The 72,089-nt window shown below is 47.5% G+C and overlaps 1 protein-coding gene and 2 long non-coding RNA genes across 3 annotated transcripts; 2 read left to right on the forward strand and 1 right to left on the reverse strand.

The window, feature by feature from the left end:
* Positions 1-6,029: 6,029 nt before the first annotated feature.
* On the reverse strand, positions 6,030-30,204 carry LOC144157772 (uncharacterized). The gene is made up of 3 exons (XM_077688539.1): positions 29,032-30,204; positions 26,218-26,403; positions 6,030-6,131 (listed from the first exon to the last, which is right to left on the reverse strand). Exons 1-3 carry the CDS (start codon positions 29,974-29,976, stop codon positions 6,030-6,032), a joined length of 1,233 nt encoding a protein of 410 aa, XP_077544665.1. The 5' UTR covers positions 29,977-30,204.
* Positions 30,205-36,608: 6,404 nt separating this feature from the next.
* Positions 36,609-41,627, forward strand: LOC144142177 (uncharacterized). The gene is made up of 4 exons (XR_013316874.1): positions 36,609-36,661; positions 37,370-37,448; positions 40,184-40,243; positions 41,507-41,627. It is a non-coding gene; the product is annotated as an uncharacterized LOC144142177 (long non-coding RNA).
* A 558-nt stretch (positions 41,628-42,185) lies between these two features.
* LOC144142168 (uncharacterized) lies at positions 42,186-48,444 on the forward strand. Its single transcript, XR_013316870.1, has 3 exons — positions 42,186-42,372; positions 42,978-43,064; positions 47,275-48,444. It is a non-coding gene; the product is annotated as an uncharacterized LOC144142168 (long non-coding RNA).
* The last annotated feature ends 23,645 nt before the right edge of the window (positions 48,445-72,089 follow it).

A 72,089-nucleotide genomic window follows, 5' to 3' on the forward strand; every position in this document is an offset into this window, starting at 1 on the left:
ACGCCTGCAGGTTTGCATGTTCCCACTCGTTCTGTACATCTTGAGGTAGCTGCTTGTCCCAGCCTATTCCTGGATGCCAACGCTTTTGGAATAGCAGCTTTGGTGACATGGAGTACGGTCCATAAGACCTATTGGATCAAATATCCTTGAGGTCGTTTCGAGAATGAATCTCTTAGTGTCAGTCTTCGCTATTAGGAAGGCTAGAAGATTGGACATCCGGAACAGAAACATGCCTCATTGAGGGTCCCAAGCAGTGCCTAGCACTTTCACCATAGATTCGTGATGTACGACCATTTCTTTGCAGACTCCGTGAATGCTGCTGCATTAACTTGTCTGATTTTGAGGTCCATTTTCTGAAGGTCATAACTGTGGCCTTCCTGATCCCACGTTGTTCAGAGAACAACCTTGTCGCTTTATCTACGGAGTCGGCATGTGTGACAAGGTTGTCGACATACAACGGCTGGCTCGAAAGTTTAGACATGTGAGCTTTCCATGGTAGCACCACTTCGTGTCGTTCATGTCGCAAGGAGACGCTTTGGAGGTGCTCTAACGCTGCGCTGGTACCGCTGCTTGTCGGATCCAAGATGCCTACGCCTTCAACTTCCGAAAGCGGTCGAAGGATATGGTCGCATTGGGTTACGTCGGCCCCCAAAACGAAGACCATCGTGTGTGAAGCAGCTCATCAGCAATGTCCTCTACCGATGTTTTGCAAGCCAGAAGGAAGGACGAATCCATCGTCGAGCCCTCAATGTACCTGCAGATGTGCGGTATTTCTATGACACTCAGGAAAACTTCGGTGTCTGAAAATTGGCTTTTCAATCGAATCTCGACGATCCGACGCCTCGCGCCCGGTTGTCTTTTGGCGCTGGCAAACGTGTTCAGAGCAATATCGATGAATCCAATGCTTTTCAAATTGAGGTGCTTGCAAAGTTCTTCGGTCACGAATGGCCGCTGGATGCCACAGTCGAATATGCCTCTGACGTAGCGGCAGGCGTTGTCACTAACTGCCCGGGGTCGAAACGTTTGGAGGAGAACGCATCCACTTGTATTTATTCCTGACTTCTTTTCGACTGATGCGCAGACTGTCGTGCGTGGGTTCGGACTTCCTTCAGAACGAAAATCCCGTGCGTTGTTTTTTCTCGGGCTACACACGCTTGATGTATGTTTACCGGCGCATGCATTGCAGGTAATTTTCCGGTGACAGTCACGTGCTCGATGTCCTTTCAGTGTGCAGCGAAAGCATCGCATCTCCTTCGACATAATTTGCTTTTTCTTTTCCAAGGGTATATCCGCTGGACAAGACTCTGTAGTATGCCCTCCGCACTTGCAGAATGCGCATACGTCACCGGACTTAGCCGAATTGCTGTGGAGAACACACGACGTGGGCTTGGTGTCTCCAATGCGGAAGTTTTTGTCTGTGTCATGTTCAGGCCTGGTGTCTCGTCCTCTCTGACTCTTGAAGAAGAAGAAGAAGAAGTTTATTCAAATACATTGTACAAAATACACGGGAAAAACAGTACAGACAAGGGTCCCAAAGTACAAGACTGTAATGGGACCCTCGATAAATAATAACAAGGGTAATAATAATAGTAGGCAGTAACAATTCGGTGGAATGTTCAAGAAAACAATTAAAACAGTAAATAGTTCAACAGTGCAAAAAAGAAATAAATAAGGGAGATGGTCACATTAATTATACATAAATAAGCAAAGAAAAGGTGAAAGAATACAGTTTAACAGAACAAAAGATGGTTTTTCAAAGATGATTTAAATGACGACATACCATTCATTAGTTTCACAGCAGTAGGTAAGCAATTCCAAATATGTATTGCAGAAAAAGTTGAAGTCATTTTACCATAATTAGTATGAACACGTGGTAGTAAAAAGTTTCTATTTAATGAAAACCTTGTGGTGTTGCTGTTAACTAGGGAGGTGGGATTAATTACAGTAAAAGGCAATTGTAAACACAAGGACTTAAAAAATATTAGGCTTAAATTATACTGAAACAATTTATTAACAGATAACACCTTATAATAACACAATGAGTCATGGGTGTTCGATTGAGAATGGCTCCTGGTGATAATGCGAATGGCTTGATTTTGAATATGTTGGGCTGATGAAATATGACAAGGATAAGTATTACCCCAAGCCGCGATCCCATAGTTTAAATGACTATGAATGAAAGAAAAATATAGTGATAAGAGAGCCTCAGGCGGAAAATGCGGACGAGCTTTAATTAGGGCCCGAATACCATATGCAGTTTTTTTCTTGATGTGATTAATATGCGAAGAAAACTTTAGGTTAGAATCCAGTAAAACACCAAGAAAGGAAACAGAGTTGCAAACAGCAATGAGGTTAGGACCGAGAGTTAAAGGGGGAAGTGAGTTTATTTGTCTTTGACTAGATTTAAAGATCATGTACTGTAGGGTGTATATCTAAGTAGTTATTACGGCACCAGTTTAAAATATTCTGTAGTTCATTGTTTAGCTTGTCTGTAAGACCTGCGATGGATTTGTCAGAAGATATTATAGTGGTATCGTCAGCGTATAAAATACAATGGCAGGAATTTAAGCAATTTGGAAGGTCGTTAATATATAATAGGAACAACAAGGGACCAAGTATCGATCCCTGCGGGACACCTTGATTAATAATTTTAGCGTCAGAGAATGCACCGTTAGTGTACACAACGTACTCTCTATCTAAAAGATAGTTTTGTAAAAAGGTTAGGGTCGGGCCAGTAACTCCATAGCTTTGAAGCTTTGAAAAGAGGATGTTATGATTAATAGTATCAAAAGCTTTAGTGAAGTCCAGAAATACGGAGCCAACTAGGTAGCCATTATCGATAGAAAGTTTAATATGATCAGTTAAAGAAAGTAACGCTAGACTAGTTGAGCTTCCAGAACGGAATCCAAATTGACATTGTTTTAATAGGTTAAATTTATCTAGGTACTCAGTTAAACGCTTAACAAATAATTTCTCAATAATCTTACTGAAGGAAGAAAGAATTGAAATTGGCCGATAATTAGAAACTAGACTTTTGTCGCCTTTTTTATACACAGGTATGATTTTGGCACGTTTTAAAGCAGGGGGAAAGATGCCGGTATTGAAAATGAGATTAACTATATTGCTAACGGGTTCGCAGATATAATCCACTGCAATTTTTAGGTGACGCGCACAAATATCGTCTAATCCGGGACTAGTATTTTTCAAGTTGCCGATGGTACGGGACACTTCTTCATACGTTACAGGGAAAAGAAAAAATGAACATGATGAACGAGGCAAGTTTGTTTGATATATTCCCTGGCGATTATCACGGGGTAATGAAAAGTAGGTGCTGAAAGCACTGGCTATTTGGCTAGGCTGATTGTAAGTTTCATTATTAGAACAAATTTTAGATATCGTCTTAGGTGCAGAGGAAGGCGACAAGAATTCGTTCAAAAGCTTCCATTGTTTTTTAGGATTGTTTTTGTTCTTAAGGAAGGCATTACTATAAAAACGCTGTTTCGCCACTTTCAATAGCTTGTTTAATACGCTACTGTACTTTTTATACCGCTCCGCTAGATTTGCGTTGAAAGGCTGTCTCTTAGTTTTCTTGTACAAGTTTTCTTTTTTTCTTAAACTGGTTAATAGGGCTCTTGTCATCCATGGATTATTAGGAAGGGTATACTTCTTTTTGCACTTTACTCTGGTGGAACTTACGCTGACTGCTTCAAGGAACAGGCTACGGAATTTAGTGAATGCTTGTATGGGATCCAATGATAAATTAACGCCGGACCAATCGGTGGAGGATATAGCGGAAATAAATTTATTTGCATTAAAGATCGTTGTGTAAAAAGAAGACTGGGTAGTGGAAGCCTCACTAGGGAATGCCACGAAAATTGGAAAATGATCGGAGATATCAGTTTCAATAACGCCAGCGACGGGAACCGGTGCAACATTAGATAAAGCATGGTCTAATAAGCTGTCTGTTCCATGAGAGTTGCATCTTGTATGAGAGGTGATCAAAGACTCAAGGCCGTAACCAGTAAAGCAATCGGTATATGCTGCATTTATATTAGAATTATCAGCCAGTAAATTTATATTAATATCCCCAACAATTAAGATATCCTTGTTTTCGAATGATAATTTGTTGAGGATTTGATCCAGGGAAAATAAGAATTCAGTGACGGAAGAGGATGGCGAGCGATAAATGCAACCGAGAATGAATGTTTTGCGACTATCAGGAAAGAATGGCAGGTCGGTCTCGATCCAAACTGATTCGCAGTGAGTGACGTCAATTGCAAGGTCGAGCCTGCGACTGTAAGAGATACCAGAGGAAACGAAGATGGCCGCACCACCATGACTATCAAGTGAGCGGTTACAGTACTCAGAGGCGTATGATGGAAAGCCGTATAAGTGAGAGTCATCGTCACAGATCCATGTTTCCGAGGTACAGATGAAAGAAAAACTGTGTTTTACTGAGGCAACAAAGTTAGTGATATTATCGATGTTTTTCCTGAGGCTTCTAGCGTTGAAATGTATGACGGATCGGTGAAAGTCAGCAAGCAAGGATTTACACTCATCTGTGGAAAACAAAGACATCTTAACAGGATGAGCGCATGCTCTTGAAGTGAACTGATCAAATTAATGAAAAAGTTACGTGAAACAGCGCAGGTCTGCCTCGGATGATATGCGAAAGACTTTGCTGTCGCACATTTTCCTCGCTTTGATTTGGCAATTGTCCGTCCAGAGGAACTGCCACGAGTGCGTCTTCTTGAGAGCGAGGGCCTGTGCGAATAATTTCTTGTTCTCATACGTCAAGTGATCATTCACATACACCGGGTCGTGTGACTGATCAGAAAAGCCAATCTGATTGGTCATCACACGGGCCTTGCGCGCTTTTCGAGCAAAGTCATTCTTCTTCTCGCGACTACAAAAACGAGCAATAATGTTCATTCCTTCCCCCTTAGTAGGCACTCGGTGAACGACATCTAAATCAGCTGAAGAGACTGGACAGTCGATTGCGTCCCCTATGGCCGTCAGGATGGCCAAGCAGTTTTCGCCCTTGGTGACCGGTACGCCCTTGATCTCAGCATTGTTCAGTCTAGAGTACTGTTCCATGTTGGCGAGGCGTTTTTCCAAGGCTTCATTTTTAGCTACGAGATCCTTGTTGGAAGCCAGTAGTGCCTTGTTGGACGTCTCCAACTCCTCCCGCCTCTTCAGCAGATCGTCAAACTGCGTGCTCATGAAGTCTACACTCGCACGCAATTCATCAACCTCCCCCTTCCTTTCAGCTTTTCCCTCGAGTTTCGACGCGAGGCCAGCCACCAAAGACTCGAGCTCCTCGATTCTTTTCGTGAGTTCGGCGTTAGTGGGCATCGTGTAGTACAACAGGATTTACAAACACAAATGTTGGCGCAGCAGTCACGGCGTGGAAAAGGGCTTTAAAAACAGTGCAGAACAGAATAACTAACCTGTAATAATACAGCACGAAGATTAGCTGAGTCCAACCGCCGTGAACTGCAGCTGCCAACTGTCGATCCTGTGCCTTGGTGCGTTGTTTTGTACTTCTCCGATGGGTCACGTGTCGTCCGCGCAGCCGCAAGGGGTGCTCAGGAGACGGACACGAGGCGAGCCAAGCACGGGTGCTGACGGCAAAAACGCACGAGGTCAGGAACAAGGCACGCCGATGACAGCCTGTAATAATACAGCACGAAGATTAGCTGAGTCCAACCGCCGTGAACTGCAGCTGCCAACTGTCGATCCTGTGCCTTGGTGCGTTGTTTTGTACTTCTCCGATGGGTCACGTGTCGTCCGCGCAGCCGCAAGGGGTGCTCAGGAGACGGACACGAGGCGAGCCAAGCACGGGTGCTGACGGCAAAAACGCACGAGGTCAGGAACAAGGCACGCCGATGACAGCCTGTAATAATACAGCACGAAGATTAGCTGAGTCCAACCGCCGTGAACTGCAGCTGCCAACTGTTAACTGTCACTGTTTTCAAGGTTCTCCAGCTCGCTGCTAAGAGACTTCAGAAGCCGGTCTAGGGCTGTTGTCACTTCTTCAGGTGCGCCTGCTTGCGGTGTAGACGTTTCAGCAGCGTGCGTGTGGTGATGCTGGAGAACGATGTCGTGCGGTAGCGCTCGCAACAGGATGTCTGAGAGCATTGACGAAACGGAGGACCGTTTCTCTCCGAGGGTTTCGAGTCCACGGATGTTGACTAAAACGTGGTGTTGAGCTTACGAAGGCCACTTTTGTCACTTGGGGACCTGATCGGGTCACCATTCGGAGCCTGGTGAAATACTCGTGCTCGAGTCGTGTGGGATCACTGAAACGCTTCTTCAGCATTGCAAGAGCATCCTGGTAGCAAGCCTCCGTCGTAGGTAGCCCACTGATTGCCGCAGCGGCCCCTCCTTTCAGAAAGAGTCGTAGGTAGTTGAATTTCTCGCAAGCTGAAAGGCCGATATTCTTGTTTATCATTTGGTCGAATTGCTCCAAAAAATTCATTCCATCGGCACAGGTCCCCATAGAAAGGAGTGATGGTCAGTTTCAGTAAGCTTGGCCCAGTTCTCCCCAAAGTCGTAGCAGCGACTCGGGGCGTGACGTTCGTTACGGGTCCCGTCATAGCTGCAGCTGCCTGGGAAAGGCGGTGGCTCTTGCTGTTTAGCTCAGAGAGGACGCGTGTCGCGTTATCTAGATACTCGATCACGCTCGCATGTTCGGCCTCAAATGCCTCCTGATTCTGAATGTAAGCTTCGAGCTCTGCGTTGATCTCATGTAGCTCGTCGTTATTCACCTTGAGCCTCTCGTAAAGCGGCGTTAGCAGGTCGGTCGTTGCCCAAGGATCGGCCATGGTGGCACTTAACTCGTTGATGAACAATACCCAAAAACAGCTCTGGACTTCATACATTTCCCTGCTACACAAAACCCTGTCACAATTGATGCACATTCTGCAACGCATGTGCCACCGCCGTCGAGGCCTTAAAGGGCAAGATACACTAAAAATACTGTAAGCTTTTCTTATTTGCCGTATTACGTACGGAAACCCGTACTTCGCTCTCAAAACAACAGAAAAGGCTCGGCTCAACACGATGATTCGCCAAGCGTACAAAACTGCGCTTGGCCTCCCCACTGCTACTGCGACCCAGACACGACTTGCTTTGGGAGTTCACAACACGTACGAAGAGCTGCAAGAAGTCCATAATTCAGCTCAATAAATGGCGCCTGCATTTGACTCCCACAGGTCGACAGGTCCTTACAGCATTACTACTCCGTTCGATGCCCCCGGGGTAACAAAAACAACGCATTCCTGTAGCCCTGCGATTTGGAATCCGGGTGGCCCCAATCCTTCGCAATATGCACCCCAACTACCACCTTGGCCGCCGGGCTGCCCATGCTCGAGCCCTGACTGCGCGATACGGGAAAGACCCCACCGCCCTATTTACAGATGCTACCGCCTACCCTGGGTGCACCGGCCGCGTAGCCTGTGTAGTTACTCATACTGGCCAATGCGTCAATGCCGCCACTACTACCACGAGCTCAATCGATGTCGCCGAAGAAATAGCCATTGCCCTGGCCTACATTTCCCGCCCTGAACCAGTCACCATCTTCACCGATTGACGACAGCCAGCCGAGACTACCACATTGGACGAATTTATTCATCAGCCCTTCACACCCTCAAAAATTGCTCAACGACCCCTGACATCCGTATGGTCTGGGCGCCTGGCCACGCCACCATCCCTGGGAATGAAGCGGCTGACGCCGCGGCTCGCTATCAGATACACCGAGCCATTGCCAACAGTGGCCAACGTTTACCCCTCAAGAGCAACCCCTCCCAGTGAGTGGCTACACGGACATTCTCGCTCATTACAGGCAAACTCGCCCACGCCTACTACCACCACACTGTCGCCTATCCAGAGAAGCTACAACTCGGCAACGGCTCCAAACGAATACCTACCCGCATCCCACCCACCTCCACCTCATCTTCCTCACCCAACAACCTTCCCTCTGTGCTCGCTGTCTCCGGCCTGGCACCCTCTACCACATACTATGGGAGTGCCAACGTACTCAGGACTTGCCCCCACTTCCCAACCCTACCTACGAGAAGTGGAGGGCTTCCCTGGCCAGCCCAGACCCGGATACCCAGCTCAGCCTGTTGACCCGAGCAAGGATAGCCAGCCGAAGTCAAGGCATCCCGGACTAGGGATGTCTTCCACGGGGGGAGGCCCATTATCAGCCTCTGCAGCCTCTGCTTGACAAATAAAATATTTATTCATTCTCTCTCTCTCTCTCTCTCGCTGCTGATCCTTGTGTTCTGCGCCCGCATCGATGTCTTCTTGAACGTGAGCTTCTCCATGGTGGCTCCGCGACCGCGATGCTCTCGGCAGGTCGCGGCTGTGGGTCCCGTGTCGTCGGCACCAAAAAATGTTGAGCCAAGGCATGGCGGGAACCCCTATATGAAGCTCTTTCTGGTACAAACAGAAGAAGATTTGTTTGCGTGGCACCCAGGACGGGCGCTCGATGTTGGACTGCTCGAGAGGCGAGCCTCGTGCCCCGAGAAGTGAGCTCTGAGCGCGAGGTATGCGCTCAGCATCTTCGTCGCATCTAGCTATCTTCGTAGTCTTCGTGCATGCTCCGGAGAACCATGGCAATGATATTTTCCGCACCTTCGTAATTTGTCCAGCACTACAAGTGCGGCGGGAAGTACCTGCTCGGAGGTACCGGGAATCTGTGGAATCCCGCCAGCTCTGAGGAACCGCGCCAGCCACGGGTAGGAAAGTACTCAACTTGAACTTTCAAACACGGACGGACAACCTATAGACAGCGACAAATGCGCACCTTTCTCAGCGATTACTTTACCTTTGTTTCAATCCCGTAGATAATGCAACCATCGCCACCCAACCATACACTCCACCCCCCACCGAGCCTGGTATTCAATTTACTATCAAGGGGATAGCCGAAATAGTTTTGTAAACTCACGTTAACATTTTCTGCCAGCTGCGACGAGATTACCAGTAAGCTACTAAAAATACTGTGCTTTTTCACGTGAAATTCTGCTTATAATATTTGATCGATTTTTGCGCCAGGTTACGTTACAGAGGACTGAAAAAAAGTAAAAATAACTTGTATTCAAATCAGGAAATTACTCTTCCCCAGCTAATTACAGCGCTATTTCCCTCACCAGCATTTGGTCCGAGCTTCTCGCCCACATAATAGCGTCTTGTGGGATGAATCATTTGGACATCATGAATTTCTTCTTCACTTACCAACATGGATTTAAAGAATTCTATTAATGCGACCCACAGCTCGCTGAGTTTACGCACGACATACTACTTTCCATGGATAACAATCTTCAAACAAGCGCCATCTTCTTAGAATTCGCAAAGGCACTTTGATCGCATGTTACATAACCTCCTTCTATGAAAATTAACTTGCCTTGGATTACCTTCTAACATAACTGGGTTCAGGACTTTTTTACAGGTCCCATGCAATTCAGGTTCGCGAATACCAACCCATCACGGCTGCTGCCTGTGACATCGCGAGCCTGCCCAGGGTGCCAGTCTATCACTGCTTTTATTCCTAATCTACGTAAACGGTCTGCATGCTAATACAAAACGTAAACTAAGACCTTTCGCTGAAGATTGTGTCCTCTACTCTGCCAATAAAGCTCCGACGATAACGTTGCACTGTGAAATGAGCTTGACACAATCGTTTATGGTGAAACAAATGGCTCGTGCTCCTTATCAAAATGCAAACATCTCATTTTCCCGTAAACTGACCATCACCCACAAAATATACAATATTGAGGCTGTCCCATAAGCCCTGTCCCATCGTTTAAATACTTAGCCGTTCACATGACGCCATCATAATGATGAATGCTACGGGGCGGCATCAAAATAGCCCACGACAAAGAGCACGAAGAGCACGCGACAGAAGAGCCCAGCGTCAAAAGTGAACGCGACAGAAGAGCCCCTCGACAAAAGAGCACAGCGTCAAAATAGCACAGAGACAGAGGGGCACGATTTTATGGAATGCATAACTGGGTAACTGCATAGGTTTTAATACGTGTACTAACATTATACAGAACGCAAAATTCTCTGTATGATTTGCACTTCACGTTCAATCGCTCTTTCTCGGAAAACATGTACCGGCTTTAATTATTACACTATGTAGGATGCCTGAAATGAAAGCGGCGAAAATCAGGGCTGTCATTTGGTAAAACTATTCAACCTCAGAACACACTTGTATAGAACCAAGAAATTCGAAAAGAAAAGGCTAAAGTTTGGCTGGTATGAAACGCAAAATGGCTTTTGTTCAAGGTTTATAGAAACGATCCCACACACATATCGTTTTTGATGTAGCCCCTCATTTTTCGGGCATAATACCAGAGTGTAATTTTAACACTACTACTACTACTATTACTACTACTACTACTACTACTAATAATAATAATAATAATATTAATAGTAATAATAATAACGTAACCTATTGCCTTGAGACCCCCTGACAAAATTTTTTGAAGTTTCTGCTCATCACAGTTCTTTCCATTCAATTGAAATATTTTCAACCTTGCAGTTCCGATTGAGTGCAAAGCTGCCACCAATTGTGGAAGCTCTCTTCCACCTCATGCGACTCGGCGTTGCATACACAATTTTTTTGTTAAAATAAGGGCGAAGTTTGCAGTAGTGGTTCGAGGCATGAGAAAAACCATACCTGGTGGCCCCCTCCCTTCGTCGGAGACCCAGCTGTTACACCTCACATTTATTTCCGAACTTTCTGCTGAAAGCTCTCCAAGACTGCCAGGCCTGAATCTTTCCACTTGCAGGCTTTCACATCTTCCCCAAAGTGGGCCGTGTTAGCCTGTGCTGTAACTGGCTTTCCAGTCTAAAGTCAACGCCCGCGCTACGAAGCCAAAGGAAATGGTGTGCGACCGGAATGCGATGAGAGCTCAATTGGTATTCATGGCGCGAGGAACCCAGGTTCGATACCGACCGCGGGCAGAGAATTCTAGGGGCGAAGCCCCTTGGGGGCTGGGGCATTTGGCGTCTCCTTTCATCGTCGTCATCGTAATCGTCGTCGTAATCATCGTCTCATGTAGTCACGGTACTGAAGTAGCGGCAAAGTCGTTTACGCCTCACACGAGAACGTCACGCGTAATATAAAACACCGGGACACTTGTTTACTGCTCGCGCTCTAGCGCTTCGTAACACGTACTAAAAAACACCGGTGCGCTCGTTTACGCCTCGCGCTAGATAGGAGACTTTTACAGCAAAGCTGTATACCTCTACCTCCCAATAGTTTCATCTCCGTTGGCGAAAACGCCAAGGCGCCAAGAATACACTTATACCGTAGTTACAAGGGCACCCTTAACCATGGTTAACCTAACCGCAGTTCGACTTCACCATAGTCGGCCGGAGTTACACGGCAGACCTAACTGCAGTTATCCCGCTAACCATGGTCCGCGCTAACTTCGGTCGGCAACCTAAGTTTGGGCTTTCAAACTGCAAACATGGCGTCGGACGCGATTACAGGGATGGACGAGTGCAGCGCGGCGACCGATGCGAAGCGCGTGTTGTGGACGACGGAGACAACGAAGGCGCTGATAAACATTTCCCAGAACAACCTCGAATCCCTCCGCTCCCCATCCCGCAACCCAAAAATTTACCTGAGAATGTTGAAAGAACTCAACAACAGGCTACCGGTGAATGAGGGGCCGTACACAGTTAAACAATTGCGGCAGAAGTTGAACAACCTGGCAAACCGTTTTAAGTAAGTTCCCCTTGATTAAGCTCTGAATTTATTTTTTAGCGATGCATGCATAATTTGGAAGCTTCGCAAACTGCACATAGTAGTACGCGCGCCCGCATGCGGAGTGGCACTGGTGGCACTGCCGCGCGCGCGCCATACGATCCAAACAGCGAGCTACAGTTCATAAGCCGCATGACATCTGCTAGCATGAGTTCAGTGAGGTCATCTCTGTATTGTATGCAGGCTGACCGCACCTTGTGTCTCTTTTTGAAACAGTGTATGCCATGGTTTCTATAATTACATATTTTAAAGGAAGGAGCACCGAGACGGGAAGAGAACTGGCGGGGAGCCAACAGATTGGCCCTTCTACGATCTCCTCCGCAAATTCCTTGCGAGCTTACCTCTCAATGATGACGACCTCGTGGAGGAGAACATGGAGGTACTTTTCATTTTCTTACAATATTGTAGCAGGTCATTCGTACTAGAAATTATTTCTGCATGCACATATGAGCTGAAAGTAGCTGAACATGTTGATTTCCGGGGGCAAAATCTTAAAACTTACACCTTAATTACATGTATTGCATGTGGATACACATTTTCTTGAAAACACCGGTCTTGGACATTGTTCATTTTTATTTGATGGATGCAAAATTTGACGATTTGTGCTGCAGAGCCGCTTTGATACATTTTACAATGTATATGCACTGAATGCAGGCCTGACACGCACAAAAAAAGAAACAGGAAACATTGCAGTAGTTGTGACGGAAATTCAACTCCCATCGCTAAACGTCAGTCCTAAGCTTTCACTGCATGCGAACGAACACACTGGGTAAGCCATTGGGTCACTAAAGCTGAGCACCAATCAAAAGATGTGGCTCATCTCAAGGGGTGCCAACAGCCATTAAAGATTGAGAGAGGCAAACTTCATAATAGTAGTGCAGGCATTCGTCGTCCACTCCGTACGTCAACTTACAAGTCACCAAAATATGCAAATAGAACACATCAAAAAGAGATATGAGCAAGTTCTCAGGGGACTTTTGGCTGCCGCAGAGAGAGAAGGATGAGTCCTATTTACAAATAGATGGGAAAAAATAAAGTTCTCTCTCTGGCTGTACTTTGTGGCGCAATGAGTTTGACATGAGGTAATGATGATGTCCTGTAGTGGAATGGCAAGTGCGGGTTAATGGCGCCATGTTGTTGTTCACACGTGCCAGTCGTGGACGCAGCTCCAGAAGAATCTGAAGTAGTCGCGTCGTGGGACGACGCAGACGCTGCAAATGAGGGGAGACATTGGCCAACTGAGCCTGCGCAAGCCAGCCCCAGTAATGGCGACACCAGCAATAGGATCGTCGGAACTGCCGGGCCAAGCCGCAACTGCACCGCAACTGCAGCAAGTACTGCTGGGCCAAGCCAATCGCAAGCCAACCCAGCCCGTGGCACCAACTCTAATGGAATGGCTAGGATGTGGCCAAACGCCTCCATTTTACAGCAGCTGCTTGCCCTCCACAAGGAGGACTCGTCGCGGGCCGCCAAAGCGGAAAAGAGGCGCCACCGGCTACAAGCCCAAATGCTGAGGCTCCAGAGGCGAGCCACTACAGCAGAGATAGGCATGATGGAAATGATGAAAGAGTTCTTCTCATCGAGGGCAAACAGCAACTTGTAGGCACGAGAAAGAAGTCATCTGTCACGCCCCATCCATGAAACTGCTCTTTTTATTAAATCACTTTTAACAGCATATTTTTATTAACTGGCCAACCCCACGTGTATTTTTCTTCACTGTGATAAAAGCTAACCCCTAAAGGAATAGCACTAGCGCGAGCTGTGTAGATATGTTTTACCTTGAACATGCACAGTGATTTCTTTATTAAAACAATGTTGATATGTATGATTTACGCCCCTAGCTTATGTAGTTTGAAATGGTCTTGGCAAATATTTTATCCACGCATGCTTTTATTTTTAGCTGAGTGGCTGAATCAAGTGACAAACAGAAAGACACTAAACTTTTCACGTTTAATTACCCGAGAAAGACTATTGTCTTTTAAAAGAGCAGCAAGAACAAATAACCCTGTGAAAGACAAAACGATTGCTCGAAACGAAACCAGAAACCGCAGCAATTCTTTCTCAACAAGACACCACATTTTGGTCAACAAAAAGAATTAGAACAAAGAACTCCCTCTAAGACAAAACCAATGCTCTAAAAAAAAAGTGACAGACCAGCCATTCTCCAAAAAGATGGTACGTTCTGGTGGCAAGTTAAAAAATTAAAGCAGTTCCACTCAACGTGAAAGCTGTCGGAAGTGCAGAGCAGTGATTCACCAGAGGGGCTCTGCTGCCATTTTCCACAATTTCATTCTCTTTCTCCCTCTTCTCTTGATGAATTGAACAGAAGCTTCTTCAATGCAATTAAATTTTCCCCCTGTCGCAGTGCTTGCGCCCCTTCCCCTGAGACAGGCCACATGCCTTTTTTATTTGGTTTCTTGTCTGAAACAGCACGAGCGGGAGCTCTGTTCTTGGTAGCCTGTGTCCGTTTAGATAGCCTGACCGCACACAAGCCAAGAAGACAGGCTGGGCCCCTAAAGTGACGTGCACTTCAAAAAAGGGGAAACAAAACTTGGCACAAAACAAAGCGAATCCTCTAAGCAAACCCAGAGCGAACAGTAATTCTCCAACAAGACGCAACGTCTTGGTGAAAAGGTAAAAAAGGGGAGGGGGAACAGACAACTGTGCGCAAGACAATACGAATGCTTGAAACAAAACCAGACCAACCAGCAATTTTTCTAGAGCAAAAAAACATTCTGGTGACAAAAAATGGTGAACAAAGAAATCTACAAAACACGAATACCCTAAATGAAATTAGAGCAGCAAACATAACGATGGCATTGCCATAATACGAATGCTGTAAGCAAACCAAGATCGAGCACCCATTCTCCGACAAGACATGACGTCTTGGCGGTAAGTTAAAAAAACAAGGAACAGACAACTCTGCGCAAGACAGCACGAATGCTCGAAACAAAACCAGACAGACTAGCAATTCTTCTAGACAAAGAACCAACATTCTGGTGACAAAAAAGGGTGAACCAACAACTCTGTACAAAACACAAATGCTCCAAATGAAATTGGAGCAGCAAACAACAATGGCAGTGCCACAGATGGAATTTCCAGAACACGAATGCTCTAAGCAAACCAACACCGACCAGCCATTCTCCAACAAGACATGATACCTTGGTGGTAAGTTAGAAAAAAAACAAGGAACAGACATCTCTGCGTAAGACAACACGAATGCAGGAAACAAAACCAGACAGGCTAGCAATTCTTCTAGACCAAGAACCAACATTCTGGTGACAAAAAAGGGTGAACCAACAACTCTGTAACAAACGCGAATGCTCTAAATGGAACTAGAGCAGCAAACATAGTGATGGCACTGCCACAGAGAAAACGGAAATAACACGAACATACGTTTGCTGTGCCCTACTGACGTTTAGCTAGATGCTGAGCAAGGGCCACCCTGACTGCCACCCCTAACGGCTCTCTCCGGTTACTTGTGCGGACTGGCTGAGGACGTCTTTCATTGTCACAGCGGACAGCGTCGACCCAGCTTGTGTCGCAGTGGTGCCTGAGCTGCTCACAAATGTTGTGAAGGACACAGGCGGCCCGAACAACACTATTGACATTATCTATGTCACATTCAAGGCCCTTATGCACCGTTTGGAAGCGCGCCTTGAGCCGTCCATAGGCATTCTCGACAACGCGCCTAGCGCTTGATAGTCTATAATTGAACGTCTGTGAGGAAGATTCATGAGGACCAGGGCACGGAAACGGTTTCATCAGGTGTGCCTGCAAGGGGAACGCTTGATCTCCGACGAGAAGCGGGCAAACATTCATACCTTTCACAACCTTTGTCTCCATTGAGAACAACTGGCTAGCCAGGACACCTGGCACCTTCGACCTGCGGAAGACGTTGGAATTATGGTTATTCCCGGGTGACCCAACATTTGTCGACAAGAACTTGTAATTGTGGTCAGCAAACGCCACCAGAATGATGCTGTACCAACCCTTGTAGGTGTAGTAGTCAGACGCATTAACTGTGGGGGGCACACTTCCAAGTGGCAACCGTCAAGGGCACCAACTCCCTGGGGAAAACCAAGTACTGTCTCAAACTGACGCAGATGCTCGGCCAAACCAAGTCAGGGAGATTTGGCAGTGTAGTATCATACCACGAACTGCTTCGGTGGTACGACCACACATGCCGCTCACGGGAGCAAAGTCGCATGATTGCCGTCATGCGCAGTTTACGCCTCTTGGCCGTCTGCCGGAGCTCTTCATCTATTTCGTCAATTTAGACCTGCAGATGCTGCTGTTGCATCTGTAGCTGGTAGATAGCTGCCTGTTTACGGCAAAGGCTCTCCGAAATTAAATCTCACCGTCGTCGCACGTATCGTCGAATACCAGTCGGCTAAGAGCCATCATTCGCTCATGGGACGAAGTCGTGTGGACGTTACCCAAAACGACACACACTACGCACAGCAAACAAGGCGCACTGGACGCTTAGAGATAGGCGAAACAGTACCACGCCGCATGAGCTTTCCGACAGTTAGCCAAAGTTCGCTTATGTGACTCAAGTCGTGTGGACGTCACTTAAACTCCCCCCCCCCCCACACACACACTACGCGCAGCAAACAAAGCACCACGTAGCAGAAGCATTCCGACGCTTACAGCCACCGTCCTCAATGTGACGAAGTCACGCGGGCATTACTTAAAAAACACACACACACACACACTACGCACAGCAAACAAACCATACCGAACACCACGACAGGTGAAACAACAGCACGTAGAAGCGTTACGACGCTTGGAGCCATTGTTCGCTCATGGAACGCAAGTCGTGCGGACGCCACTTAAAACACACACACTACACACGACGAACAAGTCACACTCAATACCTGACGCAACGCGAAACAGTGCAAGCGGTAAAAGGTTGCAGAAGCCAACCGGAATGGCAAAATTACACTCAAACAACACGACGATGACCGACGACAACGTTTTTACAGCGCTAGCTTTGGCTGACCTCGGCTTGTTGAGTGGCTTCATAGACAGTTTGAGTGGTTGTTTTTACATTTCTGCTGTTTAATAAATAAAAAAAACGCAAACATGTGCGCTCAAATCGATGGTTTTGCGACTATTGTTTTTAATAGTTTGTTATAAACTTGCAACATCTCTTTTTTGTCATTACAGTAGCTTGAACCTAATTTGTCATTCCGCGATTGCATAGACCACGTAACCGCTTGCACACAAGCTCGGATTGCGTGTAACAGCAGCTGGCCATGGTTAGCGCTAACTGCGGTTAAGCTGGGTAACTATAGTTAGGCGCAACCGTGGTTCAGTGTACCCGTGTAACTAGAGTATTATACAGTGCATGCTTCGCGCCTCTACAGGTTTCACGTTCTCTTTCCAATTAGTGTTATTATGTTGTTCGCTGCCGCCGCTACCCCTGTGCCTATCGGGCCAAAGCTCGGCCTAACCAGCTCTGCTGTTAAAAGAGCCATGAAGAGAAAACACAAGTTTCGTTCATTTAATAAAAGACTGCCTCGTTAGAATCATACTGACACCACTTTTAACGTAAACTTCGCTCAATAAAGCTACATAATTAGGAAAAAAGGCAATGGCCATGCGACCCACTAGCTTATTTCCCGCAACAGAACCTATGATGTCATACCAGACAGCTCTGCGATTGGCGGAGGGCGGCAAGAGCAAACGCAACTTAGAGCTTATAAGCTTTCCGAACGAACTATTTGCGCTTAAATTTAGGGAATGTTCTTTTAAAGCCCTAAGAATGGTGGGAAAAAGAGTGGAAGTTACGAAAGCACACGTAAACGTAAAAGTACCGATGCGTACGGCTGTTGGTACTGCGCGCACTATGCTTGGTTTAGCTGCACATGAATGCGGGGCTTTGGGGTTGTTTCAGACGACACTGGCCGATTGACGCAAGCGACGATGCCTTACGTGGGCGTATTTGTCGAGCGAGCACCATGTTTCCCGAAACAGTTGTCTCCATGAACAAAACAAGCCAGGGAGAAATACGTTCCCGAACAAACCAAAGGCAGAAAATAGCTTGTCACGGTGTGGTAGCGCCATATAGGTTCACCAACGGTAAACACAGCCCTGTGATGTCATGCAGACCACAAAAACGCATGATTTGACGGGAAAATCAAAATTTTAACTTTAATTATTTCTCAGTGAATAAATCATCGTTTGCATTCGCACAAGCGCTGGGGCCACTATAAAACACGAAATCTTTCGAATAACATAAACTTTTGTTTTGTCTTCATGGCTCCTTTAAAATGAGTGTGAAAATTCACCATCCCGCGCATGCGGAGAGCACTAGAAAGATGTTTCCAGCGTATTATTACATTGCCCAATATACTCCTGGCTAAAACGTTAACTGTGCCTCAAACAATAGCAGTAGCTAACCATAATGGGTCCAGAAACTATTAGGTATACGCCCAGACGCTCGCCGTCAAAATCAGGTTGTCCGTGCCTCCAATTAGTTATTTAACTGAACAGGTATCCCTTCGAAATAATAACGGATAGTGTAAGCCTTTCACCGCGAATTCCTGAATATGAACACAGGAGCAACTCTACCGCGGGAGCCTTGTCGAATTCGCCTGTAGTTGTGATTTCTTAAATCGGACTATGACCCTTCGTTCAGTGAAATGGAGTAGCCGGGGTTTACTGGCTTCGAACCCTTCCTCTGAATAAACCAGTTAACAGAGCTATCTAACTATTTTCTGAAAGACGTATATGGGTTAATAGGCAAAAAGCTTTCGTCAACATCATCATCTACAGCCAGAAAATCCAGAAAAGAATATCGTAGTAGTGAGCACTCCGAGTCTTGTACAAGCAGAGAAATACAATGCTATTGCTTCTCTCTCCCTCCGTGACCGAGAATACCCGACCACCTCTTATGCGGCCAGCCATCAAGGTACATCCAAAGGCGTCATTCACGGAATCCCCGCCTACGACTCCCCCGGAGACATCACAGCAAGCATTATACACTCGGGCAACCCGACCGCGCTACAGGCGCGCCGCATGGGTCGCACAAACACCGTCCTTATTGTAGTTGAAGGCTTTCGGGTGCCACACTACCTCTACTACCGAGGAGCAGAGTACCGCTGCCACATCCTTCGAAGAAAGACGGAAGCCTGCCTATCGTGTGGGGCTCTTGGTCACCGCTCCGATGTATGTCCCAATCCTGACCCTTCTCGCTGGCAACAGTGCGGTGTCCAAGCCTCTCCAAGTGACCAACACTCATGCGAACCCACGAGCGTGTTGTGTGGAGGCCGCCACGTAATGGGTGATAAACTGTGTAAGCAACGTTTCCAGCCGCCAATACACCTTTCACATCCACGCACTTCTTGCACACAGCGGCAAGTTGGTGCCGTTTCCACTGACGCATCCCAGCAATGGGCCCCAGAAGTCTGCGAAAAACTTGCCATCCCTCCAAAAACGACAGCTGCCACTCAACACGAAGCTCCGCCCACAGCACGTCTCCCGCCGAACACTTCAACGTACGAGCATAGGCCTGGTGACTCAAGCGAAAAACCTCCTCAGCGCACTTCGGGTCATCACCCCAGGGTAGGCTGGTAAGTTTTGGCCTCCCGCTCTCCTAAAGCTGACGAAATAGCACACCTTAAGCAATTACTGGACATGGTACTAGCTGAAAACGAAACCCTAAAAACTGAACTCAATACTCTCAAGGCATCCATCAACAGCCTTACTCCTCCCTCAACCTCCACCACGCGGGACGACGCGATGGATACCGAATCCCCCTCTACACCGAAATCAGAACCCAAATTCCTCAGGCCCTCGACTAACACGATTCATCCCGCTCCTCCTCGCGGTCCTCCTCCTCCTCCTTCCGCAGCCTCCACCTCGCGCGACAATGCAATCGATGCCGAATCCCACCCTGCCAAGCGCCGCGTGCCCCTCTCGTACAAACCAACACCCGAATACATCACACAAGAGGAGATTGAATCACAAATGCGAGAACTCCGTGCAAATCTAGCCGAAACGGTAGCTAAACAATTAGAACCTTTTGCCGAACTGGTAGCGACGCTCCGCTCTCAGATACAGACTTTAATTCTCGAATGACTGTATTTGAAGCCAAGTGTGCCCGACCATCCGCATTATCCAAAAAATCTTCCAAACCCTACGACCGACCCAAAACCCACGCCACTTCTGATAATGGAGGTACAGAACATTATTATCTGGCAGTGGAATAGCCGGGGATATCGCCGCAAACGTGGCAATCTCCAGCACCACATAGACTCTAAAGCATTAGGCCCACCCCCAGATGTCATTTGCCTGCAGGAGATGGGCTGCGTACCAAAATTATCAGGATACAAATCATTTCCAAACAGTGACCCCCGACCTCGTGAAACGACCATCCTCATCCATTGTAACCTCCCAGTAATACAACACGAGCTTCCCATTCCTACACACATGGAAAATGTTTTCATCGAGCTCATTCCTCGATCCAGTGAACGAAAGCAGAGTGTGTTCATATTAAACATATATAGCTGCCCCCGACTACAGCACCATTTCCACTTACTCCTTAAACAAGCGATCACTCTGGCAGGCAGACATCCCCTCGTAGTAGCAGGAGACTTCAACGCCCACCACCCCGCATGGGCCTACCCAAGAGAAAATGTCAAAGGGCGCTGTCTCTGGTTAGACTGCCGACAGCTAGGTCTCACCTTACTCACAGACCCCGCATTCCCAACTCGCTTAGGAAATGGTGTTTGCAAGGACACCTCTCCCGACCTCACCTACACAAAAATACACGTCCCTCTCCCATCTGGTCCAACACGCAAGCCGATCTAGGCAGCGACCATAAAATTATTAAAATTGAAATGGGCCTACCATCAATACAACCCAATCAAAATAAACAGGCCCGAATAATAAACTGGGACACATTCAGGGCACATAAAATAGGACATCAAACCCCCACTGCACCAGTTACCATCGCCAACCTCGCAACGTGGGAAGAAGCTCTACACGAACGCCTACGCAACTGTACACAAACAGTAGACATCCCAGTTTATTCCCGAGAACCTGACTCCAAACTCGCCCTCATGCGAAAAGCAAAGGCTAGTCTCCTGAAACGCCTCTCTAAACAGCGGCACAATCGAACCCTTCGAAGGAGAATAGCTGCCCTCGACCGCGACATTGACAAATACACCCTCCAGCTTTTCAATTATAACTGGCATTCCGCATGCGAGGCTTTCAACTCGCACTTCAATCTTTCCCAGACGTGGAACATACTCAAACACCTGATTGACTCCTCTTCCACACGCACCACACAATGCCAACTCGTATCCCACATCATACATCAATTCACTGGTACCTACACCGAACTCCTCGATTATATTCAGAATAAATACGCTCCTGTTTGCCCCCCCCCCTAACTCATTGTAAGTTACTGTGGGGATCCCAACCCAGAGCTGGACGCACCCATAACGGAGGCGGAAGTGCGTGCCGCCATCCAACACCTTAAAACCAAATCGTCTCCGGGCCCCGACAAAATAACTAACAAGCTACTTGGAAACCTCGACGACTCTACCATCGCCGACCTCACTACGCTTTTCAATGAATGCTAGGAGAAGGGGCACTCTCACCTGAATGGAAGACAGGCTCATGACAGGCTGTAGACGTTGGAGTCACGCCCCGGGGGTTGAAAAGAAGGTCCCCTTCTCTCCGTGTAGTCAGAGTGGCGCTGGCTACCACCCTCAAGTGTCAGATACACTTCTAGTAAATATAAATAGCCCAGAAAGTGAAGGAGAACACAGTTGCCCAGATAGCCGATTTGGTAAGGCATTCGACATGTAATCGAAAGGCGTGGGTTCGGTCCCCACTCTGGGCGCGTGTTTTTCTTTCTTTCTTTCTTCTGTATAATAAAAAATGTTTACTTCATTAACCGTAGTAAAAAAGAAAAGAGCCTAACCACACCCCTATGCCTCCTCTGGCATTGTAGACTGGTGACCAATCTTTCTGTATTTCCTCAACGAGCCCCTCTTTCCTTACCATACTATTCTGCGAAAGCCTAGCCAGGGTCTCGGTTCAGGCAGCCTTGATGCCTAGGTAGCATAAGAGGGCTTCCCGCCAGTTACCCGCTCATCACAGGCTGTAGACGTTGGAGTCACGCCCCGGGGGTTGAAAAGAAGGTCCCCTTCTCTCCGTGTAGTCAGAGTGGCGCTGGCTACCACCCTCAAGTGTCAGATACACTTCTAGTAAATATAAATAGCCCAGAAAGTGAAGGAGAACACAGTCGCGCAGATAGCCGAATTGGTAAGGCATTCGACATGTAATCGAAAGGCGTGGGTTCGGTCCCCACTCTGGGCGCGTTTTTCTTTCTTTCTTTCTTCTGTATAAAAAAAAATGTCTACTTCATTAACCGAAGTAGAAAAGAAAAGAGCCTAACCACACCCCTATGCCTCCTCTGGCATTGTAGACTGCTGACCTATCTTTCTGTATTTCCTCAACGAGCCCCTCATTTCCTTACCATACTAGTCTGCGAAAGCCTAGCGAGGGTCTCGGTTCAGGCAGCCTTGATGCCTAGGTAGCATAAGAGGGCTTCCCGCCAGTTACCCGCTCATGACAGGCTGTAGACGTTGGAGTCACGCCCCGGGGGTTGAAAAGAAGGTCCCCTTCTCTCCGTGTAGTCAGAGTGGCGCTGGCTACCACCCTCAAGTGTCAGATACACTTCTAGTAAATATAAATAGCCCAGAAAGTGAAGGAGAATACAGTCGCCCAGATAGCCGAATTGGTAAGGCATTCGACATGTAATCGAAAGGCGTGGGTTCGGTCCCCACTCTGGGCGCGTGTTTTTCTTTCTTTCTTTCTCCTGTATAATAAAAAAAATGTTTACTTCATTAACCGTAGTAAAAAAGAAAAGAGCCTAAACACACCCCTATGCCTCCTCTGGCATTGTAGACTGCTGACCAATCTTTCTATGTATATATATATATATATATATATATATATATATATATATATATATATATATATATACATATATATATATACAGTATAGCCCACTTATAGCGAACCCGTTTTTAACGATATAGCGGATATAACGAAGTTATTCCGGTTTCCCGTTGTGTTCGTTATAAGCGAGCTCGCCTATATATATATATATATATATATATATATATATATATATATATATGTTTATAGGGAATCAGAACAGGCAATGAGGGGCTCGTTGAAAATAATACAGAAATAAGAGTTGGCAGTCAAGAAAACCTGGGAAAGCAAAGGGGAGGATGTGGTAGGTCATTGAAACAGATAAGGAATTTGGAAAGAATGAAAGAAAGTGGAGAACAATGGCCCGCCAGGTGGGATCTGAACCCACGACCTCAAGAATACCGGTCTGGTGCGATAACCACTACGCTACCAGCGGGGCTGTTTCCCCACCACTGTCTTGGGTATTTATGTCAAGGTATTTTTTTTCCTGCACTTGGGGATGATATATATATATATATATATATATATATATATATATATATATATATATATATATATATATATATATATATATATATATATATATATATATATATATATATATATACTGTCACATGAACGGATGGTGGGGTGGTCTTAACCAGCTCGGAGCAATGGACACCGGGAAGCCGTTGGCGAGTTGGACAAAACACCCATTTAATGCACAATAAAAAAAACCCTAACGCAAACCACTCAATAATTAAACCACACACAAACGATAAACACACATCTCTAACTAACAATCCCAACCTACAACTCAACTCTACCCCAAAATTCCATACAATAAAGTTCTACACAGTTCGTCCGAATCAACTTATTCTATCACCCTCTAGGTGATCTCTCTAAACCACAACTCCCTAGTTGTGTCCTATGAGTGCGTCCCTATTGGACTGGCCTACCCCGGTCGTCGGCGCTGACGTGGCGCACCCTTGCGTGACCGCGACTCGGTGGTAGCCGTCCTCTTCTTGCTCTGTCGGTGCCGGCGTTCGATGCGCGCGGTCACTCTTTGGACGGCGTGGCCTCCGCGCGTCCTGACGTTTCCTCTGCGGCTACCTCCTGGTAGCCGCTCCCGCTGGATGTCCTTGATGCCGGCGTTCGACGCGCGCGGTCATCCCTTGCGCGGCATGCTTCCTCGATGGCTACACCTGGTAGCCGCTGCCGCTGAAGGTTCCAGGTAGGCTCGGCCCCAACGTCGCCTTTCGGGGCCGTCGAGACGAACGTCGACGGAGCGTGGACGCTGACCGCTGGTGCCCGACCGATGCCGCTGGGGCCACGAAGACACAGGTTTGTGGTGCACCTAGGATGACGGTGCCGATGCGAAGTCGGCCCGCTCCCGCCCAGGCTCGAATGGCGTGGTCGATGGCCTGGCCGCGTCCCCCTGGCTCGTTCCGTGAAGCTCACGTGCTCCGGCCACCTCCTGGTTGTCTGCCTCCCGTTGTCTTGCCTCCCCCTTCTCCTTGTGCGCCCCGCTTTTATACCCTCTGGGCTCTCCCGTGGCGCACTCTCATTGGCTTCTTGTTTCTTTCCTGTCCTTATATGGCCATCCCGCCACTTGTCTAATGCGCGGCCTTCCCTGATTGGCCGACCAGCGCGCTGCCACCTTTGCCCATGATTCCTCGGTGCGTCGGCGCTGGCGCTTGCTGATTGGTGCGCTCCTGGCGCGCACTTCAAATTGCCATTCCTTTGTTCTTTTTTGTTCCTTTTTTGGGAGGGTTTCGATGCATCCGCTCTCAGGGGGGGTTCCCTGACACATGACATATATATATATATATATATATATATATATATATATATATATATATATATATATATATATATATATATATATATATATATATATATATATATATATACCCGCCGCGGTGGCTCAGTGGCTAAGGCGTTGCGCTGCTGAGCACGAGGTCGCGGGTTCGATTCCCGACCGCGGCGGCCGCTTTTCTGATGGAGGCGAAAAGCAAAAACTCCCGTGTGTACGAGATTTCGGCGCACGCTAAAGATCCCCAGGTGGTCAAAATTAATCCGGAGCCCTCCACTACGGCGCACCTCATCGCCTGCGTTGCGTCGGCGCGTTAAACCCCAGAATCAATCACAATCAATATATATATATATATATATATTGCAAGGCGGTTTAATGGCTAACAAGCAGTAAAAGCGAGAGGCGGGAAGCAGCGCAGTCTGTTCCAGGTGAACCGGATAGGGGATCGCTGATCTGACCACAAGGACGCACAGAGATGATGCCAGCTTGATGCTTCCGGCACATACCCGAACAGGGATTGGACGATCGAGGTCCGTTAGTCTTTTCACTTCTCTTCATTACAATCACCCTCCGCCGAAGAGAGAGCCACCCTGGCGACCTACGGTGAGTGCAGCACAAGGGGATCGTAATAGGGCTTTAGGCGAGAGACGTGGACAGTTTCGCGGCCGCGACGGCGAAGGTCTTCCGTTGGCTTCAGTGGTTCTACAACGTAGTTAACGGGGGAGGAAGAATCGATGACACGGTAGGGGCCATGATATTTAGAAAGGAGCTTTGAGGAGAGACCAGGAGTGGCAGACGGTATCCACAGCCAAACGAGATCGCCAGCACTGTAAGAAGTCGATGAGTGCTCCTGGTCATGACGGTGCTTCTGTTGAGCTTGGTCGTTCGATGTAAATGAACGTGCGAGCAGGCGGAACTCTTCTGCATGGCGCGTTGCGTCGGAAAGGAGATGGCATTCGGACGGATCAGGGCTGTAGGGAAGGATGTTATCCATTGTACACGATGGCTCCCGTCCGTATAACAAAAAGAAAGGTGAAAAACCTGTAGTGGTCTGCACAGCCGTGTTGTAAGCGAACGTTACGAACGGTAGCACGGAGTCCCAGTTCGAATGGTCGGGCGCGACATACTTTGCGATCATGTCCCCAAGCGTGCGGTTGAATCTTTCTGCCAGTCCATTGGTTTGGGGATGGTAGGCGGATGTGGTGCGGTGCACAATTTTGCATTCTGCGAGGAGCGCTTCGATGGCGTGAGAGAGGAATACACGCCCCCTATCGCTTAGGAGTTCCCGTGGTGCACCGTGGCGTAGGACAAGGGAGTGCAGAATGAATGCACCAACCTCACGTGCCGTGGAAGCGGGAAGCGCTGCTGTTTCGGCATAGCGGGTTAGGTAATCTACTGCCACAATTATCCACCGGTTACCAGAAGAAGAGTATGGCAGTGGGCCGTAAAGATCAATGCCAACGCGCTCATATGGACGAACGGGGCACGGCAGGGGCTGCAGCGGGCCGGCTGGCTTGGGGACAGGCGACTTACGTCGTTGACAATCAGTACAGGCACGAACAAATCTTCGCACAAAGCTGTACATACCACGCCAGTAGTACCTTTGACGAAGTCGGGTATAGGTCTTCAAGAGTCCCGCGTGAGCACTCTGCGGATCATTGTGGTAAGCGGCACACACCTCCGCGCGGAGATTCCGTGGAACCACAAGGAGCCACTTGCGGCCGTCCGGCATGTAGTTGCGGCGGTAGAGGAGGTTGTCGCGAATGGCAAAGTGAGCAGCCTGGCGACGCAGGGCCCTAGGCTGAGGAAGGGTCGACGGTGAAGACAGGAAGTTGACGATAGTAGCGATCCATGGATCTTCTTTCTGCTGGGAAGCCATGTCTGAGAGAGTCAGCGACGACAAGGTAGAGTCCGTTGTGCTGAGGTGTGCCGTATCAGCGGACACCGGGGAGCGAGAGAGGGCGTCGGCGTCAGAATGCTTGCGGCCGGATCGATACATAACACGAATGTCGAATTCTTGTAGACGGAGGGCCCAACGAGCAAGTCGTCCCATGGGGTCTTTGAGAGACGACAGCCAGCACAATGCGTGGTGGTCGGTGACAACTGCAAAGGGGCGGCCATAAATATAGGGGCGGAATTTGGTGAGCGCCCACACTATGGCCAAGCATTCCTTTTCGGTCACGGAATAATTTCGCTCGGCCTTGGTGAGAGTTCGACTTGCATACGCTACAACGTATTCGTCGTAGTTGGGCTTCCGTTGGGCAAGCACTGCACCGAGACCGACGCCACTGGCGTCAGTGTGCACCTCCGTAGGAGCTGCTGGGTCGTAATGCCGGAGGATAGGTGGTGAGATTAACAGGCGTCGCAAGGAAGAAAATGCTTCATCACAATCCGGGGACCACGCAGAAAGAGCGTTATCACCGTTCAGCAGTCTTGTTAGGGGGGAAACGATGGTAGCGAAATTTCTGACGAAGCGTCGGAAATAGGAACAGAGCCCGATGAAGCTCCGGAGGGTTTTCAAGGAAGTCGGCTTCGGAAAGTTGGCGACAGCACGTAGCTTATCGGGATCAGGCGACACACCATCTTTTGAAACAACGTGGCCTAGAATAGTCAACTTGCGCGCACCAAAACGACACTTCTTTAAGTTTAGTTGGAGGCCGGCAGCGGTGAGACACGCCAGGATCTGGTGGAGACGAGTTAGGTGTGTGTCAAAATCGGGAGAGAATACGACGACGTCATCTAAGTAACAAAGGCATATATGCCACTTGAGACCACGCAAGATGTTATCCATCATTCTCTCGAATGTGGCAGGTGCGTTACATAAGCCAAATGGCATGACGTTAAATTCATATAAACCGTCCGGGGTAACAAATGCGGTCTTGGGGCGGTCCGATTCCGCAACCGGCACTTGCCAGTAGCCCGAGCGCAAATCAAGGGACGAGAAGAATTCTGCACCGTGTAAACAATCGAGAGCGTCGTCGATGCGAGGGAGCGGATAAACGTCCTTGCGGGTAATTTTGTTTAGGCGGCGGTAGTCAACACAGAAGCGCAAAGACCCATCCTTTTTTGTCACGAGGACCACGGGCGACGACCATGGGCTTTGGGACGGCCGAATGACGCCGCGCTGTAGCATGTCATCCACGTGCTCACTAATAACACCACGTTCCGGCCCCGACACACGGTAGGGTCGTTGTCGCAAGGGAGCATGATCGCCTGTGTCGATGTGATGGGTGACTGTTGACGTTTTACCCAACGGAGCTTGTGCACAGTCAAAGGAAGAACGGAACTTGTTAAGAAGGGCGAGAAGCTGCGTGCGCTGTGTGGGATCCAAATCGGCGTCCAGGGACTTCTTGAACACGTCGGCGGACAGTGAAGCGTCGGTAGAAATGGACGAGTCCAGGGCAGTGAGCGAAAGCGCAGCGGGATCATCGCAAACGTCGAAGCGGCTGATGGAGCGCATAGCTTCAACATGGCCAATTGACTCTCCATGGAGCAGGATGACAGAACAGTGGGTTTGATTGGAGATAAACATTCTCGTACGCCCACCTTGCACTGTAAGAACGGCGAATGGGAGTGGCAACTCCTTCCGGCGAACAAAAAGGTCGCCTGGTGTGAATAGGACAGGTCCATCGGGTACGGGCGCACTAGCAAGGTCAACCATTACGGAACTTAGCGGCGGGATATCGACGTCTTCGTTCACGGTAATCTTCCATTCACCAAACAAATGCTCAGACAGCGGCGGATCGTTCTGGGAAATAAGTTCAATCTCAGCCTTGGCACAGTCAATTACTGCGTTATGGCTTGACAAGAAGTCCCATCCAAGAATAACGTCATGGGAACATGAAGACAAAACAACGAATTCGATGGTGTAGACAGTGTCTTGGATCACTACTCGAGCAGTGCACGCAGCCAGTGGTGACACATGTTCAGCACTTGCAGTTCGAAGCGAAAGTCCCGACAGTGGCGTCATAACTTTTTTCAGATAGCGGCATAGTTTCACACTCATAACAGAAATCGCGGCACCAGTATCGACAAGAGCAAGAATAGGAACTCCTTCAACAACTACGTCGACGACATTTTTTCGGAGATACACGAGGACTTTGACATTTTGCTACGTACGCAGTTCGTGCCTCCGGAACTGCGGGAATTAGTTTCCCGCGTCATGAGGCGCTGACTGACGACGCATAGGAGAGATGGAGCGGCGACGAGGAGAAGGCGATCGGTGACTCGCGAACGTCTGATGGTCGGATTGAAAGGATGGTGACGGCGGTCCCGCAGGTGCGCGACGGGGAGCTTGGCGGGAAACATACACTGGGCTATGAGATGCTTCAACCTGCTGCATTGCACGGCGACAGTAACGTGCTACATGTCCTGGGAGACGACAGGAAAAGCATATAGGTCGGTTGTCCTGAGTGCGCCACGGATTCGTCTGCTGTACAGCCAATGGCGCGGGACGGCGGAACTGGGAGACTGGCTGAGGAGAGAACGTCACAGGCGCTGGCATGTAGGGTCCAAACGAGGGGACAAATGAGTGGACAAGTGGCGGGGCAGCCCTTGCCGCGCATTCGGCGTACGTCAACGGAGCGGTCACTGGCGGTGCTATGGTAGCCATGGTTGGAACAGTCAGCGGGGCAGCGGGTGTAGTTGACTGGTGTGCAGGTGATAGGGCTTCGGCGACCTGCTCCCTGACGGTGCGCTGAACAGCTTGAGGCAAACTTGGTGCAGGCTGCTCTACAAAAGGTACCAGCGAAAGTTGCCGAGCGACCTCTTCCCGGACGAAGTCCTTAATCCTCATCTCAAGCGATGCTTGTTCAGAACTGAAGGATAAACTTGACAGCTCTGCGCCCGTCCCGAGCGACTGTCGAACAAAACTCCTCTGCCGCCGCAGCTCATCATAGCTTTGGCAGAGCTTAATTATCTCAGCCACGGTCTTTGGGTCTTTGGACATCAACATCTGAAACGCGTCGTCTTCAATTCCTTTCAGTATGTGCCGAATCTTTTCTTGCTCAGACATATCCATGTTGATACGCCTGCAGAGATCCACAACGTCTTCGATATAACTTGTGAAATTCTCGCCGGGCTGCTGCGCGCGAACGCGAAGACACTGTTCAGCGTGCAGTTTCCGCACCGCTGGCCTGTCGAACGCCTCTGCGAAGAGGGTTTTGAATTCGCCCCACGTTTTGATGGTCCTGCCGTTGTTCCGAAACCAGACCTCAGCCACTTCCCTAAGGTAATACTCGACATTGCTCAGCTTAGCTTGGTCATCCCACTTGTTGTAGACGCTCACTCGCTCGAATGTGGACAACCAATCCTCGGCATCATAATTACCTTTGCCGGTGAAAAAGGGCGGGTCACGCTGACGGATGGTGCCGGCACAGATGACCGTTGGCACCGGCGATGGTGGCTGTTGGCCTACGTCGACGGGGTTGACGGGCATTGGTACGGTGCGGTTGCGAAGCTCCAGGTTGGTTCACCTCGTACCCAGCTCCTCCACCACTTGCAAGGCGGTTTAATGGCTAACAAGCAGTAAAAGCGAGAGGCGGGAAGCAGCGCAGTCTGTTCCAGGTGAACCGGATAGGGGATCGCTGATCTGACCACAAGGACGCACAGAGATGATGCCAGCTTGATGCTTCCGGCACATACCCGAACAGGGATTGGACGATCGAGGTCCGTTAGTCTTTTCACTTCTCTTCATTACAATATATACAGGGTGTCCCAGCTATCATGCACCAAGGTTTAAAAAAAGATTAATGGCGTAACCCGGAGAAAACCTAGTGCATAATGTTTGCAGTACTGTGGAGAAGCGGGCAGCATTTTTTTCGTTAATGAGGCTTAACTAATTAATCGTAATTAATTATCTAACTCGAGAAGTACTGTCCTAATCACTAAAATGTCAATGAGGCACTTGTAGGTACCCACGAGGGGCATCTAACTGCGGTATTTTCAGCGACGAACTAATTGCGTACTCATTTATTCTGACTGGTAAAGAAAACCCGCGAAATATGAAAAATACCACGTGACGGCACCTCCGCGCGCATTAGCGCGCACCGTATAGCAATGCCCTCAAACAGGTTGCCTCTGAGTTAGCCAGAATGAAATAAACCAAAGAAAGAAAGAATAAATCGCGACCGAGTTGGTGCCTTATCTGCACACGCGTCCCGCGAATCTTGCTGCTGCTTCTCCTTCCATGCATGCTATTATCAAGGTGATGCGCTGTCTCTTCGGGCGGGTAACACGCGAAACAATTGCTTTCAATCAGCTTTGTTTGGGGACGCTACTTTACAATGCGCGCGGATGCGCGGTCACGTGGTATTTTTCATATTTCGCGGGTTTTCTTTATCAGTCTGAATAAATGAGTACGCAATTAGTTCGTTGCTGAAAATACCGCAGTTAGATGCCCATCGTGGGTACCTACAAGTGCCTCATTGACACTTCTGTGATTAGAACAGTACTTCTCGAGTTAGATAATTAATTACAATTAATTAGTTAAGTATCATTAACGAAAAAATTACTATCCGCTTCTCCACAGTACTGCAAACATTACGCACTAGGTTTTCTTCGCGTAACGCCATTGCTCTTTTTTTAAATCTTGGTGCATGATAGCTGGGACACCCTGTATATATATATATATATAGCGAATCAGAATAGGAAATGAGGGGCTCGTTGAAAATAACACAGAAATAAGGGTTGGCAGTCGAGAAAACCTCGGAAAGCAAAGGGGAAGGATGTGGTAGATCATTGAAACAGATTAAGAATTTGGAAAGAAAGAAAGAAAGTGAAGAAAAAATGCCCGCCAGGTGGGATCCGAACCCACGACCTCCAGAATACCGGTCTGGTGCGATAACCACTACGCTACCGGCGGGGCGATTTTCCCATTCACTTTCTGGGGTATTTATGTTAGGTAGATTTGTTTCCTGTGCTTGGGGGTGGTAGCCAGCGCCATTCGGACTAATCGGGGTGAAGGGGACCTTCTTTTTAACCCCCGGGTCGTGACTCGAGTGTCTACGACATGTCCACTCTTACCTCGCCCTCGCCCTTGCTATATTTTCTGTATATATATATATAGCTCTGAAACGAACTTGTTTTGTACTCTGAAGAAAGGTAGTCCTCTCCCTGAAACGTCAGTAAACTTATTTCTATTTCCTACGTCTTTCTCGTTTTTCTCTGTCTCTACTAACCGTATTTTTTTTCGCGCTCTGTGTGAGTTATCTTTTCAGACGATATATATATATATATATATATATATATATATATATATATATATATATATATATATATATATATATATATGCACTCGCACACGCACGCACACACACACATACACGCGAGTGCGTGTACGTGTGCGTGTTTTCAATCCCCACCAATGAATTGCAAAGGCTCGAGTGCCGTGTAAGATTGATTTGTATAAGATTCGACGCCGGGTATGATCGTTTCTATACAGCTTGGGCGTGCGTCTCTTCCCTTATCCCGGCGAAAGCGCTGCACATGACGGGTTAGCCGTTCATTTTCGCTGCCTTCATAGGAATGAACAGGTGGTCTACGGCTACTACAGGAGTTTCCTGCTCAAACTCTGAGCCAGTCACCGATAACCAATCACCAAGAAGCGCACTTGCGCGTATTTCGACTTCGCGTATGCGCTTTCCATATCACTAAGCACGCACCCGACAAATACAATAGGAGAAAATATATACGAATAGAAGTATCCCCTTGTCGCATAAAGCTTAATATTTTCTACTTTGCAAATCTAATTCGAAGTCCATTAATTTGCGGCGATACGACTTATATGAAGTGATACGATGAACAATAATACGATTTACTCTATAGAATATCGCCTTACACTCATCACAGAATCACATGGTCATATCCCAAGAGCTGGCATTGCGAGGCGCACCCGGTTATGGGTTTGTCTCGGTTTTTGTAATTATTTGTAATAGGTAATTAACCATTTTTTGTTCTCCCTGGAATCTCACACTGCAACCATATTTCGGGGATGTTTCATTTTGCCCGGGAGAGTACACTGCCAGAAATGAATTCCGGACACCGCGTTTTTATTCTGCGTAAATCCTTATGCCCTGTTTTGACAGGGTAAGGAAGGGTCAGAGAGAGACGATAAACATTATTAGATTAAAGGAGCCCTTTGGTCGGTCTTCCCCGTTCAGGTTCCCGTTGGAGCGTCCAGCTGACTCAGCCCGGCGGATCAGCAGAAGCTGAGTTGTGACGTCTGAGCTGGTTAGTTTTCCTTCCCACTGCTCAACCGAGATGTAGGAAAACGGGGAAAGTGTGGGGTTAATCTGGAACTCTCACACCAGGTGACACAGAGTGCAGGGTGCGTTGAAGAACGACATTGCGAGTCGTATTGCATTGACCCGATTAAGTGGAAATTGGCCGGATTGGGGAACGTGTTAGTATGAATGAGACGCCAGTGCGCTCCGTTTGATGGGAAACGGGTGGCCCAGGGGGACGGTAAGCTGGTTCTATAGTATTGGGCCACCTCCTAGAATGAAATTGAGGTGATCGTCGTCGCTAGAGGACTCTCTCGCGGCCCTTGGCAGGTTATATATCGAGCAGTTTCGTGGGCAAAGACATTACAGCAGAGGGAAGCATGAGCCGGTGTCCCAGACAATTGATACCATTTTCTTCGGAGGGTTCTGCTTCAAAGTCTTCATTGCGGTATGCGAAATCCGGCCTTGGAGGTAGCTCCTACACGCCCACTGAGAGGTCGTGACTATTACTTCAGCAGGTGGGTGCGATACTGCCAGTGCTATGGGCCTCGTGTACTGCAGTTTCAAATAAACATGTGGCGCTACCTGGGAGCGGCGGCGGAATTTTTTCTGAAGAACAAAATAAACATATACAGTAGTTCGCTACGCGGCTTAATTTAAACAGCAACCGTAAAATAAGTATACAACAATTAACACGCTTTTTTAACTCACAATTGTTATAATAATAGAAACATTACGCTGACGAGTTGTGCGGGAACACAAGCCGAAATAATTTAAAAAGCGCCCCTCCTCCAATAAAAGCAGACGACATTGCACGGATCAGCTGCCTGCGACGCCGACGTTCACGAAGCACATAGTACCCGAAAAGAAATAAAAAGGACAGTTCGATAAATGCATTTGCGTATGTGCACGCTACTTGGCGCAAGACCGCTGCAAAAAAAAATGCCGTGTATCCAGTGCATATTTTTGTAGCGCCTCAAATAGCCTTTGGTGTGCACGCATCTGTGCAGGCATCAGAAAATACATGGAACAACCCACGGATATGCATGCTTGAATTGTACGTAGTCATACCAGCAAAATATGAAGCTTTAAAATGAAAACAGAAACGTAAATATTCACGCTACACTGCGACACAACCGTAAACAGATGGCCACAAACCAGCCACGATTCGGAGACTCGCATCTACACTTTTATTGAAAGGATTCTCAAATATCTCAAACATGTACAACTTGTAGTTCGCTTTGAAAAACGAGTTCAAGTGGGGCTTGTTGCGCAAAATATTTTTGCTGACAAAAATAACTTGCACCAGCACAACTATTTACGCTGGCATGTAGTCATGCCAGCGTAGTCACGCAAAAACATCACGTACTACTCTGTCAGCTTTGAAACAATCTCCATTATTCAAAATTGTCTTATTTTATCAAGAGCACTCCGAATGCGAGAGGAATCATTCGTGCACAATTAAAGCTCCTGTTGTGGGACCTACCATATCTGTGCTCGTGTCTATGTCGAGCGATAAACAAGGTAAATAAACGTCCAGAGGCTTTCATGAAAGCCTCGTCTCGCGCATCTACGTCCAAAATTATTCGTATATTAAGTACGCATTTACAAACCTATGAAAGCACTTCAAAAAGCCTTGCGATATTTTTATGAGCCCATCCAACGAACTCATCGTAGTTTCAGCAGTTTTAGGTAGAGTTTACTCAAGCAGTTGGCATTTTCAAATACCTGCCTCTACAAACCTGAATCTTCTGGCTCTTGAAGCCGCTTATCCTTGGTGTCGCAATATACACACAAACCTTTCGCCGCGATTTCATACACACAACACAGCAAATCACTTCCTGACATGTACAAGGCACAGTGGAGCGTATACACGGGAGAAATTCGCTTCTTCAAGCACCATGAAGTCGCGTAGTCGGTCTTCCCCTCACAATAAGCTGTCCGCCAACTGCTTGGTTATGCCAGCAGTTCTAACTCAGCCGTTCTGATCTAAGGCTCAATAAATCAAATCCACCAAAGCGACCACCACCGCAACCAACTCCAAGGCGTAGCTGGCGTCGTTGGGACGTTATGCCAGTTATGCCGTTATTTCATGCTCTTCGGGGGCCGGCGGCCCCACAAAACATTTTCCACTGGCGGAGCGATCACACCCTCCCTCACACATACATTATCGCTTCCGGGAGGCGATGCACACACAGACGCACACTCCTGCACTCCTCTCGTTCTCCTGGTAACATCGCGGGCTTCCGTCTTTTTATTTTGATCTTTTATTTGGGCGGCGCTGCTGGTGTTCAGGAAGCCGTTGCGAAATGACAGCATGACCGCGCGCTGCGCGGAGACAATCCCGCGCTTGTATAAAACTGTTTTTAGTGTGATGCATCGCTTTCCTGTCGCCTTTGCGAACCACATTCTATTTAATAAAGTACCGTTTGGCTGTTCGTATCGCATGGCAACAGAATAGCGGTCATTTCTTCTTTCTCTTCTAATAATCGTACTGCGCGGAATACTATCCTCCGGACGTCGTTTGCTCACGGACTTGAGAAATTATGCCTCCGTTGCCCGCAAGATGGCGCTGAACACAGTACATCAGTGGCGCCACCATACAAGCGCACGAAGCCCATAGCTCTGTCGTGGGCCTGTAGCATTGTGGCTCGTAACGTGGCTGTCTGTCTTCGTTACGGTCGCTCATATAGCCCCGTGTCTTGCGTAATATCCGGCGCCTGTGTGGTACACCTTATCGTTGGAGCCGCAGTTTTTCTATGGGCCTCTAACTCGCGCCTCTCTCCTTCCTTTCGAGAGAAGAGAAATAAAAGCAATGTTTACTCTCCAAAGAATGTTTTGTCCAAGAAACATGCTATCAAAAGCTCCTGCCCCTGAAAGTATACCTAAAAACATTTTCTGATGTTACTGACTTTTGGCGGTACTAAACTTAGGCTGAAAGCGCAGCTAAACTGTAAAAAAGCTCTTTACCAGATCTTGTTTTCTTTTTTTCCGTGCTGCTAGTCGGTTTCCCTGGTTCTTTTCTCTGGGGCTGTGCCATTCGAAGTATTAATTCTTGCAGCCACCCTAGGTAAACAATGCTTCGAAGGTAGGCGCGAAAGAGGGCTTTGAACGCTGCTGGATGTGTTGCCAGGACTCAACCATTGCATCAAAGTTTGTTTAGAGGTTTAGGATATTATTGCCGCTTCTACCAAACACTCAAAGACGCTCTTATTTAGAACCAGTTGATATTGCAGAAAAAAGATTTTATCATCATAGCAGGATTGACCGTACTCAATTGAATCCCATGCGGCAACTGCGTTTTAAGAAAACCTTCATATTTAAAAACAAGACAAAAAAAAACTCTGAACTGATTGGGAAATTCCCCTTCCAAGGCTTTCCTTCTCAGTCTAAACGACGCTCTGTTGCGCTATCTGGGTGGGTTATCTGACATATCCTTGTTTCTTGACGCAACCTCCGACAGCAACACCTAATAAAAGGCAAAGTTCACGTCCTTTAGACGCCCCAGAGACGATAACTCGCGGCGCTTGCAATTGAGCCTGCGGAGACTAGCCGCGAAGGAACGGCCTGCCTGTCTTTCTTGCTTTTATCTACAATTACGTCTTCACTAACTGAGTAGCGGTAGCCGGATAGGTTTCCTGTCACTCATCTTAGAGTTCACTGACGGAAAACCCCGCCATCGCGATATCCAAAGTTTCTGGCTCGGCGTGAAACCTACCTTCTCATGACGTGTAGGGGAAAAACCTCTCCACAAGTCAGGTCACATTACAGTACCATATCTTGCTCTGTTCTAAGATGGGTTCACGTGCATATATAAAGCTCGGGAACACTGCCTTGAACGCTGCCACTTTCAGGAAGCTCATTCGAGAAAGTAAGTGGCGTCCTCATCCACGTCTACACGTAAGTGACTTAAATTTAAACGGCATGGTAAAATGACACCGTCTAGATAATAGCATTTATTATATGGTTCCTTGCTCCGGTCTTAGATTTTTCTTAACCCTATGAGTTCTCCGGAGGAAGGAATGTAACTGCTCTGTAAAATGTAAAACCTGAGGAGACCGCGCTTTTATTACTCTCACCTGTGCGGCACAACGACACGGGGCGGCTGCTTATACATTTGCCGACAGGGCTGTCTTTCAGATGTAGGCTCAAAAAACGAAAACTCCCGTGCATGAAGTTAGCGGCATGCTAATGAACACTTTGAAGCGCAACTTGTTTTGGAGGCCTAAAGCGCGGTGGTTTCGGGGCGCTAAATGGCATAAATTTTGTGTTTGAGAAAAAAAGTATCCTCATAAGTCCGCTCATTCAAGCTCTCTCGTTCACTGTTTTGACATACCGGCGCTATCGGTTGCACCCGATGGCGTTGCAGTAAAGATGGACCGTCTTAGTTTTTCTCGCGGTCACATACGCACAAAGGTATTGCATGATGTAATTCCAGTTATATCCCGAGGTTAACGCAGCTCAATGTGCGGTAGCAAGGAAAATATATCTGATACGGCATTTGGTAGTTTGCATTTGACAAGGCGACATGCGTCTTTAAGCGCTCCATTAATTGCGATCGACGGCATTACAAGCATCCAGTACAGCGATCGGCATATATCCTTTCAGGTGGCCTTGGCAGGTGACGTTTTCTTGAAAATAACAATGAAGCTGCTAGCTGTCATCCTCGCCTTTCTTTTAGTTATCGGTAAGTGTTCGTGACACTTTTTTCTTTATTACAGAACCTATAATATCGCGCAGCAACGTTCTCGGAGGTTTGACCGGAAAATTTATTTATTTTATTTACAATATTGCTAGCCCTTGCGGGCTGTGGCAGGAGTGGGAAGTGAACAAGTGAACAATACACACTATTAGGCACAAAACAAGTCCAGCCGTCGTTGAAAGTCCTGTGAGGATCTACATTCTGTAAACACCTCGGAAGGAAGCGCATTCCAATCAACAATAGATCGCACTAGAAACGAAAACTTAAATACATCCACCCGCGGTACATACGCCTGCACAACAAATGAGCATAGGCGTGCGCACAAGAGGGGCAGGGGGGGCGGCCGCCCCCCCTAATCATCTGAAGGGGGGCGCCAAATTGGTCCATATTTTGCCAATGTAACACATTAAAGTAAAAATTTCTGCTCCGAAATATTTTGTATGTGTTGCAATTCCATTGCATTGAAATAAAAATTTTATAACCATCCCTCTCAGCACTGCGTTCGGACCGCTAGGCCTTCAGTGGGAAGAGGTCAGGAGTTGCTTAAGGGGAAGCGGGGGGGGGGGGGGGCGCAACGGTAAGACTTTGCCCCCCCTAATCGAGAACTCTGCGCACGCCTATGCAAATGAGTGATTGGTACGAGCCGTCACTCGCCCTGGGGGGCGCAGGTATATTCCGGGATCCAGTTTGTAGTTTTTATGATACAAGTCATAAATAAATTTTAAACGAGCTATTTTCCTACGTGTAGCTAATGGTTGAAGGTCAGCCCTAGTAAGCAAAAGAGATACAGACTGTGTTCTCCTGTAATTTGAATAAATAAACCTCGCTGCCAATCTTTGGACTCGTTCAAGTTTGTTAATTTCAGTCTTAGTATGCGGATCCCAGATGATAGCTGCGTACTCCAGCGTTGGTCTAACAATCGTCTTATAGGCCAACAATTTAACAGAAGGTGTTGCATTTCTCAGTTTCCTTCTCAGAAATCCCAGCTTTCGCTTCGCCAGTCCTGTAATGCGGTCAATATGCTTGTCCCACTTTAAATTGCTGGATAGAGTAACGCCTAAGTATTCAAACTCAGTGCAACTCTTAATTTCTCTATTGCTTATTGTGTATTTATAGTTTAGGGGGGATTTTTTATTTGAAATTGTCATGCAAACAGTTTTATCGAAATTAATTTTCATGTCCCATTTTTCACACCAGTTATCAATACATCGAAGAGCATCATTGAGGAGCATTTGATCAGAAACACTTTTCACGTGACAAAACAAAAGGCAATCATCTGCATATAACCTTACATCATCAAAAGGAGGAACGACCGTTGCAATGTCATTCACATAAATTAAAAAGAGTAAAGGTCCTAACACGGAGCCTTGTGGCACGCCTGAGTATACGCTTAAAAGAGATGGACGTGCGCCGCCTATTTCAACAAACTGCAACCTATTGCGCAAGTAAGCCTCAACCCACCTTACAATTGCGGGATCAATACCAAATTTCAACATTTTTTGAATAAGTTTCTGGTGACATACTCTATCAAAGGCCTTAGAGAAATCAATTACTATCACATCGACTTGTTCTTTTGAGTTTATCGCTGTAGCGAAAGCATGAACAGTTTCAAAGAGCTGAGTGACGGTTGAAAGGCCTTTTCTAAAACCGTGTTACTTATTATAAAACAGATTATTGTTTTCTATATATTGAAATATATATTTTGAAATTATATGTTCTATAACTTTGCACGCCGTGCATGTGATAGAAATTGGGCGGTAATTACAAACACTAAGGCGGTCACCAGCTTTGAAAATGGGCGCAACTCTTGCCAATAACCAATCATTCGGGACAGCGGAAGTACACAAAGACAAATTAAAAATTTTAACTAAAAAACTAGAAACCCAATCAGAGTAGCGCCTCGAAAATTCGTTGGGAATCATATCCGGACTAGGTGATTTTTTATGATCCAGTTCAAGCAGTAATGCCATTACACCCTCTTTAGATACGGTAAGAAGATTGGCACTGGTATCATCGAATGTGCAGCCTTTTTTTTAATTATCCATACTTGCAGAAAAAACAGTACTCAAGTAATGATTGAGTGCTTCAGCAATCTGAATCGGTTCGCTATAGGAGGTCCCGTCCATAGAAAGCCCAGTTATTTCAGACTGAGAACTAGACAGGTACCGCCAAAATTTCTGGGGAGAGTTGGTTATGTATTCCGACAATATATTAGTTAGAAAATTACTTTCAGCTTGCTTTACTTCCCTCCGTACCTGAGCACTAATGTGAGCAATAACAGGCGAATTTCTTGGTATTTTCTGACGGGCGCGACGTAGCCGTCGTTTTAGGTGAATGATACTTCGAATGAAAATCGCGCTCGGCTGGGCGCTCGATTCACGCATTTATGTCCTCTCACCAAAGGCCTGGTCAAAAATACTGCCGTAGAGCTACCGTCCTGATAGTATATCAAATTGTGCTTTCGTTCGGTATAGCTTCCTGTTAGTGAGTTATATCCCCCCCCCCCCCCCCGCTCCCTCCCTCAAAATTATTTCCATGGGACGAAATGTAAGCTGGAAGAGTAAATAAAACTAACGGTATCAACTTCGCGTTTCTGGGCTCAAGAGCACTATTTTCTTTAAGCTCCCGAAATATCCGTGCCAGGCCGTGAGATGCATGCGGCTTAACATCTGCTTTGCACGTGGGACTCAGTAGTAACCTTCCTACCGGTATTATTCCAGGGGCTCTTGCCAATGGAGCCGTCCCTGAAAACAAAAGCGAAGTGGCTCATTTGAGAGTCCGTAAGTATCTCACCTCGTTGGAGACGTTGGATTTATCAGGAAATCCTCGAAGGACGCTCGACTTGAAACCAATATTATATACAGATGATGTGAAATTATACTTACATCAGAAACGGTGACATTACTTTGTAATGCGTTTGTTCTTGTTCTAGACGTGGTTCATACAGAGAACCATATATTGCTGAGCAAAATAAAAGTGTATATCCACTAAGCAATTTTTCCATCCGCCGGCTTTAAGATTTTATGAGCAGTCAACCTCTCATGTAAACTGATATTACAACAGAAAGTGATATTGCCGGACTTGTTCTTTTTTCAACTTTGATTTTTGTCCATGAATATCTATTTAACACGGTGAATTTGCTTGCTCGATCTTGGTGCCACGGAAGTATTTGCCTTTCATTGTAATAGGCGTTTGTGCAGTTAGGTGTGCGTAAGAGTCATTACTGTACGCCTTTTGCTACGGGCTTTGTGCACTCTGCGCATTATATAATCATAGTTTCAAGTCTTTCAGAAGCTAACCCCCGGGCGAGTCAGCAATACTGATGGTAATAGTATCAATTGAGGTTTTCATAATATGTTTGTATATATATCGGCATAATTATGGTTCAAGAACAGGCTGTGCAAGTTAATCTTGCTTTATTTATCCCCGCAGGCGTGTACGCGTGTTGATATATAGATGACGGAAGAAAATGGGGGGAATGTGATGGCGGTTCAACGGTACCGCAACTTTACAGCGCACTTTTCCCCTTTGAGAAGCGTGTAAATGGGCCCTAAAATTTACAACAGAACGAGACGACGTTTCCTGTTTACCTCACTGTCTCCTCAAGGCTACACACTAAACTTTTTTACACCCTTTTGGCCAAAAAGGGCGTAAAATAATTGAAAAAGGGTGTTGGGAGGCCCTTACGCCCTTTTTCTTGAATCTCAACACCCTTTTTTGTAGCTTTCCACCCTTTTTGCGTGAAAAAAAGGGTGTTGACCAACCTCAACGCCCTTTTTTTTTAAGGGTGTTGAAAGGGTGGGGAAAAGGTGTTCAGATCATCATTGATTGAGGTCATGCATGCAATACAATTTCAAAAAGACATCCCATTGTACCATCCACCCAACCTCGTCAAAAATGTTCAAAAGCAAAAAAAAAAAAAAGCTGCCAAATTCAATAAAAAGCAGCGGCAGCACCGACGTTGAAACAGGAAAAATATCAGCCCTTGCTTATTACGACATCGACAGAATAACACTCCCCCTCCCACTTTTTGTTTCCTACAGCCTTGCACGGAGCACAGCACAGCCTTGAACTGTGACATCTGTATCATCATTCCGTCGTTCCCTGTTCCTCTCCTGCCCCACCAGCACAATCATAGCCCTCTCTGACAACAGTCATTCTCGTCACTCAGTGGAGTTATAACGTACTAGCAATCACAATTTTATTCCATTCTTATTGTTAGCGACCGTAAATATTGTGTACAAATGCAATAAACAGACCACCTAGTTTCTCCTGCAGAAACAACGTTGGAGAACAAGGCAGATATCAAAAGAAAACAAAAGTTGGGGAGGTAGGGGCATGAAATCGGGCGCTAAATAAACAGACGCCAAATAATAATACGATTACTTACACTAGAACACTGCCAAATTTCATTGCGCAGTGTTATCTTACTATCTGCTGCTTTTTTTAACGTTCAAATCGAGCGCCATAAGCTTCAGTTCGCGTTTTGTGTTTGTAAACTTTAAATATCTAAGCTTCTTTATTATAATACACACAGTAAATAATAAACCTAAAGATTATGTTATATTCAGTAAAAGAGGTAATTATTTATTGTTGTCGTTTTAATTTGTTTACGCAACTCCCTGCCAACGGCCGATATCTTGAGTACGGCGCGCGGCGGCGTGGCCGGATTCCGGAACAGATACCCCGTGACCCGTCTTTCATCGGATTGTTTACGTGTTTACTGAGGTGTGCGGTTAAACAAGCGCAGTTATTATGATTAATTGGGCACCTCGTCGTCTTCGGTTGTGTCTGTCGTGTTCGACTTCGCGATGAAGTATTTGAGAACAACTTTGCCACCTGAAGACGGCTAATTTCGCTTGGCGCCTGCCTCTGAACGTCGCTCGCTCTTCTGCGTCGGCTCCTCTCGGTAAGCTGTCGTCACATTTGCCGCCTTTCTTGTCACTGGATGTCGTTTGTAGCTGTCATCGCCGCTTTAAGGATTCGTTAACAGGAGCACGCGTGTGTGAATTGTTTAACTGAACTGGCGAGGTTGAACCTAGAGGGCTCGTCTCTAGAAAGGCGATGTGCGAAAGATTGTGGTGCTTGCATTGAGCGCTAAACGCACTGGCGCTCAGTAACGCCGTGGCGCTCAGTAACTCAGTAACGTTTCCCATTCCGCAGCACTATATTGAACAGCTTCAGAGTTCACCACTGCGAACCACGTCTTACGCGTAGTTTATCAGAACACGGGCGGCTACTCCTCTAAACTGTGCTGCGCAGCGTTTTCGGCTTCGTTGATCACCGCAGTCGTTTGTGCCGTGTTGGGAATTGCGAGGGAGAATCGTTTGCGAGCGAATGTGCGCGCCTCGCAAGCTTCGTTGCGTTTGCGGCGAGCCACCTCACCATGTGTACGGTGCGGCGGTACGCGGGCAGTGATTTTGGCTGAATGTTGTGTTGCCCGAGACGTAACATTCGTGCACCTAATCATTTCCATTCTTGCATGTGTGGTAATCATGTGTCATCCCGTTTTAGACCTCTGGACGGTCTGAGCGCATCACGTCCCTCCATTCAACCGGACAAGAGCCACAAGCATTGTCAACAGTGTTTGGCTGCCAGAACGTAAGTTTTCAAACACAGTTTTGGTAGCACAGTGGGCTATCATACTTGAATAAGGTTCGATCACTTGAATGTACAAGTTCTCTCCCCCGTAACAATTATTGGTGTTTCATGCATAACCTAACATGTAGGCGCTCAATGGCAACCTTTATTGTTAATTTCGGAAAACTCAAAAGTTTCACCCAAAATCATAATGTGGGCGTAGCAGTTAATCACCATGTATACGAACTTCCTGGTGTTAGTCATGTTTACGGTGAAGCCATATTTCTTAGGTGGTGACACAAAAATGTTGTTACCTTTGTAGTTTAGTCTTCGATAAAGCCTTACCAGTTCTGTTTTCAGCTATTTTTTGGATGTTTATCATGTGAATTGACAGTCCTTGCAGTCCACTTTTTCAAATAGTTATGTAACTGCCTGTACCATTTAAACAGGCCTGATTGGGGTTCTGAAGGCTGCGATTTACGCACGCTAGTGCTGTACTGCCAATAAAGAAACATCCTTCCACAAAGAAAAAGATTTGAAAATGTAAAGTATCAGCAGCATTATTCTTAACTGGAACATGCTAATTGCTAGGCCTGGGGCTTTTCCTGAAAGCACTGTGGATGTTATGAGAGAGGAAAAACCACTCAAACACATCTGCCAAGGCCGTTGCTGCTCCAAGATGCGTGCAAGCATTGAGTCTTCTGAGCAATACATTACACCCTTTTTTTTAAACAACCGACGTGCATGCTGAACGTACTCCTGATTGGGCGTTTGCCAGGCGCGTAGCAAGGAATTTTTTTTTTTTGGGGGGGGGGGGGGGGGGGGGGGGGGAACCGTGGTCGACCAAAAGATGGGACGGGGAAATATGTAGGCAAGGCATCTTGCGCGTTGTTTTGCAAACGAAGCTTGAAATAACTGACTTTAACATGCGATTTGTGTATGCTCAACGCTAACTGTAAAGCCCACCTTAAAGGAGCCATGAAGAGAAAATGCAAGTTGGTTTTATTCGAAAGATTTCGTGTTTTATAGTGCCCCCAGCGCTTGTCCGGATACAAATGGTGCTTTATTCACTGAGAAATTAAACAATTTAGGTTAAAATTTTGATTTTCCCGCTCAATCGTGCGTTTTCGTGGTCCCAAATGACATCACAGGAACCGACCGCTCTGCAGCCTACAGTACCTTCATTCACGCATCCGCTGTACAGGGCAGAGACACGTATACGCTGGCGGCGCCATTTTCGGTTGCTCGCTCGCCGCCGAAGCAAGTCATTGTGTCAAAACCGCGCTAAAATTATCGCCGCAACGCGGTTTACAGAAGAAGTTTGAATCATATTGTCTGTTTCGCGTTGCTAGGTCTTGTGGGAAACGAAAATAATAACGCGTTGAGCCCGTTGGCCCAATTGCGGCGGCACGGGACCGTTCAAAGGTTGTCTCCACCCTGTACAGCGGTGTTGGTTTGTTCCCGCGTTTTTTTACGTTCTGTAACCTAGATGGCGCCACCATACCGTGGCAAGCGTTTGGTTTGTTTTTGCCCGCATTTAAATCTGGCTTGTTTTTGTTCTGGGAGAAAATATTCGTTCCCTGAAACAGTGCTCGCACGACAAATGGGGTCACGTAAGACACCGTTGCTTGCGTCAATCGGCCAGTGTCGTCTGAGACAACCCCAAGCCCCGCAGTGCTGTGCAGCTAAACCAAGCATGCTGTGCGCAGTACGAACAGCAGAACGCATCAGTACTTCTATGTTTACATGTGCTTTCGTAACTTCCACTGTTTGTCCCATCATTCTTATTGCTTTGTAAAGAATCTGCCCTGAATTTAAGCGCAAATCGCTCATTTGTCTAGTTTGTAAGCTCTACCTAATTGGCGTCTGCTTCTGCCAGCCTCCGCCAATCGCAGAGCTTAGCTCATGTGACATCATAGGTTCTGTTGCGGGAAATGAACTGGTGGGTCGCATGACCATTCCCGTTTTTCCTAATTATGTAGCTTATTTGAGCGAAGTTTACGTTAAAAGTGGTGTCAGTATGATTCTAACGAGACAATCTTTTGAATGAACCAAACTTGTGTTTTCTCTTCATGGCTCCTTTAAGGAGCTTAGATGGTGATGATAATTATGATCACCTAAATTCCCGTTCGCTGGTCTATGGGCAGACCACGGGCGAATCATTCGTCCGCAGAGCAGGTGGTTAGGCGGACCCACGCTCGTGAGCGTGATCATGAGTGCGCTCGTGAGTGGCGCGCGGTCCCCGAAGTTCGTCGGGAGGAAGTGGAGGCCAACACTGAATGTTTGCTATCAAGATTCTCGTGTTTTAGATTTTCCTTTAGAAAAGGGACTATTAAGTTTTCTTGTCAGCTATGAAGTACAGTCGAGCACGATTTGAAGGTTATCGCGCCAGCATCGAGCGGCCAAGCGTGCCACCAGCCCACGGTTTCGTTTCGGAACCATGAAAATCGAGATTTCGCACTCTTCGCTCCCTTGTTGGCTGTTCCATGATACAACAATGGCCCGCACGACTGACTTGCCACCCTTTGGGTTTCAAGCTGTACATTCGTTGTTATCAAGCACAGACTTGGACTTGGTTGCCCTTTATTACGCCGACGATAACGAAACTTGCATGGAATATTTGCTAAAGCTGGTGTTCTTTCTGCTTCGTTTGAAAGAGTAGCTTTCCCGCGACAACCATCGAATCGCAGTGGACTGTACATGTGGCGCATTCGTATATTATGGCGGTGAAGCTAGCAAACGTGCGTCTTCGTCCTTAAGTAATCGCCTTTTGTTATTTTTTGTGCTAGTAACGTGAGTAGTAAACTTGCGCTAAGCAGAACACCTTATTGCACTGCTGTTGAATGTTGAGCTTGTTGCACGTTTCTTAAATTTCATTATATTTCCATCTGTTAAATCGAAACAGACATGGCTTCAGTAAAATTCCGGTTAAGCAAATACAGAATGCTGATTCTAACCAAGAGGGAGGTCAAGGAAACAGTGGAATAGTGCCAAAAAAACAAAGCTCCGCAATAAGGAGAATTGTGTAGTTTTGTTGATGTGGAGGAAATACAACATGGGCAGAGCAATGCTTTTTATGCAGCAGAAATTATGGATCTGCAATAGTCAATGAAATGCGATGTCGGTAGAAAAATAAACATATCAAGGATTGATAGTTGACTGAACAAAATACAGCGACATGCTCTGTCATGTGATTATACTTTGTACCAGTGTAAAGACAAGGAATGACACGCTCCCGACCACATGTAAGCCTATATGAGGCTTTTCCTGCTGTTCTGCCATTCCCCGGCCGTGCTGTTCCGCCATTGAAACAGTAGGGCTGTTTTGATCGGCTCGCGGCAGGTTCCCGGTGCTTGTCGGTGTATCCGGCGCGAAATGCAGCCGGGCTGTATATATTGACAGGTACAGCATCTGGAGCGGGCGCAGGGATCAGACGTTGACATAGCCCTTGTTTTCAGCTATATGTGGGCAAGAATGTCCTTAAAACTGCAGGTGACTTCAGGCGGTTTTTCAGGCTGCCTAAACCAACCGCACCCCAGCCTTGGCATAAAACATTATGAAGGGGGGGGGGGGGGAGCACCCGCGACCTCGTGCTCAGCAGCGCAACGCCTTAGCCACTGAGCCACCGCGGAGGGTGTCTTTCTTGCATCCACCACATTCAAGTCGTCACGTTGAATTGGGAATGCTGGAATCCAGCATATGCTGGCAAGATACGAGAGCTTGAACACAACCCACTTGCCCGCAATGAGTTTTCAAAGATCTCCACCACCTGAAGGTACTGAAGGGAGATGTAAGCATTGCCTGAAAACCATTCCAGATAAGGGTACGAAATCATAGTTATGGGCCTTTCTCGCCCATTTACGTGTTTTGAACAAAAAAAGTGCCATTTAAAGGTAACACGTCGTTCCCTGCCGATTTCTGATGCCTGATTAAGTTTGTGGGCATAAATTTAGCAGCTTTCTCACATGTCTAACGTGTATGCGGGCTTGTTAGGAGTGAAGTAGGTAAAAATTGAAAGGTTTGATTGTAGTTGTGTATAGATTACCTACATTGTTTTCATTCCTAGAAAAGAAAAATTGAGGTAACCCTGCCAATTGTTCTGCATTGCTGCATTTTATTATGCTTGTATGATTCGTAGAACCTGCAGGAGTTCAGCTGCTTGTTAAAGGAAAAATGAACAACGGTACAAAAAAAAAGAGCATCTACTAAATAAAAATCTTCACAATCGCAGGATGCCAACGGTCCACCTACCAACTTGCGTCCTGCATTGTTTCTGCTGGCTGGAGCGGCGCATGGAGCATTTTTCAGCTTCTCGAAGTTTGTGATCAAGCGCTGCCCCAAGTGAAGGATGCCGCAGACGGATCTTCTGTTTTAATGCCACAATTTCATGTGCTGAGCACTTACTCGTAAGGCATTTTAAATATTCATCATCCCAGAGGGTATGTTACCTTCGTCTTGGGTGGAATGTGGCTGCAATCAGGTTATTTGTGACGGAAACAAGTGAACCACGTGGTGAGAGTCATTGAGGCCTTGTTGACTGCGCATGCTTCTGAAATAACGTTTTCATTCAGCTGAATACTTTCTAAATATTACAATTTGTGAACAAAATATGATAAAAGTCATGATTAGTTGTACTACAGTGCAGGAAAGAAATGCCAGCACATGTTTTAAGAGCCTCTTATATTTCAGGTCATTGGCTGGTGAGCAGTAAAATAGAACTCAAAATTGTTTAAAGTGAAATCAAATATTTGTTGTCACCAGTGCATGACCCGTAATAAAAGCTATCTGGTCTCCCAATTTCAAATGAGACAGGAAATGCCAAAAAAATAAGGAAATAAACAAGACAGCTTGCTACAATAAACCAATTCAAAGAATTGCTCAATGTCTATGAAGTGGTGATTCAGGCGGGTTAGTTCGGTGTTGATGAAATACAAGCAGGCACTCGCCTGGTCAAAAACAAATAAACAAATAAAGACGTTTTGGGGCCCCTACTGGTCCCTTGATCACAATGGAAGGGGGGTGAAAGGTCTCGATTATTTATAGGTTCGGTGGCGCAGAGTGCGCATGTGTATCTCGGGGAGATTACCCCGCGACCGGTTAATCGTGTTTTTAGTTGGTTGAATATGCACTGATTCTAAAAGTAGTCGTGTCGACAGGCGCTTCTCTGATGCGATTATGCTTGCGGAATCCCAATCGATGACGTGGTCAGTAGCCAGGTGATGATCCGCCAAGGCATTTCAGCTTACATTGCCCTTTTTGACATCATTCTGGTGCTATTGAATTCTTCTTTTAAAAATTTCCAGTGAACTATGTAGGATGCATCGCTATCCTTGCATGGAATTTTGTAGGCAACTCCGGGGAATCTTGATTTTTCTAAAGGGTCCTTCATGCGTACCAGCTTCTGCTTAAGCCTGTTCGTTGGCACGTGTGCAGTTTTAACGCCATATGTGCCAAACACCCTTGCAAGAGCTACACTGATGCCTTGCGTGTAGGGGACGGCAGCGCGTTTTTGCCTGTCTTCTTCAGGAACCCTTTCGGAGGAGGCAACTGAAGCCCGCAATTGTTGCGTCCTCACAAGCTTTGAAGGGTAGCCGTTACTGCGAAGGTTCTTCCTTACCACGGCTAGCTCTTGCTTGCGCAGACCAGGCTCAGAGCAGATTCGTGATGCGCGTGAGAAGAGTGCAGCGGCGACGGAGCGTTTTTGGCCTATAGGATGCGCAGAGTCGAACCCCAGGTATCTACCCGTGTGGGTCGGCTTTCGATACACACTGGTTGTAAATCCTTTGGCCGACCGTCTCACAAGTACGTCGAGGAAGGCGATCTGTCCATTATTTTCCTGTTCCATGGTGAACTGGATGCTTGGAACACAAGAGTTTAGATGCTCAATTAAAGGCATTACGTCTCGGCGGTGGATCGCACAAAAACAGTCGTCTACGTAGCAGACAAAGATCTTGGGGCCGTCTTGTACGAGCATAGCGCAGAATTTTCTAGAGCCTCTAAGGCAATATTCGCACAGACTGCTGAAATGGAAGCTCCCATCGCTGTTCCAAACCGCTGCTTGTAACATTATACGTTGAAAACAAAACGTGTTCTGCAGGCCAAATTCCAGGCAAAATTACGCGGTCCGGAGTTGCAAGGATCTACTCGAGAACGATGCATCTCTGCCTTCACGTTCGCCAATTGAGACGCAAGACTTGTATTGTCTCCTGGAATTTGGCCTGCAGAACACATATATTTTGTTTTCAACGGACCAGCGGTTTCGAACAGGGATGGGAGCTTCCGTTTCAGTAGTCTGTGCGAATATTGCCCTAGAGGCTCTAGAAAATTCTGCGCTATACTCGTAAAAGGCGGCCCCAAGATGTTTGTCTGCTACGTAGACGACTGTTTTTGTGTGATCCACCGCCGAGACGTAATGCCTTTATTTGAGCATCTAAACTCTTGTGTTCCAAGCATCCAGTTCACCATGGAACAAGAAAATAATGGACAGATCGCCTTCCTCGACGTACTTGTGAGATGGTCGGCCCAAGGATTTACAACCAGTGTGTATCGAAAGCCGACCCACACGAGTAGATACCTGGGGTTCGACTCTGCGCATCCTGTAGGCCAAAAACGCTCCGTCGCCGCTGCACTCTTCTCACGCGCATCACAAATCTGCTCTGAGCCTGGTCTGCGCAAGCAAGAGCTAGCCGTGGTAAGGAAGGACCTTCGCAGCAATGGCTACCCTTCAAAGCTTGTGAGGACGCAACAATTGCGGGCTTCAGTTGCCTCCCCCGAAAGGGTTCCTGAAAAATACAGGCAAAATTGCGCTGCCGTCCTCTACACGCAAAGCATCAGTGAAGCTTTTGCAAGGGTGTTTGGCACATATGGCGTTAAAATTGCACACGTGCCAACGAACAGGCTTAATCAGAAGCTGGTACGCGTGAAGGACCCTTTAGAAAAATCAAGATTCCCCGGTGTTGCCTACAAAATTCCATGCAAGGATTGCGACGCATCCTACATAGGTGAAATCGAGAGCATGATGGAATCCCGTCTGGCCGGGAGGGTACATTAGGAACGAAAAAGAGACGCCGACCAGTCCAAACAAAACGTACTGACGTTTGGGCTTCCAGCACCGAAGCCTTGTTCACAATAAATGCATCACCAGAAGTGGGTCGTTTAAGTGGGCTTCTATAATCGCTGCAAAGAGCGTGAGTAGATCGGGTTTAGATTTCCGTCGTTACGATTGACTGTGTTAGATGTGGTCTGAATGATTAGTTATTCCAGATGTAGCCGTGATGGTCACTTTTTCTGTAGCGACGATTCTTGCATTGTCCCAATCAATCTTGTGGTCATTCACGACGGCGTGTTTGGCTAAAGCATTGTTGCGGACTCTTTTATTCTTTACTTCACGTGCGTGCTGCTGCAGATGATTCTTATAATTTCCTGATTCCCCGATATACACGCCGCTGCAGTCTGCACAAGGTATCTCGTATACCACACCGGAGAAGCGCTCCTTGGGCAAGCGGTCCTCGACTCTCACGAGCTCATGGCGCATCTTTTGGGCTGGAACGTGGGCCACCTGCACGTCATATTCCCGTAGGATACGTGCCAAACATTCACTTGTTCCTGGAAAATAATGCACAGGAGCTCGCTTCATCGGGGCAGGAGGCACGTCCAGTTGTCCCCGTCGGGTCAGTTGGCGTTCTGTTGCGTTTATAAAATGCCTCGGGTAACCGCAGCTAGCCAGGTTGTCCTGTACCTTTGCCGTGTCCACCGCCGCATCCTCGGGCTTCGAGCACGATCTTTTCGCACGCTGCAGTAGCGTGCTAACAACAGCCGCCTTGCGGGAAGCGGGGTGCACGGAGTTGAAGTTCAGGTAGCGGTCTGTGTGCGTTTCCTTGCGGTACACGCTGAAACGTAGCCTCTGGCCCTGCCGAGACTCGAGGACGTCCAGGAAGGGAAGTTTGCCATCGGTCCCCTCTTCTGACGTGAACTGAATGGCACGTTCCATACTGTTGAGGTGGGCCAGCAAGCTGTTCGCCGCGTCTTTCTGAACGACGCCGAAACAATCGTCGACATAACGCAAGAACACTTTTTATTGAGGGGCAAAGGAGGCTAGCGCGCGTGCTTCCAGCGTTTCCATGGTCAGGTTTGCCGCCGTGACCGAAATAGCGGCACCCATTGGAGTTTCCTGCCTTTGCTTGTAAAAATGGCCTATAAAGACGAAGTACGTATTGTTCAGGCAAAAATCTAGAAGCCTGCGTAGTTCTGGCTCATCCATCGGTGATCTCTTGGGCCCATTACAGTCTTGTACTTTGGGACCCTTGTCTGTACTGTTTTTCCCGTGTATTTTGTACAATGTATTTGAATAAACTTCTTCTTCTTCTTAAAAACGTCTGATCAGCCTCGAGAGCAGCGGGGCATAGGTTGACAGCCAGGTCAATCGGAATGCTCGTGAAAAGGGACTTCACGTCGAAGGACACCATCAAGTCGTCTTTCTCGATCACGGTGTTGCAAGTCTCCTCGACAAAATCGAAAGAATTACGAATGTGAGTGGTCCCTTTACCGACGAGCGGAGCCAGAACTTGGTGCAGGAACTTCGACAGGTGTTCCTGCACCAAGTTCTGGCTCCGCTCGTCGGTAAAGGGACCACTCACATTCGTAATTCTTTCGATTTTGTCGAGAAGACTCGCAACACCGTGATCGAGAAAGACGACTTGATGGTGTCCTTCGACGTGAAGTCCCTTTTCACGAGCATTACGATTGACCTGGCTGTCAACCTATGCACCGCTGCTCTCGAGGCTGATCAGACGTTGCCCAAGAGATCACCGATGGATGTGCCAGAACTACGCAGGCTTCTAGATTTTTGCCTCAACAATACGTACTTCGTCTTTATAAGCCATTTTTACAAGCAAAGGCAGGAGACTCCAATGGGTGCCGTTATTTCGGTCACGGCGGCGAACCTGACTATGGAAGCGCTGGAAGCACGCGCGCTAGTCTCCTTTGCCCCTCAACCAAAAGTGTTCTTGCGTTATGTCGACGATTGTTTTGGCGTCGTTCAGAAAGACGCGGCGAACAGCTTGCTGGCCCACCTCAACAGTATGGAACGTGCCATTCAGTTCACGTCAGAAGAGGGGGCCGATGGCAAACTTCCCTTCCTGGACGTCCTCGTGTCTCGGCAGGGCCAGAGGCTACGTTTCAGCGTGTACCGCAAGGAAACGCACACAGGTCGCTACCTGAACTTCAACTCCGTGCACCCCGCTTCCCGCAAGATGGCTGTTGTTAGCACGCTACTGCAGCGTGCGAAAAGATTGTGCTCGAAGCCCGAGGATGCGGCGGTGGACACGGCAAAGGTACGGGACGACCTGGCTAGCTGCGGTTACCCTAGGCACTTTAAAAACGCAACGGAACGCCAACTGACCCGACGGGGACAACTGGACGTGCCTCCTGCCCCGATGAAGCGAGCTTCTGTGCCCTACCTTCCAGGAACAAGTGAATGTTTGGCACGTATCCTACGGGAATATGACGTGCAGGTGGCCCACGTTCCAGCCAAAAAGATGCGCCATGAGCTTGTGAGAGTCGAGGACCGCTTGCCCAAGGAGCGCTTCTCCGGTGTGGTATACGAGATACCTTGTGCAGACTGCAGTGGCGTGTATATCGGGGAATCAGGAAATTATAAGAATCGTCTGCAGCAGCACGCACGTGACGTAAAGAATAAAAGCGTCCGCAACAATGCTTTAGCCGAAGACGCCGTCGTGAATGACCACAAGATTGATTGGGACAATGCAAGAATCGTCGCTACAGAAAAAGTGACAGCATCACGGATACATCTGGAATCACTAATCATTTAGACCACATCTAACACAGTCAAACGTAACGACGGAAATCTAAACCCGATCTACGCACTCTCTTTGCAGCGATTATTTAAGCCCACTTAAACGACCCACTTCTGGTGATGCATTTATTGTGAACAAGGCTTCCGTGCTGGAAGCCCAAACGTCAGTACGTTTTGTTTGGACTGGTCGGCGTCTCTTTTTCGTTCCTAATCCTACATAGGTGAAACTGGAAATTTTTAAAAGAATTCAATAGCACCAGAACGATGTCAAAAAAGGCAATGCAAGTTGAATTGCCTTGGCGGATCATCACCTGGCTACTGACCACCCCATCGATTACGATTCCGCAAGCACAATCACATCAGAGAAGCGCCTGTCGACACGACTACTTTTATAATCAGAGCATATTCAACCAACTAAAAACACGATTAACCGGTAGCGGGGTAATCTCCCCGAGATATACATGCGCAATCTGCGCCACCGAACCTATAGATAGTCGCGACCTTTCACCACCTCTTCATTGTGAACAAGGGGCCAGTAGGGGCCCCAAGGCATCTTTATTTATTTGTTTTTGACCAGGCGAGTGCCTGCTTGTATTTCATCAATGAATCACCCTCCCCTGACGAGTTTTCGTGGAACCTTGGACTCTGTTAAGTGTCAGTGGGTTTACACAGCCAACTTGTGGGGACGCACATAAGCTCTTAACAAATGAGCTGCGTAGTGGCTATGCACTAGCCATGGTTTTTATTAGTTGCCTTGATGAATCTGATTTTCTGTCGCAGTGTTTTAGGTAGCTGACTCGCACATTATTCCTTTGTTTTTTGGACATTGTTGAGTGTCCAATGATTTTTCGTTCTATTTCTGATTTTTATTGCAACTGTAAATATGTCAGGAGTCCCGTAATGAGTTTCTGGCAGTAATAGAGCACTACTGTGTGCATGAAGCCAGCCCAAATAAAAAAATTGGCTGCCTTTCCTTTGCTTAGAGGGGCCATGCAGACAACACACAAGTTTGGTTCATTCGACAGATTGCCTCGTTAGAATCATACTGACACCATTTTTAACGCGCACTTCACTCGAATAAGCTATATAATTAGGAACAAAGGAATGGCCATGCGACCCACTAGCTCATTTCCCGCAGCAGTACCTATGATGTCATATGTCCCCAGCTGTGCGATTGGCTGAGGCCGGCAAAAGCAAACGCAAATGGGCCAGGCCTTGTAAGCATGCCGAACGAGCTATTTGCGCTTAAATGTAATGCATATTCATTTTACAGCAGTAAAAATGGGGCAGTAAACAATGAAAGTTACGAAAATGCGTGTAAACATACAAGTACCGATGCGCACTGCTGTTGGTACGGCGTGTACTATGCTTGTTTTAGCTGGACAGCACTCCGCCGCTTTGGAGTTGGCTTGCACGGTCCTGGCGATTGGCATAGGCGATGTTGTCTTACGTGAGCCTGTTTGTCGAGGATACCCCATGTTTCACAAAACCATTACTTTCTACAGTAACAAAAACAAGCCAGGTGCAGACGCGGTCAAAAACAAAGCAATGGCAAACAACGGTTCGTGAATGAGTATGGTAGCTCCACCTGGGAGGACTGATGGCTAGCAAGGCTGCAGACCCGAGTGACCCAGTAGTTTGTTTGATTACACGCACTTATGGCTTCATTGCTGACATCCCAAAAACACACGATATGGTGGGAGAATCAGACTTTTAACATAAATTAATTTCTCAGTGAATGCAGCATCATTTGCTGCCGGTCAAGTGGTGGGGGCACTATAAAACAGGAAATATTTCGAACGAAACGAACTTCTATATTGTCCGAATGGCCCCTTTAATGCACTGTATTGTATATTTGGTTCTTGTAGTGATGTCACCATGAAAGAACCGCAGTAGACAAATTTAATGCCATGCATGTTTTTTGTGTTCGATGGAAACAAATATAATACTCTAACAAAGGACTATATCCGAAGCGTTCCCAACGTTTCGGAACCTACTTGGCTCCTTCATTAGAACTGTCTATGTTTGACCAAGAGCAATAGTTCTACATATAAACAATTTCTTTGTTAGCTGCAGCGGATCAGAGGCTAGGGCACAAATAGGGGGTAGGACAGCTAGATATCTGTTCCTCTTTCGCCGGCTTGCTTGGGTGTGACAACTGTATCTAGTTGTCAATTCCAATTTGTTGTGGTCAGTTTTTCTCAACTAAATTGTAGCTTTTTTAAAGATTCTGGTATGTTTTTGGGGGCCTAAAGGGTTGCCTTATTGCATGTTTGGCCTATGTAGCGTTGAAAGCGGATATTTTGCATCAAAGTGGAATGTCGGCCTAGCATCATGGTCCTTTGGTTGCTGCTCACTTTCATTCATGCCATTATTTTTTATATTATCACTTAAAATTAAAAGTTAACCAATCTGCTGTCATTTTAATTTTGTCACTTGCTTTATACTTTCTTTTTTTCCAACTGTTTGTAAGGAGTGACAATTCGTATTTCTATGATACCAAGGCGTCGGACTGTGCTAGTTGGTACATGCTTGAATGGATGAAAAACCAGCGGAAAACACAGGGTACGGAAGAGAACGACGGGATAAGCTTGCCCCGTTCTCTTTTAACTGTGTCCTGTGTTTACCGCTGGTTTTTCATCCATTCAATTTTCATGCATTTGTTGAACAGTGATTAGTTTAAGTGCTCAAGCAATTTTTGGCGTGAATGTTCCCTGTAGCATGTATATAAGTGCTCTCTGCTCTTTTTTTACCCAAGACCCCATTACCAGCCCTAATGAGATTGTCTTTTGTGGACATGAAGTTGAAATAAATATTTGTTTGCATTGCTTTACATATTTTGAAAGAATTGCTTGCTCACTTTCTTTCAACCGTGTTTCTTAATCCTGCTTAAAGCATTTTTCCATGTTTATTTTTTTTTCAGAACCAGGAAGGGTGCTCATCCTCGGTTCTTGCTGAAGCACCAGTATCTGTACTTCACACGTGAGCTTTGAACACGCAGTACTTATGGTATGAAACATTTAACCAGTATTAGCTTGCTTTGTAGAGGTCATTGTAGATGTCAAAGCTCTCGACAGTGTGTGTCTGGTGTAGTGCACAATCTCTCTATAACAGCACCCGCTGGGTGCTGTTGTAGAGAATAATTTTGTGGCTATAATACTTGAGATTATTTACAATTTACGTCAAATACTAGTAAGAATACCTCTCTAAATTGGTGGCCATTTTCCTGGTGGAGGCAGAAAGTGAAAATACCCATGTGTGGAGATTTAAGTCCACAATAAATATCCCAAAGTTGCCAAAGCTAATCCAGAGCCCTCCTCTGCGGTGCACTTAATATCCCATGTGCAGCTTTGTGTAAAAACAGCCAGAAATGTATGATCAATTTAAATTGATTTTAATGTTTCTAAATGCAATTATTCTTAGTTTAAGCTGCCTTATTTAGTAAAATATTTTCTAACAATTGCATAGCTACCAAAGGTTTACAGAAAAGCTTTCATTGGTTATGCACCTTCTCAGCGAAACAAAAATGTCATTAAGAAAAGCAGAAAAAACCTGAATATGGAAAGTAGCAACACTAAAGCTGCTAATAAAAAAGATGCTGGACGTTTTATCAATAACATTTTGCTGATTTTACTTCTAGTGAACTCTAAAAAGGGCTATAGACGAGTTTGATGCTTCCCATGAAGCACCTCGTAATACTAGACGAAACTAATGGGCACTGGCTGTTGGCTTTTCATTTGTAACATCGAAAAATGACCCCACATCCACCAGCAGGGACATACCGTAATGCAAGGCACCATGCACAAGCTAGACTCATGATAAAATACTGCTATAGCAACAATGTCATCACATTTCAACCATGCGCTTCACCAGGGAACTCATATGCATTGTTCTGTGATGTTTACAGTTCTTGGTATTGCTATGTGTGGTCATTTTTCATGAAGCAAAAAGAATAATGTAAAATAAAATAAGTGGCAGTGGGGACCCAACTTCTATGTGTAGAATATAGCCACAGTACGGAGGGAAGTATACATATTGCATTTGGTCTGTCTTAATATTGAGCTTTTCTGCTCAGCTCAAGAATAAGGCACTAAACATTGCGGGCAGTTACCGTGATTGGAAGTTTGATGCAATGCTGAGGAGCCAAGGGTTTTAAGGTTCAAAGAACTTTTGTGCAGTTAATGTGTTGCACGCCTACTTGCTTTCACTGCATAACACGTTTATCCTGTGCAGTGAAGCTCGAAGGATGTGCGCTGCAGTTCAGCAAAATGAACATAAAATTGAATTTTTAACACCGCTTCAAATAATCAACAACTTCTAATGATACAACTTCTGTAGTGCGATTTGGCTGTAATATTAGACTTTATAAATGGATGTTTCAAAAATCGGTGGGACAAAAAGTTCAAGTAAATTATCAGCTGACATTGAGCTTCAATGGAATGTCTCATAGAACGGAGCTTGGAAAGCACGAATGTTTCATACCGTAATTGTGTGTCATACTGTGCCATATGTGGCTGCACACCTGCAGCGCCATTTGTGAACCGAGGATGATGCACCCTTTTTGTACCCCTTTAGGTGGGTGCTTTTGGAGGAAAAGCTGTATCAGTTGTATCACTTGAATGCTAATGTGTAGTGAGCACACTGATAACGGTTTTCAGTGGTCCCTCTTTGTGCACCAATGTTGTGATCGTCACGTGCATGAAATTGTGAAGTTCTATTATTTCTTCTTTTTTGGTTCAGACTACTACGTTTTTTTTGTGTGTCATGTCAAGTTAACCGATATTTCAAGATATCAGAGTTTGACGCCATGTATACATAACTTAAAATTGTGCCATTAGTCATAAATTGTTGCATTTCATTCACTTACAGAGCCTCCAGACATACACCTGTCGCCATGAATTGCATTAGGACACCATGGTGATAGGTCGCAAGCCTCCAAGGCCCTGGTGATGACATGCACAGCACCATGGTACTGCGCATGCCATCACCTTTAAAAAACAGTGTGAGGATGCTCAACACCCTTTATTTAGGGTGTTGAGCGTCCTCAACACCCGTTTTTAAAGGTGTTGAGCTCAACAACCTTTTTTCGTTCTACACCCTTTTTTCGTCCGTACACCCTTTTTTGCGAAAACACCTTTTAAGAGTGTTAGCCATGGGACAAGGTTTTTACACCCTTTTCGGCCAAAAAGGGTGTAAAAAAGTTCAGTGTGTACACAGTTATTCACTGCCCGGATTTTCTGCTGCATTTTATGACGATGCGTGTTGTAATGTTGAACAATTTGTCCTGAATAGTCTTCTGAACACCCGTATGCTGCTTTTCTTTTTCTTTTTTTATCTCTCTCTTAGCTGGCGTGTTGTGCAAAAAGCAGATGCCAAAATATGTGCAACGCAGAGAAATTAAACGTACATATCCAGCGGCGAAGCTACCTATTTGCATTTCCAGGAAGTTCCGCAAAATGCAGGAAAGATTGAGGGGCGGGGGGGGGGAAGTGTGGGCGTTTTGGAGTAGGCTTCGCGGACCCCACATGCGCTCTCGCGGACCCCCTGGGATCCGCAGACCCCCATTTGAGAACCGCTGTCGTAGGAAATCCAAGAAGTTGCTCGCTCTTCTAATGAGAAAGGCGATAACAAAGTTTGCATTTTGACACACCTTGTTTAGCAGTCCTCCCCCGGTGCTATCAATTAAGAGGCGTACGCTAGGGCAAGGTTTCTGAGAAACAAGATGGATTCCCCTTTCGGAGCAGCTCGAAAAATGCTGGGGTAGACCAGGGGCACAGATGATCTTTAAAAATCACGCGTCCTTGCAGAAGGGTTGTGAGTGGCAGGTACGCCACCGGCCGGGTGCCGCAGCTGGCACCCCGGGAAAGGCGTAGTCGGCCCGCTCGTTAGCATCCGTACACAGAATAAGCCATGAGAGGCGCCTTGCAAGCTCCTTAAATCATTTTTGTCCAAAGCAGTGTATACCACTCTGCGCAATGCTGATAATTGGCTTGGCAATAGCTGGTGAGCTTACGGGATGCCCTAACGCAGCGAACGATAATTGGGCATGCCTTAGAGAAAATGCATGTTGCCATTCACGATGTTTACAATAGAACATAGGGTCGTGCCTCGGCAAAATTAGACGGGCTTGTTCAAACTCACTCACAGATTTATTTGTGGAATCACCGCTCACTCCTACTCACACTAATCGGATTCGGTGAGCAAATAATCTGTGCTCTCTCAAACTCAAACTCACTTCAAGCGCGAAACTCGAACTCCCTCGGGCTCAGAACTCACTGGGGCTCGAAACTCACTTCACTCTCAGAATTCAAAATGGTCTCAGCACTCAAAATGGACTCAAAACCCATTCGGGCTCAGAACTTAAAATGAGCTCGAAACTCACTGGGGCTCACAACTCAAAATGGTCTTGGAACTCACTCGGGCTCAGACTCAAAATGAGCTCAGAAATCACTTGCGCCCAAAATTCAAAATTAACTAACTCACTGGGGCTCAGAACTCAAACGGACTCAAAACTCACTCGGCATCATAGCTCGAAATGGAATCAGAACTCAGTAGTAGTAGTAGTAGTGCCACTTTATTTTACACTGGGTTCAGGGTAGGGGGGTGGCGGAGGCCCAAAGGGCCCCCGCGACGTCCAGGGCTCTGTCCGTGACGGCTTCTTGCGTTGCGAGGTCAGAGCACCCCAGAGCCTGCTCCCAGTGAGAAGGGGAGGGGAAAGGGGGGAAGGGGTCGCGCGGACACTCACAGAGCGAGTGGAAGAGAGTGTCCAGCGCGCCACATGAGGGGCAGTGAGGGGAGGTGAATTGGTGTGGGTGAGTGTGCACAAGGAGAGTGCGGTGTGGGAAAGTGTGGGTTTGTAAGAACCGCCACATGTGCGCTGCCAGCGGAGTAAGTGAAGGGTGCGGGGGAGGTAGGTTCCTGCGGAGGAGGCGGTAATGTTGAGTTATGTCCCTGTACGTAAGTAGGTACGCGTGGGACATTTCGGGGATGCCGTGTGTAGGCGTAAAAGAAACGGGAGCCCGGGATATCAAAGCTCGGGCGTGTTGGTGTGCCGTCTCATTACAACCTACGCCGGTGTGGGCCGGAGTCCACAGCAGCATCACGGGGTGGGCAGGGTGATTCTGAAGAAGAATTTTTAGGGCAGCTGTGGAAATGACGCCCTTTGTGTAATTTCGTATGGCAGTTTGGGAGTCAGATAAAATGATCTGGGGGGTAGGTAATTGAGTTAGGGCAAGGGCAATGGCTGCCTCTTCCGCAGTTACCGAGGAGGTGGTGGCGACTGTAGCTGAAGCCTGAGGGATTGTTGGAGAAGCACCTACTACAGCGAGTGCGAAGGCAGGATGGGTGGGGTAGGCCGCTGCGTCTACGTAGAGAGTATGCTCAGATGAAGGGTAGCGGGAGAGGTGTGCTTGGGCTCGGGCTAGACGGCGTCCGCGGTGGTAAGCTGGATGCATATTTCGCGGGATCGGCTTAATTTGGAGACGCCCGCTGAGAAGCCGGGGGATGTGCGCTGGAGGATCTAGTATAAGCGGGGGGTTGGCATGAATTCGGTCGAGGATCTGCCGACCAGCCGGGGTCTGGGAAAGGCGCGTAAGCTGGGCCAGGCGATGGGCTTCGATTAGTTCGTCTATGGTATTATGTATACCAAGCGCGAGGAGTCGTTGGGTGGGTGCGTGGGGGGGGGGGGGCAGTAGCAGCACGGAGCGATAGGCTCTCCGATGTAAGGCATCGAGGGAGGTACGTTGAGAGGGGGTGAGCTGTGCGTACGGGAGGTGATAGCAAAAACGGCTCACCAGGAAGCACTGCACAATTCGCAGCCGTTCTAATTCCGTTAGCCCATGTTTCCTAGACGTGATACGTTTAATGAGACCAATAGTCTGGATGGTGTGAGTGCGCAAAAGATGTATGGTGTCTGTGCTGCTCCTGTTGGCTTGGAGATGCATGCCGAGAAGGCGAAGCTGGGAGACCCGGGGGATTGGTTGTCCGTCCAGCATTACCTGAATGGTGGTCAGGGGAGTGGGTCTAATTCTAGGTGGAGGAAGGAGTAGGAGTGCTGATTTAGACGCCGAGCAAGTCAAGCCTGCTTGTGCAGCAAGACGGGAGACTGTGGCAGCCCCTGCTGAGAGTGTGGCCTCTATGTGGGCGTCGCTGCCTTGCGTGACCCAAAGTGTAATGTCGTCCGCGTATATTGGCGAGTGGAGGGACGGTATATTTTCTAGAGCATTCGCGAGAGGGAGTATGGAGAGATTGAATAGTAGAGGTGAAAGAACGGCCCCTTGGGGGGTGCCTCTGTTGGGCATGTCGAAAATGTTTGATTTGACGGTGCCCAGTCGGAGAGTGGCGGTGCGATCGGTGAGGAAATTGCGTATGTAGGTGTATGTTCGATCGCCTAGGTGCAGTGTGTTGATGGAGCTAAGAATGGCGGAGTGCCCTACCTGATCAAATGCCTTATGGAGATCTAAGGCGAGGATCGCCGCATAGTCTCTGGTGGGGGGGGGGTGTTGTAGAATATCATGGTGGATTTGCAGAAGGGCGTCCTGTGTGGACAGTCCGGGGCGGAAGCCTATGAGGTTGGGGGGAAAGAGGGAATGTTCTTCAAGGTGTGCGGATACCCTATTATAAATGACGTGTTCGAAAAGTTTTCCGAGGCAGGAGGTGAGCGAGATGGGTCGTAGATTGGGCAGTGCGAGAGGTTTGGCTGGCTTGGGAATCAAAGTGATATCGGAGTGTTTCCAACTACGAGGTAGTGTACCAGCGTTCCAGTGTGCATTGAAGAATTGGGTGAGGTGGTCTATAGATGTGTCATCCAGATGGCGAAGAATTTTATTCGAGATTTTGTCCGGGCCGGGAGCCGTTTGCCTTCGAAGGGTGCGTCGTAATGCTGCCTCTACCTCCTCTCGCGCAATTTCAGCATCTAGCTCCGAATTAGCGGTGCCGGTGTAGAAAAGGGGGGTGGAGTCAGAAGGAAATGGTTTCGGGATGTATGTAGTGTGGAGCTGTCGAAGGATGGCCTCTTGGGACAGGTTTAAACCATGGAGAAGCTGGGTTATACGCGTGTGTTGATGCGTTCGGGATTTTGTGGGATCGAGGAGATGACGGAGTAATGCCCATGTGCGACGCATGGAAAGCTTGCCCCTCATATCGTCGCATAGTTGGATCCAGCTGGTTCTGGCCGATAGGTTGCATGTTTCGTGATTTCCTGCCGAAGTAAATTTAACTTTCGGCGGAGGCGATGGCGGTGTTTGTGACGCTTCCACCGTCGCTCGAGACTGGAATATGCTTCCCAAAGGTGAAGCATTTTGGAGTCTACATACTCCGCAGGAATGTCCGGGTCGATTGGGCGATCGTGCTCTTGCTTTGTACGCAGAATGTTAGAGACCCACTCCTCTAAGTCCTCCTCTGTGCTTCCTTGTGGGGGTGGTATGTGTTGGCTTTCTAATCGGAAGGCGTCCCAATCTGTGATAGTAGTGTGGGTGGGATGTTCATGGGGGGATAGCTGTAGCGAGGTGCTTAGCTCGGTAATATAATGATCACTTCCCAGTGTATGTGGAGTAGGTTGCCAAGCGGCCGGACCGAGGCAGTGGGAGAGTGTAAGGTCGGGTGCCGTGTCGCGTTGGACGCTGGTACCGATTCGGGTGGCTAGATCGGGCTCATTGTGTGCTGTAATGTGGAGGGCTTGAATAGTGTCCCAGATGAGGCGACCCTTCTTGGTGGTGCGGTGATAACCCCAGGCGATGTGAGGGGCGTTAAAATCACCTAGGATGACGAGTTGATGACGGTTGGCGATTGTGAGAGCAGAGTGGAAGAGGTCGCGGAAGGCATGTTTTGTTTGCTTCGGAGAACTGTATATATTGAGAACGTGGAGCCTGGTCTGTCCGAGTTTCTTCGGCAGTATAACAGTGAAAATGTGGGGGATGTCCGAATACAGAGTGTGCTGCTCTACGCTATAGTTGCGTTGAATTAGCGTGGCCACTTGAGGAAAGTTAGGGTTAAGGTAGGGTGTGTAATTAAGTAGTTTTACATTGGGTCCAGTCTCTTGTAAAGCTATAATATCAGGGGTTTTGGGCAATGTGGTGAGGAGCGCCTGCAGAGTGTACCGCTTGTTTCGGTACCCACGGCAGTTCCATTGCCAGAAAACAGTGCATTTAGAGTTCTTGGTCGGCGTCAGCATCAATGGGAAGGGGGGCGTCGATGGGTGCTAGTAAGGGAGGGGCTGTGATCAGGGGCTGTTGGGTGATGGTGCGCATCCATTCAAGTACCTCTGTGTGAAGGTCATGACGGAATAACATAGACCCAGAATTCATATGGACTGAATGTTTTCAAAATTTACGCGGATTCACGAAAAGTACGGTGCAAACTCGTCCGCTGAAATTCTCGCGTTTGGTAAGCGATACATGATCCCGTTACTCAAGTGCGGTTGTAAATAATTTTTGTTGCAGATTTAATGCAGCTATACTTGCTAGACCATGAGGTGTAGCACCGCCTACAAGCAAATCTAAGCATGTATTGAACACCAAACCCTTGATATAGGCTGCGTGGGCATGGCAAAGAGGTTTCGGGCTCGAGCGAGCGCTTGGTCCCGGAGGATAAACAAAGGACATCGAGGAAGGTGACCTGAACTCAGTTCATTTACATCGAAGCTGTTTATGGTTACGGTCCTGTCCAATCACGTTCTGCATCCTCAAAAAACGCCTTGTGGCAAAGCCAACTGTTCCCACGAGCCTTTGAAGATCAAGGCGTTCATGGGAGTGCCGTTGTTTCAGATGCAAAGCATCTGATGCTCAGTGCTGTGTCCCTCCCTCCCTCGTTGTCGTTGTCGTTGTCGTTGTCCGCCATCCGCACTCTTTTGCACATGCGCGTCTCTTCAGCCCGTCATGGTTTGGGCTGACGTCAGCGCCGTCCACTATAAAAAGAAATAGTTAGGCGGCGCCCGGTTTCGATCCCGCGACTGTCTGGCCGCAACGGGAGGTACGTGGCGCTCTTCCCATTGCGCCACAAACCGAGACGGGAACATGCGCTACGAACACGCCTTCTGTCCTTCACTCATTCAAACTACGTCAAGAAGCTACTGATACAACAAAGGCACGCGAAGCTGAACGTCAACGAAAACGACGAACTGGAAACTAATGGGAACTTCAGTCGACCCCACAGCTACTTCGCATACTACTCAGGGTTCCCCTACGGGAAGAAGGTGTAATTTTATTGTTTACATGCTTGCTTGACTATAGGGGCCCGACCTGGAACAGGTTGTGCTGTTGGCGCTAGGGGCCTTAGTTGGCGCCGGTCAACAGCGCCACACGTGCAAAAATCGCGAAAATGGACTTGAGATGTCATTACCCATGTGCAACATATGTGTTTCCATGTTATTTAAATGTACAACCACTTGCAACCTGTCATGACTTTAGTCATATGACACGAACATCTTTTTTAAATGAAGTCCCGGCGACGCGTTTTCCGCCTAGTTATTAACCGCATCATGAACGTCATGTCTAGTCGCAGATTAGGATAAAATTCAAAATGATGCCTCCAGGATGAGTGAGGTACCAAATTTAAGGTTTCAGTACGTCGATTCGCGGGGGAAAAATAAAATATTGCTTCCTGGTTATAACCATGACACAGTCAGGGAGAGTCATAAATTAGGTTGGAATTAATGGTCATGATCCGTAGGCATGACAGGTATCAAATTAGAGGTTTCGATTAGGGAAATAACGTCTTACATCTAGAAGTGCATCCTGGTAATAGTCATGACATTGTCATGGAGAATCATAGATTGGTTTCAAATTCATAGTGATGCCGCTAGTGCGTGTTGGGTATCAAACTGAAGGTCTCAATGAGGGAAATCACGTGGGACGAAAATGCATCCTGCTTATATTTATGACATAGTCATGGCGAGTCATAACCATGAAACATGGTCACTTAGCGCGGTAAAGACGGGACAATAAGGAAAGACCTCAATTACTAGCGCTGTGCTCTTTCCTAATTGTCCAGTCTTTACCGCGCTAAGTAACCATGTTTCACAGTTCGAACCAACTAGCCCACATTTATGCGTTGACGAGCCATGAATAGGGTTGAAATTTTTAGTGATGCCCCTTAGGCATGTAGGGTATCAAATTGGAGACTTAGATTAGGAAAATAGCGCTGGACAAATAAGAAGTGCATCCAGGTCATAATCATGATATTGTCATGGTGAGTCATATATGGTTTAAAATTCATAGTGAGGCCTCTAGTGCGTGTAGGGTATCGAATTGAAGTTGTCAATGAAGGGATTCACAAACAAAAAATTAAAAAGTTGCTTCCTGGTTACAAACGCGACGCAGTCATGGTGAGTTAGAAACAGGGTTAAAATTCAAAGTAATGGTCCTCTAGGGCGAGTGGGGTGTCAAATTGAAAGTCTTGATGAGGGAAATCACGTCGGATAAATAAAAAAAAAAATTCCGCCATCTGCACGAAGTGAATGATGATGAGAGGGGCCAAGCAAAAATGCTTATCGGTAAAACCGTCAAACATTCGCCCGCACATCATATAAAGACTCGACACGTCAAGCTTTCCACCGCTTTGTTGACAAGCTCGTCGGCGAGGTCGATGTTTGTGGTGGTTATGTAGGGGTTATTCTGGACGATGAGAATCTATATGGGTAAGTTGGCGAATTTGGTGTGTGACATTTTAGCCACCTTGGCCGTCGTCTTCTGCAGAGCGTCTTGTGTCGTGTACCCCCGGTACCTGTCTTGAGCTCGCAGGCGACGAACGACAACCACTTCTTCTTCCTCTTCTCCTTGTTGGTTAGCAACGAACGCGTTGAACGTTTTGTCCTCTTCGGCAAATCTTTGGTTGGCCAATCCCTAGGGGGATCCTGTCACAATCATCATTAATGTGTCGTGCCGTATACAGCAGCAACGAGGGACGGGACAGGGCCCGAGCAAGAGGAGCTTCGCCCCTAAAAAATGCTTCTGGTCACAGTCATGACATAGTCATGGTCAGTCATAAATTAGGTTAAAAGTTATAGTGAAGCCGCGTAGGCGCGTTGGGTATAAAATTAAAGATTTCGATTAGGGAAATGACGTTGAACAAATACAGAATTAATCCAGTCATAATCATGACAGAGCCATTGTGAGTCATAGATTGGTTTAAAAACCAAAGTGATGCTGCTGGGGCATATGGGGTATCAAATTGAAAGTCTTGATGAGAGGAATGATGTGGAACAAATAAAAAAATGCTTCATCGTTATCCTGATGAGATAGTCATGGTTAGTCATAAATTAGGTTAAAATTCAGAGATGCCGCTAAGGTGTAAGGGGTATCAAAATAAAGGTGTCAATAAGGAAAATCTTGTGTGGCAAATAAAAGCGAAATCCCGCTGATCAGTATTAGGACTACTTAACCTTCGCCAATTCAGTGCAGATGCTAAAATGGTAGCAGAAAAGGAATTGTGGTGTCGAAAGGAAGCTTTTGAGGGCGCAAATTTAGTTCAGGACATGACCGCATCGTAAGATCATTATGACCAGTCACTTCATTAGTAAAAATTCCGAGTTTTGTCGTCCGCTAAAGGGGGCGGTAAAATAATAGTGTATATGTAGGAGTCGGGTGCCGCTAAATAAAACACGTGCTACTGAATAATAGCGACTTCAGATTTGAAGGACGGCAAAATTGAAAAAATGCCTACCTCGTGCTCCAGAGGGATCAATTGCGCTTGTGGCATTTGACCAGTCCATCTTTAGAACGTTGCTTGGTCGACAACCTGCGACTCGCAATGTCAGGAAAAATTGCGGGTAGCCACCAAGCCTATCTGCAAGCTATCCTGAGGCTTGCAGATAGCTTCGGATAAGGACTCCTCGCACCACCTGCTCTGATTCGGGCGTTTCTGAGAACCTTTCGGTAGGCCACGAGGTGGGCCAACAAACACCCTTTCATACTTTCTCTCCCAGAATATCCTCGAATATCAATCCAAGGCTGACTACCCTCTTACCGCCTTTGCGGCTCAAACTACACAACCTTCTTTCCCCCTCAATATCTCCCCCTACATACTCCCAACCAATCGCTTTCTCAATTCCACTTCCTTCTCTCATCTCATTTCGGGACCTACCCCTACATAAAGCGTGCCAGCCAGGCGAGGGATTGCCCTGACAAAGGCAAGTTTCTACTGAAACGTTGGCAACAGTCGAGGTAGCTACCTTGTTCGAAGTTTTCTTTCTTGTGTTCTCTACCATCTTCCAAGTTTGATTGCTTCCTATATATATATATATATATATATATATATTGAGAGACAGAGCTCCGAGGTGCTGAAGGACCACTTTTAATTAGGCTCCCGAGCACAGGCCACCGAAAGGTTGAACTGTCCGGGGATGATGATGGTTCTACACAGATGACAGTGGCGATGGGTTTGGATGGGTAGAAGGAACAGAGGGATTGACCCGCCGTGTTCCACACTGGATATAACAATGGTCATGTCGCTTCCACGCATAAATATCACAACAGTACACCCCAATGCCCACAATATATATATATATATATATATATATATATATATATATATATATATATATATATTGTCATGAATGTCATGAAGTGCCCTGGGCGCGGTAAATACAAGAAAAAACGGCGGGGAAAAGGCGCAGCAAGCGCGCGAGTAGCAAAGTGAAGAGAAAGAAGCGAAGATCGAAAAGGGGCTCGAGACAAGGGAGAAAGAGGAGGAACGAGGCTCGGGGGATCCGGAAGGATCGAGAAGCGATCGAGGGCAACCAGCGGAGCGTCTACCCCGTGGTAGCCTGGCGGACCAGCGGCAGTCGACCGGCCTGCGGGTACGCCGATCATGAAAAGATCCTGCGCTCCAGCGGCAGTCGCCCGGACTGCGGCAGCGCTACCCCAAGCACTGCTCGTGTTCCCGCCGACCAGCTTCTCGGGCAGACCAACGGTAACGCCGTCATGGCGCGGTGACTGCGGTCGGATGCCGGTGCCACGCTGCGTCAACGACAACAACCGCCAGCGGTAGCCGCCTCGACCGGAGCTTCTACTCGCTGCCGCTCCCGCCGCCGCCAAAAACTGTGAGGCCCTTGAGCGATTTCGCGCGGCTTGGACTCGAACCCTTCTGACAGCGACAGCGTATTCGCGTGCCACGCCGGACTCGCGGCATCTTTAGTCATTTTTTCCTCCTTCCTTTTTCTGCCTTTTATTTTTTTTGATAAATATTTCCGTTGTTTAATTTGGTCACCTGCCTCGTCACTTGAGAGCCGCTCCCACTACGGCCCTGAACCTGCCATAACATCACAATATATATATATGTGACGTCCCGCAGATGGATGGTGCAGGGCAGTTGGCCGGAATGGGAGATTAGCCACCAAGAGACGGTGCGGTGCGATAGTGGTGGACGATGAAGAAGAACTTGTTAATAAAGGGGTTGGTTCGACGGACGCCATGTCTCCTGCGTTACACTAGCCGACAGGATTTACCGTGCAACCCCGCATCATGACAACATCCAAGAAAGCCATCACCATCCCCAAGTACTCGGGAGCAAGCGACAATGTTCCCTTTGACAAGTGGCTCCGACTCTTCGAGGTGAAGACTGCGGCCGCTGCATGGACCGAGCGAGACAAGTTGTTGAATTTCTCCGATTACCTTGAAGGTGAGGCCTTCCGCTGGTACCTTACCGAGGTGTTTGACACTGGCACAGCTTGGGAGGACCTCGTTGCATGCATGACCAAACGGTTCGCAAGCGCCATCACGGATCCATTCCGTCAGTTCATTCATTGCCGCCTGAAATCGGGCCAGAGCCTCAAGGAGTATTACGATGAAAAAATATGTCTGGGACGCCTCGCTGAACTAAAGGACGCAAACCTTATATCAGGGCTCATCGACGGCCTTCCTGCTGAAATGGAAATGGCTTTTGCTGGGCTTACTCCATCCACCCCAGCAGCGTGGCTTTCAGCTGCGCTTAGAGTAGAGGCTGCTATGAACCGAGCTAAGTCGCACCGCGTTCCACCAGGTCGACACGCACAGATCAATGCACCGAGCGGCAATTCCCATCAGCGTCCGCCTAATACGCCGGGCCGAGCACCCATGTCCGAATGTAGGCATTGCGCCATGGCCGGCTTGCCACGACAGATGCACTGGCACAATGAATGGCCACGACGCGCAAGCATTTCCGCCCTCGCTACCAACCAGGGAAACGAGGAGGGCGACCCAAAGCTATGTTAATTCACTTTGATGCACTCATTAACGGGCACCCAGTCAGCGCTACTCTTGATACCGGAGCCACAATTACCTGTATCAGCGAAGCAGTGCTGACAGCCCTTCGCCTACAAATAATGAGAGATTCATGCATCACTGTAGATCAAGTAACATCATCTACCAAAACTTTGGGTCGCGTCAATATAAAAGTACGAATCGGAAAAATCACCAGGGAAATAGAAGCGCACGTTCTGCAAGGAATGACGAGCAATCTACTTCTTGGCTTGGACAGCGCATGCCTCTTCAACTTGTTTCTAGACCTCGACACCCTGACCCTACGCCAAGGAAATGATGTCCTCCACTCCCAACGCCCACAAGTCCGTTACGCGGCTGACAAAAACGCTTGTGTACAGGAACCTCAAGCTTCCGATTTGGCCCACCTAAATGAAACTCAGAGGTCTGCACTTAAGCAACTTCTCCACAAGTATGAGAACATTTTTTCCAAATCACAAACTGACATTGGGTGTATCAGTAGCGAGATGCATCGCATTCCCGTCGCAAACAACGTCCCCATCCGCAGGGCTCCCTATCGATGCTCAGAAGCCGATAGCGTCGAAATGGACAGACAAGTCAGCGACCTTCTCACGCAAGGCGTAATACGGCTGTCTACGTCTCCGTACGCTGCCCCGGCACTTCTGGCAGAGAAAAAGGGAGAAGGGCGCACACGTTTCTGCATAGATTACCGCAAACTGAACGCAGTGACGGTGCCCGACTACCAACCCATCCCTCGCATTGACGACGTTCTAGACTCTCTCGGGAAATCGACGTACTTTTCAACGTTAGACATCACGTCGGGTTACTGGCACGTCAATATGCACCCGGAAGACATTCCGAAAACAGCCTTTGTGACACGTACCGGTCACTACGAATGGCTTGTTATGCCTTTCGGTCTCCGTAACGCCCCAGCCACTTTTGAGCGGGCTGTCAAGTCCATCCTAGCAAAACACCGCTTAGCGCACGTCACGAACTACTTCGATGATATTGTGGTGTATTCTGACACGTTTTCTAACCATCTGAAGCATCTCGACGCCGTTCTAAACGCTTTTAAAAGCGAATGCGTCAGGCTCAAAATGAAGAAATGTCAGTTCGCACAAACATCCATTGAGTACCTGGGACACAGGGTTTCAAATGGCGCAGTCACTCCGAAACGAAGCAACGTGGAGGCAATTTTGCGTTTTCCCACACCATCGCGCCCGAAAGAGCTGCAGCGTTTTCTCGGTACCGTGAATGTTTACCGTCGGTACATCGCTCACTTCAGTGAAATTGCCCATCCACTGACGTGCCTCCTCAGCAAAGACGCTACGTGGAAGTGGGACTCTGACTGCCAACTGGCTTTCGCTAAGCTGAAGAAATGTGTCACGGAAGAGCCGGTTCTTGCCATCTACGATGCCTCGAAACCTTGTGTGCTGTACTGTGATGCGTCCAGCAAAGGTATCGGCGCCGTTTTGAAGCAGGCTGATGTAGAAGGCCGGGAGCACCCAGTTGCATACCACTCACGCAAGCTGCTCAAGCACGAAGTCAATTACGCCATCACAGAGCTTGAATGCTTGGCAATGATTGACACTATCGACAAATGGCACTGCTATCTGCATGGAAAACCTTTTACGGTGGTTACCGATCACGCTGCGCTACAGTGGCTTAAAAACATCAAGAATCCGCGAGGCCGTCTGTTTCGATGGTCCTTGAAGCTCTCCATGTACGATGTCAATATCAAGCACCAAAAGGGCACTGACAACATCGAAGCTGATGCACTATCGCGAAACCCGATTATTCAGCTTCTATCAGCTGAGCAACTGCAAGATCATCCCAACGACAAACCGCCTTGCAAGCACGTCATTGAGAACGGAATGGCCATAGTGACGCGTAGAGGGATTCGAAAAGTCTACGTTCCTGCCGCTCTGCGATCTTCTCTTCTTCAGAAGGCTCATGACGCTTTTGGTCACGTTGGAGTCAAGAAGACATTGCGACTTTTGTCTCCACAATATTATTGGCCTGACATCATCACCGACGTCTCAAAATACATTCGCCACTGTGACACTTGTCAGCGCTGCAAGAAGACGAAGACCAAGCGTTTCGGATCTTTGGAGTCCCTACCACCAGCTGAACAACCATTTGATCTTCTGGCCATGGATACCATCGGAGGTTTTGCGAACTACGGTTCTCCAAAAAGGTTCATTCACTTGGCCGTTGATCATGCCACTCGTTATGTTTGGGCTTTTGCGCACCGAAATGAGACGTGCGATGCCTACATTTCCTGCCTGAAGAGCATCTTCATTGCTGGAAAGCCTCGGAAGTTCCTCTCCGACCGCGGAACAGGATTCACCTCAGGCAAATTCAAGCAGTTCCTCAAACACAACAACATTCATCAGCTTTTCACAACTTCTCAACGACCGCAGTGTAATGGCCTAAACGAGCGCACTAATCAGTCCATAGTTACTCGCCTCCGCTGCAAAATCAACGACGAACCGCGAAAACCATGGACACGCCTTCTTCCAGAGGTTTTCGATGAGTACAACAGGACACCTCATGAAGTCACCGGCTACCCACCATGTTTTCTCATGTATGGTACACCATCATACCCCTGTCTCCTCTCCAACACTGCCGAAACCCTGCAAGAAGCTCGCGCAAACGCAGTCCGCAATTCCCTCGCGTATCACGAGAAGAATAAGCTCATCTACGACAAGAAGTTTCTTCCGTCAGAGCTCCAGGTGGGAGACTGTGTGTTATATGAGTCACCCTGGCATCCCAACCGCGGCAAACTCTGCGCGATAATGGAAGGGCCGTATACTGTCCTACGCAAGACCTCTGCGGTAAACTACGAGATCGACCGCAGCGTGGCTCCACTCGGTCGTCAGACTGACATTGTCCATGTGGGGAGGCTAAGACGATATTATCCGCCCCTACACCAAACACTCTCTCGGGGGGAGGGGGAAGCGTGTGACGTCCCGCAGATGGATGGTGCAGGGCAGTTGGCCGGAATGGGAGATTAGCCACCAAGAGACGGTGCGGTGC

Source organism: Haemaphysalis longicornis, unplaced genomic scaffold (genome assembly GCF_048455015.1).
Source record: "Haemaphysalis longicornis isolate Haplotype H1 unplaced genomic scaffold, Haemaphysalis longicornis Haplotype H1 scaffold_1, whole genome shotgun sequence".
NCBI lineage: Eukaryota > Metazoa > Arthropoda > Arachnida > Ixodida > Ixodidae > Haemaphysalis > Haemaphysalis longicornis.

Coding starts and splice junctions, on each gene's coding strand:
- LOC144157772 (XM_077688539.1), bottom strand. CDS start 29,976: ATGCCCGTCAACCCCGTCGACGTAGGCCAACAGCCACCATCGCCGGTG. Junction 26,404..29,031: donor GACCCTACATGCCAGCGCCT/GTGACGTTCTCT, acceptor GCTTCCCAGCAG/AAAGAAGATCCATGGATCGC. Junction 6,132..26,217: donor CACGGAATCTCCGCGCGGAG/GTGTGTGCCGCT, acceptor CAATGCTCTCAG/ACATCCTGTTGCGAGCGCTA.